The sequence below is a fragment of the Anabrus simplex genome, chromosome 1 (assembly GCF_040414725.1).
Source record: "Anabrus simplex isolate iqAnaSimp1 chromosome 1, ASM4041472v1, whole genome shotgun sequence".
NCBI lineage: Eukaryota > Metazoa > Arthropoda > Insecta > Orthoptera > Tettigoniidae > Anabrus > Anabrus simplex.
The window spans coordinates 425,829,747-425,901,835 of NC_090265.1; the positions used below are offsets into that span (position 1 = coordinate 425,829,747).

The 72,089-nt window shown below is 42.1% G+C and overlaps 1 protein-coding gene across 1 annotated transcript; it reads right to left on the reverse strand.

The window, feature by feature from the left end:
• Positions 1-24,727: 24,727 nt before the first annotated feature.
• On the reverse strand, positions 24,728-49,924 carry LOC136866904 (splicing factor 3B subunit 4). The gene is made up of 2 exons (XM_067144003.2): positions 49,843-49,924; positions 24,728-28,347 (listed from the first exon to the last, which is right to left on the reverse strand). The coding sequence occupies exons 1-2, from the start codon at positions 49,906-49,908 to the stop codon at positions 27,565-27,567; spliced, it is 849 nt and encodes a 282-aa protein (XP_067000104.2). The 5' UTR covers positions 49,909-49,924; the 3' UTR covers positions 24,728-27,564.
• Positions 49,925-72,089: the final 22,165 nt, after the last annotated feature.

Genomic DNA, 72,089 nt, shown 5'->3' on the forward strand with positions numbered 1-72,089 from the left:
GCGCCTTCTCAATGATGGCCGGTGTTTATACGAGCGATAATGGTGGAGCTGTTGACGGGCTGAAGCCTTACAACAGTACAAAATGAACTGAGGCAGGTAATTGACGGGATCTCTTTTTCTTTTCCCAGCTTCAGTTTTTAATTCCTCTATGGCTCTATAATAAATTCTTCTGTAAAGTAGGGTGGGAAGGGGGCATAGCGTACATTTCTAAATCCCTTGAAAGTGGCGTCTTAGAGGGCCTCCAGGACGTGCCAACTTAGAAGCGTTACTTGGTGATCATGAGGACCCTAGTGGAGTTTCTCATTGCTTCAAATTACCTGTGAAAAGCTTCTCAATTTCATCATTCTCTCTGACCACTCCTGACCAACTATTATTTCCTTTCGACCTGAACGGAATTAGGTATGTAAGTCTTATAGAATCTTACAATTTCACGCCCCTCGAAGATCTCCCCTTTCGTTTGCAGTTACCTCCACTTTATAATGAACTACATTAAACATGCTGTATCCTTTTTCGCAACAAAGAGTAGTAGCAGGATTGTATCTAGCGTATAGAACTCGGCCGCATTCTACTCATTCCTAGCCCCAGTTAATTGCAAATTGACACACTAATGTAGACAGATTATCGGACAGACTTCACACGCTCTTAAGTACATGAAGTTCACTACGGAATTCGAATTTCATGGTACGTTTAATGCTGCTATACTCCAGTGCCCTTTAGAAAACAACACATTCACCTTCAAAATACTTTTCCTCCTTCCTGCCGTAAATGAATCTTGTCCGTCTTCTGTGTTGTTGTTTAGGTATTCGAAGGATACGCCATTTTAATAGCACTGAATGTCTATTGTCGGTTATTTTTTCCTCCATTATTTTCTTGTACCACTCGTGGAACACGGTGGCCCACAGGAAACTAATCATTTACAACTGGCGGAACACACGCGATCAGATTCTTGTTCTATTCAAGGTTACCTTGAAATACGACCAATTTCTCCTTAAAATATTAATTCATATGGTAATCATTAATACAGTTGGTGATCGAGCTACACGGTTCGAGGCGGGTAGCTGTTAGATTGTATAGATTGTATTCGTTAGATTAGTGGGTTCAAATACCACTGTCGGCAGCTGTGAGGATGGTTTTCCGTGGTGTCCCATTTTCAACCCGGCCAAACGTTGGGGCTGTACCTTAATTAAAGTCACGGTCTCTTTCTTCCCATTCCTACCCCTGATCTACCGATCTTTCTCATAAAATCTCTCTGAGACAGTACGACGTAAAAAACACACAAAAAGGAAACCCTCACTTGGTAACACTGCAGAGATTTGTGAATTCGTAAAGTTTTCCCTCCATTATTGCTGGTGTCAGGAGTTAAGTTTCGTCGTTGGATGTCCCACTATTGTGGCCCACGCGACCGATATGTATACCAAACGCTATGAATCCTCCTGGTATGGCAAGAATTTTTTTCCCCGCAAAATCTGCCAAGCAGAAAGATACAAAACAGTATGAAAGCGTATACCACTGGTGGTACAGGACGGTGTCAGAGAACGACGTGGGTGTACCACCGGTGGTGCACTTGCCGGCACAGGATATGAGCGCCCCTGGAAGGCGTGATTGCCCGCCACGCGTACAAGAGGGAGGATAGGACATGCAACATCTCCCTGCCGATTTTTACGTTCTATTTCTATTTCCCGATGAGCTCAGAATTGATTCGCAAGGCAAGTCAGGTCGGGCTAATTGACTGGCTTCTTTGTGGGGCACACATGAATCCCATCGAGGACGTGTGGGCCAAGATAACGAAAGTAATGGCGGAGACTTGGCAGGATCCAGCGGCAAATACGAACGACGGTCTCTGGATATTGTCAGTGAGTCCTGGAACGAGGTGGCAGGTAACAATACATACGTATGCTTCTATTATAGTTAACTGACCGAGCTCGATAGCTGCAGTCGCTTAAGTGCGGCCAGTATCCAGTATTCGGGGGATAGTAGGTTCGAACCCCACTGTCGGTAGCCCTGAAAATGGTTTTCCGTGGTTTCCCATTTTCACACCAGGCAAATGCTGGGGCTGTACCTTAATTAAGGCCACGGCCGCTTCCTTCCCACTCCTAGCCCTTTCCTGTCCCATCGTCGCCGTAAGACCTATCTGTGTCAGTGCGACGTAAAACAACTAGCAAAAAAAATATATATAATTAACTGCATGAGGTCAGTTTTGGGCCGTGAGGTTAAGGGCGCGCAGCTATGAGCTTGCATCCAGGATATAGTGGGTTCAAACTCCACTGTCAGCATCCTGGTGTGAAAATGGGAAACCACGGAAAACCATCTCATACGGATCACCAGGGCAGCTTTTGTTTCTTAGCCGCTCGCTGATTGTAACCCTACTTTATCCAGGCGTCTCAAGGCGCTCCTTGAGCTGCCGGGAAACCATACGGCCTGGCGTAGCTGCACGGCGTTCATGAATGAGGTCGAATGAGCCTCAGCAATGAAGCGATCACCGCCTTCCCGGTTCGAGACCCGCTACGAACCCAAGACAGCACGTCGGCTTACGTCTCCGGATTCTCGAAAGCGACTTATCCAGCGCGTCGCCGTACTTTGTGAGATGCCGCAGTTTCTTCCAGCTTTTGTTGCAGTTAGATTTCCTTGTTCAACGAGACCAAGTATCCACTTACGGATGTGAAGTCCTTGGTATGCTATGGTTGCCGCCAGAATGACCTACACCGAGCTCGATAGCTGCAGTCGCTTAAGTGCGGCCAGTATCCAGTATTCGGGAGATAGTAGGTTCTAACCCCACTGTCGGCAGCCCTGAAAATGGTTTTCCGTGGTTTTTCATTTTCACACCAGGCAAATGCTGGGGCTGTACCTTAATTAAGGCCACGGCCGCTTCCTTTCCAGTCCTAGGCCTTTCCTGTCCCATCGTCGCCATAAGACCTATCTGTGTCGGTGCGACGTAAAAACAACTAGCAAAAAAAAAACAACCTACCTGTGTGTAATAATCGTGATGGGGTCATTCTACAATCTGATTGCTTTGCCTGCTATTGCTGCCGGTGGAGTGGAAAAGGAAAACTACCCAAGCAGATTCGAGGTAGCCACCTTCCCACTGTGAACCTGAATCCGTAACAACTGGGCTGTGGCTTCACGTACAGGCTTGCATAACACACCTACTAGGTTGCTTACTACCTTACCTCGCTCGTATTTAAGGAATTTTACAGGAAACGGCGCTATGTAATTGGTTCCCACACTTGTAGATACTCTATTTATGATGGTGACTTCTGTATGAGTAATGTTTCGTTGTCTCCGAGTATCAAGTTAGGAACCACAACATCATGGTTGCATGTGACAATGCTTTTCATTGTACAATTGAACTTAGGATTTTTCAGCGCGTTTTGTTTCTGTCTCATCAAGTGTACATTATGACTTCTGAGAACAATACATGTGTATCCATTGTGGTACATTACGTCTCTTAAAACGACGCATATGTACCCTGGTAGCACATGCCGTCTCGAACATGTTATACTGCAGTTAACAGTAGGGTTGAGTATTCGCAGTACTTCCTTTCAGAGAAAATAATGTGGCTTTTGAAAAACAGAATGAAGCTGGTGATTTTGCGCTTAGAGATTGCCCTGATGTGGGAATCTCAATATGGTTCATGTGTAGTGCAAATGTGCTCTGTTTACTCTCTTTCTGACTAGAGTACGTTGTCAAATCATTAATAATGGATTCTATTAACTGATACAGAATTAACTAATTACATTCATACGAGTGATTTGCTAAAGGGCTTGTTACTAAAGCGATGTGTAATTACTGTGATCATATTGAACCAGGCTGTGTTTTGTCTGCTTTTGCTAGATTAAATGAATTGCTGTAAATATTGCTTGGGTTATTGGAAATATATTTAATCGTGAAAGAAATGACAGTTAATTGATCATCAGTGAGCCATAGGCTATATCTGGCATGCATTGTCCTGCTTAATGGAGATATATTCACTCATTGCTGTGCCATATATAAGGGAACCACTCTCTTATGCTGACTATTGTTACAGTTTTTTGTTCGTATATGGACCAGATCCACGTTTAATTCTAAACTGAATAGTTTAACAACCGGGATTTACCATAAACTCCCCTTTGCACAGCCAAAAGTATTGAATAAAAGTAAAGGAGACTATTTATCGTCCAACTAGCTTAAGTAGGCCTACCCTTTCTTCGTATTTCTTTAGCATAACCCAGCTTACACTGCTAAGAGGTAATCATTTTTCTTTTCGCATTATTTTCTGTTTGTTTATATTGTACTCTCTGCCTTTTTATGCAGTAGTTATATCAGTCAGGGTCAGCTCTATTAAAAGAACCTGCCATTACATAAAATTTTCAAAATTAAATATAAATTACAGTAAGCGCCTTGGCTTAACTGTCTGCGTAGTGGCATTCGGTTTATGTGATCCTCTTAATATATACTGTATCTTCGTTTCATTCAAGAAGTCACACTACCAACTACGGCAGAAACAGGCAATAACAAATGCATCCCACAGGAAGGGCATCCGGTGTTAAGACTGGGCTTAATTGACAGGAGTGTCGACTTCAGGTAATTGGGAGAAAGACCAGGTAATAATAATAATAATAATAATAATAATAATAATAATAATAATAATAATAATAATAATAATAATAATAATAATAATAATAATAATAATTGTTCCGGGGTATTTTGTGGAACGTAGAGGTGAAAGAAGGTGCGGGCTGGAATGGGTCTATCTACGATAGTCAAATATTAATTTAAAACTTTCAAATAAAGGTTATATTTCTTTTCCGAAATTAAATTTTAACAAACAACACTTCAGGTACAGGTAGTTAGGTACAAAATAGAAAAAACGGGAAAAAACGTAGAACAGAAATGTTTTATTGGTTGAAAAATAAATGCATTAAATTTCTGATTGGTTAGAAATCAACTCTGGCGGGATGAGAAGGAAGTGTTGCAAACCTTGAAGTATCAGAAATAATGAAAGTCATTTCAGTTGAGAAAACCTATAAACACAAAACTTCTTTAAATTTCTAGTTATTTCACTTTGCACCAGAGTGCACGACCTCAGTTCTTTCAGAGAGATATCTATGGAGAAAAGTCCAAATTTCTTGAGACCAGTAATACGACAAGACAACGAAATAAAATCAGTTTAGGAAACTTTAAAATAACATATTAATCCAACATTTAATAGTGATATGTGTCGATCAATGTCCCAACTTCCTGCACTAGCTGTTTCAAGTTTTGTATGATAGATAACGTTCTTCAAGGCGCTTCTTTTAAATGCGTGGGGTGGAAGTTTTCCTCCCGGTACAATAATAATACGATGACACGAACTAGCATTGAAATGGTAGTCTATTTACTAGCTGTTTTTCAGTCAAATAAGACTGTCAGTATCATGAAGTACAGATAAAGATTATGAATTTTATTTATGTAGGTGTTGATACAGGATCCGTTTTTGATGTACACAATCACAGAGCAATAATGGAAGAGGAGTTATGAAGATATAAATTTCGCCCATTTGCTGCGATATTTACACGTTATAGCTGTCCGTTTGAACTTCCGCCACGATTATCCGAGATTTGAAGGCTGGTTTGAGAATTTTTACCAGCCTCGTCAGACCAAGTGAGAGCGGACCATCATTTAGCATCCTAGAATTCCCTTTTTCATGGATTCCTATTTTTAGCTCTATTTTCCTACACTAAGATGGTTTGTTAGCAGTCCACTGGCCTGTTGTTCCTAATTTCAGATTGTACTACTCACAGCAAACGCTTTAGTGAACCACTTAAAACCATAGGGTTAGCAGAAGTTATATACCACACGTTTAGATCCTTATTAGTAGAGGCTGATGAACACGCGGTTTTTCGTATTAAAGCATCACAACAGCTTTCATTACCATCGCCCAAGTAAGTCGTTACCGTGGAAGACCGAACAAACTCTGAATTCATGAATATCTCAGTTACTCCAGCTAGCACGGTAAAGACCGAGCTCGCTAGCTGCAGTCGCTTAAATGCGGCCGGTATCCAATATTTGGGAGATAGTGGGTTCGAGCCCCACCGTCGGCAACCCTGAAGATGGTTTTCCGTGGTTTCCCATTTTTACACCAGGCAAATGCTGGGGCTGTACCTTAATGAATGCCATGGTTGCTTCCTTCCACTCCTTGTCCTTTTCTGTCCCATCGTCGCCATATTTGTGTCGGTGCGACGTAAAGCAACGTGTATAAATAAAAGCACGGTAAAGAGATGTGAAACATTTTTAAAAAATCGGAATTTGCATTATCTACCACTTCTATTACGTACAAGCTTCGGATGAAATTAATATTTGCCGATATATTTGAGAAGTTTGTGAATAATTAATATCTTAATCATTCCCGTTAAAAACGAACAAAATATTAAACATGAAAAATTACATTTTCCATAAATGTTCTTGTCTACAAGTTTTAATACCACTAATATTTGCCAATTTACCAATTCCTGTTTTGAGCCCTTGCAATAACAGGCTATTGCTACGCCGCCAAGAGCAAGCAAACATACAAATAGTAATTGAAATGGACTTATTTTCTAATTTTGTTTCAATCCGAAATAAAAATGGTGTATGAGGCAAATGTACAGAAGAAATTACAAATTCATTTGTATATATGCACACGCACACCAATTCAAGCATGAGTCGCATAAGTTATCCGAGAAACTATGCTACAGACTGCTAACGTATGAATTAAAACAACAGTGGTAGCTGCAACAAGGGAAAGTAACAATATAGATTTATCGTAACTCCGTGATAAGTTAGTGTGGGAATACATTAGACAATTGAGAATCGTCTCTCATCTTTACTGGAGTTATTCTCGGTTCTGTCTGCTCGGATCTCGAATATTATTGGAAAACTGTACGAGAAGTAACTATCCGTAGTCTGTATCTAGCTCGTCAGTGCCAACTTTTTAAGCCAGAGCTCTGTCGACTTTGCTTGTGGCTATCTTTTCATTCTTTTCTCCTGTTTATTTTATTCCCGAAGAACGGAAACGAGATATTGGAATTCAAGAAATACTTGGGCAGGGCAGTGGAGAATATGGTTGATGTGTTCTGAGCGGCGTATCCTGGAGCGTTGCCTGGAATTTCTTCCCGTTCAGGAAGTCAATTCTGCGATCTGCTCTTGTTTCAAAGCTGTCAGCGCTAAGCTTGCCAAGTTACACAACGTCCATTTTCTGCTCGCTTTAGTAGATTGCCTTCCAGTTTTCACATTTAAAAGTATCCACAACAGACCTTACTAGCCAAGTGGTTCAGTTTGCTTCAGGACAAAATCACCCGTAGATTCAAAGTTCAAAACCCAATACGAGCAGCAGCTATCGTGTGCGTGGCTTTCCTCCGAGATTTTCTGACATGTATCCTAGTCACTCAATTTGACATCCACTGGTAATTCTGTTAGTGGAGGTGAAAGTGATATTCAAAACAGAATAACACAGCAGTTCACTGCTCCCCATCCACACTCTCCCCAGTAGCAAAACTAATATATAACGTGACTTCTACGTTTAGGATTTGCAAAATCGTGTAGGCCTATTACGGTTGGTGCTCAGTAATTTCCCTTTGGTCTCACAAGAAAATGAATTCATTGTTGGCTGCATTCATGTACGTAATACAACAGTGATCACAACTGTGGTAGGAGATTTATAAAAAAATATCTGTTGGTTTAATATAATATATTTCAGTGTTCGAAGTAGAAGGATGTATACTTGCCAAAATTCTGTTTGTGTTACATTGGCCTTAGCGCACAATATTTCATGCATGAGCATTATCAACAACGCGTTGGTCAGAAATTCGGACTCATAGTTTAGCACCGAAATAAATAGCGGTTCTAGAATAACCGACGCTTGAAACTGATAATCCACAAAATTAAATTAAGCCTCTCATCGTTTTTCCATGCTATTTATTACAGTATCATCATAGAATATTTTGACAATTACAGCCGAGCGGGGGGCAGTCGGCAATAATAATGGTGAGAAAATGTAGGCGGGGTCAGCAATAAGTAAGGGAGTAAAGCCGGTGAATTGTCGAATCTCGTGACTAGGAAGTTACTAGGAGAAGCTGGAAGTTGGTTAGCAATGAACCACGTGGCCAGAATGATCTGGAATTGGAAAATACTAGAAACTTTTACGGGCGTATGTAAAGAGCTGTATCCGGCGCACGCCAATCAGTGTGCAGTCAGTTTCAAATGAGCAAGTCTTCAGTACGTCAGTCACGACTGAAGGTAAGTAGTACGGTAAGATCGCGAGTCTGTGACGAGTCGATCGGAAGTGAGTTCGTTAGTCGGCCACACGGAGTTCGGCGAGGCTTGCCATTGTGAACTTTTCTGGAACGGCGCTGCGCTGTGAGAAACCGTATTGAGGATCAGGAGTTTGACATGCTGGTGTGCAGTGTGATGGCCTGGGTATGTATGTTACGATACGAACTGCGCTGAGTGGAAAACTCAAATGCGAGTGAACTTGTGATTAACTGTAAATATTAGTTAAATAAATTTAGTGGATGATATAACAAGCTCTCTGCATAGTTATTTTACTTTTATGGACCCCATTAACCCACTACGGTAATTTACATCACGTTACATTAGAATTATGCAATGTTTCGACCGGTCTGTGTTGAACACTGCATTTTATTTTTTTTGTTTATTTTGTGTTTTGGCTTAGTAAGCGGTCCTAAGAGTCAGTATTTCAGTTGTTATTCATCTCCGACATTTCTTGTGTTCCTCATTTTATTCAGGCGACTAAAATGATCAATTCTACTGGTGGCCCCTAAATTTTAGAGGAGAAATTCTCACTGGAACATTGTGTAAGTCAGGCTAGCATCTTACCTTACAAAACATTACCGAGCACACGTAATTGTGTTATGGAGGCCTCGTTTCATGTGGAGGATAAAATTAAATTCGTGTTCTCGTCTCGAGGTAGTGCTCTGTTTTTCAGGCACACCCCGAATGGAATTGAGCTGCGTGTACAATTTTGACCACACACCATCCCTACTGTCAATCGTAAATTAGTGGTAGTACCGGGAATGGAACCCGAGCTACCGAGGACGGCAGGGGGGCTAACTTTACGCTACGGAGGTGGGCGGATGGAGGATGATGGTTTACCTAGGGGGAATAATGGAGGGTAAAAGGAGACGATGATTAGGCTCAGTTTTTTATTATTTAAAAATGATTGTGGGGCACAAAGTTATTCCACAGAGCCTTACAGAATGAAGGCTGAAAGTGTTCAGTAACTATCCTACAGTGATATATGTACGTATAATAAGAGTATTACCGAGCTCGATAGCTGCAGTCGCTTAAGTGCGGCCAGTATCCAGTATTCGGGAGATAGTAGGTTCGAACCCCACTGTCGGCAGCCCTGAAGATGGTTTTCCGTGGTTTCCCATTTTCACACCAGGCAAATGCTGGGGCTGTACCTTAATTAAGGCCACGGTCGCTTCCTTCCCACTCACAGCCCTTCCCTGTCCCATCGTCGCCATAAGATCTATCTGTGTCGGTGCGACGTAAAAACAACTAGCAAAAAAATTAATAATAATAAGAGTATTACCGAGAGAATTGGCCGTGCGGTTAGGGTCGCGCAGCTGTTAGCTTTCATTCGGTAGATGGTGGGTTCTAACCCCACTGTCGGCAGCCCTGAAGATGGTTTTCCGTGGATTTCCATTTTTACACCAGGTAAATGCTGGGGCTGTACTTCAATTAAGGCCACGACCACGTTCTTCCCAGTACTAGCCCGTTCCTATCCTATCGTCACCATAAGACGAATCTCTGTCAGTGCAACGTGAAGCAGACTGTAAAATGACCGTATTACCACAGCTACCGCGTACAGGAATTCTGATTTGACGCAGTTTAAGCTTCCTGCATGTCAGTTTCAACGTTCTGCTTTACTCTACAAAATGACAGAGAAACCGAAACTCTTATAGACAACCTATGGCAAAGTTTTAGTTAATTTTGTCTGTTGAACTAGGAATTATCAACAAAGACTTGAAGTGCCAAATGGACATTTTTCTTCCCTTCAGAAAATCTGACTACGTCTGCCGGGTTTGAACCCAAGAACCTGGTATCCAGAGGCTGACACTACCACTGTTCAGCAAAGGGAGGTAATATCATTGATCGTCTGTCTGTGAAGTGTCATTCTGAAGGCTGATAAGTTCCTCACATGGCACCACCAAAAGAGAATTGCGAAAACTGATCGAGGTGGCATACTACGCACGATGAGTGAGGTAGTTTGCCATTGCTGTTCTCACTGGGTCAGAAAGTGCTATTCTAGCACAACTGGTCCAGTGAGTAGCACCTTTCACAGCTCTCACACGCACTAGTTGTGCTCTGTATGTCACTGTCATTACTAAACACCACGCTTGTCTTAACAGCTTCCGTAGTATCACAGCCATAAATGAGACCGGGACATTGGGAGAAGCTACATTTTTCTCTGCTATGTGCCAAGAGATAGATGTGAAAATACTGCATCCACCAAGAAATAGCAGCAGGTGATACTAATGATTAAATTCACAGATTCCAGTAGTTGGGGTGGGTGCTATTATTTACGCCAGATTTAAAATAAATTACCTAAGATAAGTTGGCCCTATTAAATTGTTTGTTCCTTACGTCTGCTACTGGTGTTTCCAGCTTAACAGTTCACCATTGTACAGTGAGAGTTTCCCCGTATCTTTAACGCATTTAGCAGGTCGTGGTTGATCCTCGGAGCTGTGATTGCGCTCCCACGAGGGAGGTAGGCGTGAGAAGTCACGTCTCGCGGTTTGTTTCTTGAAGAACCTGTGCTAATGAGACTCCGTCACCGCAAGAACAACTCCCTGACGTGCAACTTAAACGCGGGACTGTTCATTTGGCTGCCGAGTTGAGCTCTCTCGCCCTTTTATCAGCGGTGCTGCAATCTTAGCATTACAACGGGTGTTCTGTTTCTCAAAACAGGTCCAACCCATCTGTATTATTCGGTGTGTTTATATTGCCTTATTACCGTATAGTCACAGGCATCTTGATTTGACGCCATTTACGTGGACTGCGTGTTATTTTCAATGCGTCATTATTTTCTGCCTAATGTAATGACACAGAGATCGTAACGCGTAATGGTTGACCTGTTACCGAGTTTTACTTTTGTTTCACCAGAAGATCTCTTACTTGCTGAAATCATTCAACGTAGCCGAAACAACGTTTTTCAGCTCTTCAAAAATTTGATTTCTTCATCCGGGATTGAACCGGTAATCTTGGGATCCGGGTGTCAACAGAGGGAGCTATACAGTGTACGAGCAATCTGCTAATGAATGTCACGTGATTCGAATGTAATTGTCGGCCAGATTACTTAATGCGTTTTTGCCGGGCTGAATGGCTCAGACGGTTGAGGCGCTGGCCTTCTGACCCCAACTTGGTAGGTTCGATCCTGGCTCAGTCCGGTGGTATTTGAAGGTGCTCAAATACGTCAGCCTCGTGTCGGTAGATTTACTGGCACGTAAAAGAACTCCCGCGGGACTAAATTCCGGCACCTCGGCGTCTCCGAAAACCGTAAAAGAGTAGTTAGTGGGACGTAAAGCAAATAGCATTATTATTATTATTATTATTATTATTATTATTATTATTATTATTATTACTTAATGCGTTTTTTCTTCTCACTCTCAGCTTTGGGTAAGTGCTTGTATGTCGTCCTTCTCAATCTCATCCCCAATTTCCTGTAAAATGTCTAGTAGTACGTATGTCCGGCTCTTTGGGTGAATGGTCAGCATCGAGGTTCTCGGGTTCGATTCCCCGACTGGGATAGATATTTTAACTGCATCTGGTTAATTCCTTCCGATTTGCACTCCACCAATCACCATAGAAACTCGTAATAGTGAATACATCCCTCCACATTTGGTTGGCGTCAGGAAGGGCATTCGGCTGTAAGGGTCAGTTCTACGTATGCGACACAGTTCGCACCCGCGACCACACCAAGACATGGCGAAAAGCAGTGGAAGAATAAGACGAGTATTTACTTACACATGAAAATGAAAATCCACAGCCTGTTTCCAGTCATTCGACCGGGTCAGGGATGTAATGAATGGAGCCCCCGTCTAAGGGCGAGGATAGGAATTGTGCCGGCTGCCGAAGCCTGTCACACTCCTCTGGGACGATGATTAATGAATGACAGATGATATGAGTTGATATTGGAGAGTGTTGCTGGAATGAAATATGACAGGGAAAACCGGAGTACACGGAGAAAATCCTGTCCCGCCTCCGCTTTGTCCAGCACAAATCTGACCGGGATTTGAACCACGGAACCCAGCGATGGGACGCCGACGCGCTGCCGCCTGAGCCACGGAGGCTCTTACTTATACATATTATATGAAAATAAAATAAGCAAACAGCCTCTACACAACCTTGCTATCGGTCGGTGACTACACGATGGTAAATCCTAACTTTGTCTCTTGAATACTTAAACAGTCTAAAGCTTGAGGTGGAGTGCATAGTGTAATTGATTAGAAAGCAAGCTTGTAGTTTTACATTGACATATTGAACGTGAAGAATGCTGAATACGGAAAGAGACGATACAATATCGTAACTCAATATTACCTTATTTTTTGACGGCAAGTTGCTTGAATCCTCTTCTGCAGTTTCTACTACCCTTCCTCTATTCCGTGACGGTAAAGTTTCTGGATTCTCTACTGTAGTTTGTCCTTTCATCCCTTGATATATGACAGCAAAATGCGCACCGATCATCCCCTATCCTGTGACGGCAAAGGGTCTGAATAAATTATGCATTGCATTTTATACTGTTCATTCCATATTTTATGATGGCAGAGCGCGTGAACTTTTTACTGCAATGGGTACTATTTTATTACGGCAAATGGTCTAAAATTCCTTCTACTCCCTCCTGCAAGACCTGTACCTGCTTTGCGAGGGGACACGTCTGATACTATCCTTCCCAAACGGCTTTTCCTATACTCTGGCTAGGTCACGGGTGCGTAGTATGCCACATATGAATATTTGACCATGTTTTACGGCAGGATGCCCTTCCTGACGCGAACCATCTTCATCGTGTGTTTCTGTGGTGGTTGGTAGTGTGGTGTGTTGTGTATGAATAGGAGTGTATTGGGACAAATATAAACACCCAGTCCTTGAGCCGTAGATATTAACCAGACAAAATAAAAATTCCCGGCCTGGCTGAGAATTGAATTGGGACTCTCTGCAGCGAATTCCTCGCCGCTGACCATTCATCCAAGGATCCGGCCGTTCTGATACTAGTCTCGTCCTCAGAAATTGTTTTCATCTTATCGTGCACTCTAAGATGGTGTTGATTACGAGCTGTTAGATACGGAAAGTGCGAGCCAAGTATGTGATGTTTATGTAACATTCACCCAGAAGCTTAAAAGCTATCGAGGCAAACGACGACTCGTGAGAAGTGGTGGAAAGTGTTCATAATGCATTAAGAAACGCCTTCATAGCCTACTTTACACAACCAAAACAAGCTCAACGTTGGCGGAGTTAATGACTCCAGTAACTACATCTTGTGATTCAGTTAGCGCGGGCATGTGGCTTGGAACATGACTTAACTAAGCGCTTCCACATGCTCTGTATGCTTACGGGAATTCCTGAATAGCTTTTATATGAGTTTGCTGGTAATTTATTCGTTTCATGCACAGGTAAGTAGCATATTACTGAATACTGAGCAGTAGACTACTGAATAATGAGTGTGGTCCAGAATCAATCATGTGGGCTATTTGGCTCTTTAAGGATAAAGATGGACAGTATAGTACTCCATTAATGTCATGTCTTAGGTATGAACGTTTACGGAGAGTACATGAAGCGACAATGCGAGATCCTGTGAAAGGTACACAAACACCCCACCCCTTATAGTTTTCAATGAAAACCTTGATTTTTAGTAAATATAATTTTCTCTTCATGCACGCATTTACCGCCTCGGCTAGATAGGAGCTATTGTTATAGCGTAGTTAACATCTACAATATTTAGTCTCTTACTGTTCAATATAGTTAAAGGATATACGATAGAGAACTCTGAAGTACTGCATTTTGCAAGATACATTTTGAGAAAGAAAAATACGGTTTGTATGTATCAGTAGACCTACAGGGGCGGAGAATTAAAGAATACGTGGCTTATAGACTTTCCAGGAATGAGATAATGGCTCACAAGCAAAGGAAAATGTGGGCTGAGTTGATGAGGAAGATCCTCAAGTCACTGGCCTGTGTAATACGAGATAATTTCAAATCCGGCTCCTTCTGTGGATATGCCGTAGAGTAGCAGACTCCGGATCCCAGGATTTTGGTTCAAACTCGGCAGAGGTAGTCGGATTTGTGAAGGTCGGAAAATAGACCACTCGACACTCCATGGCGTGCGATGTCAGCATGTAAATGATCTCTGGTAACACATTTGGTGTTTACCAGACAAAATTAATATCTCAGCCTTAGATCATCCAACAGATCCCATATACTCCGCTATATGCCCAGTCTTTGCTGAGCTGAGCTAGTGAGCAGACGTGCGTGGTAACGGTCAGGAAGTGCAGGAAAAGCAGTATGGACGTAACAGTGCAGCAGTATAGGAGTGTGATAGGGCGATGGCACAACCGGGTCAAGTGGATCAAGACGGAGTGTAAATTAGGATTTAATAAAGAAATAGGACTGACAGAACTGTTGATGGCGGCAGCTATAGTGGCTACTCTATTAGTCATCGGAGGCGTCGAGATTAACCCAGGCCCATTGACATGGGAGGACATGGAGAAAATCAAGGAAGTTGTCCGTGATGCTTCTCAGGCTAACCAGACCAAATAAATGTTAGAGGCGAGCACGATAGCTGCAGTCGCTTAAGTGCGGCCCGTATCCAGTATTCGGGAGATAGTACGTTCGAACCTCACTGTCGGCAGCCCTGAAAATGGTTTTCCGTGGTTTCCCATTTTCACACCAGGCAAATGCTGGGGCTGTACCTTAATTAAGGCCACGTACGCTTCCTTCCCACTCCTAGCCGTTCCCTGTCCCATCGTCGCCATAAGACCTATCTGTGTCGGTGCGACGTAAAGCAACTAGCAAAAAAAAAAAAAAAAATGTTAGAGGCACAGTTCCAACAAATCAACGATATGAAGGACAGCATAACCAAAGATCTAACAGAAATAAATGCGAAGATAAGAGAAGACAAGGAAGAAAGAGCTATAATAAATCAGGATACAGGCGCTAGAAGAACAAGTTTAGGTACTTCAATGGCGAGATAGCAGAAGAACGGAGGAGGAGAAGAAAAGAAATGTTATTATTTAAGGACTGGATGAAACGGAAGGAGAATCTGAGATGGAATTGATGAGCTCAGTCTTTAACCTAATGAGAGAGAAATTAGGCATTGATTGTACCGAAAGGGATATAGATGATGTGTATAGGATGGGAAAGAATCGGGGAAGAAGACCTGTTAGAATTTTGTTTCCTTATTAATGGCAAGCCGAATTTTGAATAGTGCGAGGAACTTGAAGAGCAGCCGAATTAGGATAAAAAGGGATATGGGCAGAAAAAACCTCCAAGAGCAAAGAGTTCTACAATTCAATTTATGACAAGCAAGAAAATCGAATCTACGGGCATTTATAAGAGGAAACCGTTTGCATGCGATAGGACATACCTGGGCGAGAACGTGGACGGTCAGTGATGATCAGGGTGATATGTTTAAAGAACGAAGTAAGCAGTTTGGGTAATCATTGGAAGTGCATGGTGAAGGAGTGATGACACAAGGGATTCCAGAGTATACGTGCGGTGCTGGTGTTGATAACTCTGCACAGGTGATTCAACGGTCTACGTCAGAACTTCCAGTGGAGTTAAATAACAGTGGGTGGAGCGACGAGGCGAGCCGGATGTCAACAGCGGCGCCGCGTGGAGGAGCTGAGGATACTTCCAGGCGTAGGTCAGTGAGTCTAAAAGACAGTTTTCAGAAGAAGGGGATGGGTTCAGGTAGTAGATTAAAAATCACAGAAGAACTATCTGAGAAGGACGTTATTTGCTCTCCGGAGGGGAGTATAATGAAAGTGGAAAGATTTAGAATGACTAGAATAAATCAGGGAGTTTAGAACATAGAAGTAAAAAAATAACTAGAATTAAAGGTATCATGTGTAAATATTGAAGGAGTATGGAGCAAAATAGGTAACGAAGACTTTAAAGAGCTACTGGAAGAAATGGACACCTTTGGGCTTATAGAAACTTGGGCTGATTACAAGAAAGACTTAAAGATAGAAGGGTGTATCGTATGGAGTCGGTATGGATCAAGGAGATCCAATAGAGGAAGGATATCGGGCGAAATTTCAGTGGTAATCAAAAACAACTTAAAAGATAGAGTACAGCTCTTAGAATCTGGATAAGAATATTATATAGGGTCAATTGGAGGAATGAACAGAAATAGACGTCCAAGCAGCCTAAACTAAAATACTTTCACTATTATTTTTATTTGAAAATTGACCACTTAGGATCATGCTACAATTCATTTTTTCTTTGTCTGAAGTTTTCTCTTCTTCCAGTACTTCTTCATATGGGCGCTATGCTGTTTCTTTTGTTCATCCGTCCAGGGCCTTCCCATCTTTGCAGCTCTTTCCACTTGAAACCCTTCCAAATTTTGAATCAAGGTCCAAAATGTTTTCTTGCCCAACATCTGAATATCCTGGATGTTGGACTTATCTAGATCTTCACGAACCTCCTTAATCCATGCTGTCGTCGTCTTGTTCCACACCTAGTCTAATAACTTTTCGGCTAGTCTGGTTTTGTCCATTCTGTACAAATGTTCGAAAAATGATAACCTCCTCTTTTTCATGCTCTCTGAAATTTTCTCCACATTTTGGAAGACTTCATTGTTATTCCGAAGTTTACATCCGGTTTCAGTCTCAATTGAGCCCAAGATTTTCCGTAGTATTCTTATTCTAGGATCTCCAACTTCTCCAAATTGTAATTCATCGAGAGGCATTCGTTGATATACAGGCATTATTTTTTTACTACAGTGTTGTAATGACTTAATTTGGCATTCCATGAGATGCATTTCTTCAGTCTGTAAGCTCTCTCTCCATTTTTGAAATACGGTAGTCTACAGCAGCTTTCTCTTGTACGTTTTCTTGTATGATTTCACCGAGGTATTTGAACTTTTTAACCCTCTGTGACCCTCTGTTTCAAGGAATTGCGGTCCATGTTGGTCATTCATCATGAAATTGGTCATCTCTTGCGAGATCCTAGATCCTGTCCTGCTAGCGATCTATTCTAAGAAGTTGATCTGTATGGCCGCTTCCTCTAGGTTTCGTAGAACTATCGCAAAGTCATCAGCCAAGGCCAAGCAGTTCACTTTCATTCCTCCCAATTTTCTTCTTAAGCAGGTCGGGGTTATCCCTTGATTTTCAAGTTCGTAATTCCAAGTTCTCACAATCTTCTTCAGGATGAAGGTGAATAGTTGTGGTGATAATCCATCACCCTGTCGCACACCTGTCTTAATTTCAAATGACTGAGACAATTCTTCCATGAATTTTACCTTAGAAGTTGTGCCTGTTAAGGTTTCTCTGATAATTTTTGCCAGTTTGATTTTGACACTAAATTGTCTGATGATCTTAACTAGGGTCTCTCTGTCCACCGAGTCAAAGGCTTTTTTTAAGTCAATGAAAGCAGCCACTATATTTTTGTCGTTCAGCACTCTGTGGCGAATTATTAATTCCAAATTAAGGATTTGTTCAGCGCAGGAGCGACCTTTCCGAAACCCACCCTGGTATTCTCCAAGTTGTTTATTCCAGGATTCCTTCAGTTCTGTTCAGAAGTATCTTGGAGAGGATTTTGTAAGCGGCTGGGAGTAGCGGCACGCCTCTGTAGTTGTTAACATCTTGTTTGTTCCCTTTCTTGAGCGTAGAGCTAACCACTCTCCCCCACCAGGTGCCGAGGTTCCGGATACTGGAAGCCTTTACCTTCCATCCCTCCAAGGGCCTTCATGGCCTGTACGGGGATAGCTTTGCTTTGATTGTTCCCGTTCTTATGGAGTGGGTGGATCAGCGCTCTTTTCCATTCATCTGGTACGTTTTCTGTCTCCCATATTTTCTGGAAAATATGGTGCAGGTCGTCCAGGATTTCCGGTTCAGGCCATTTCAACATTTATGCTGATTATTATTATTATTATTATTATTATTATTATTATTATTATTATTATTATTATTATTATTATTATTATTATTATTATTAACAACCTCAAATCTGCCCATAATGAATGCTATTCGGGACGGATGATACATCATATAGAGGAATAGTAGGAGAATCTTAGAGGAATTCCCGTCAGAAGACCAAAGTAATCCACTCGTTAATTTAGGGGACATTTCTTTCTTGCACACTTTTAATACTGACGTAAGTGTCTAAGCCGACATGAAGCTTCTTAACAAACCATATACGTCACGCCAATAGTTGATTGTAACATTGTTCCTGGGGATTAGTCTACTTTTCTCTACCTTCACTAGTCTGGGAGGAATTTGGGATAGCAAGGTTACTCGAAACGTTTTCTGTAGTAGTGCTGGGGCACAATTGGGAACTGCCTATACAATTCTATAATAATTATCGGCATTGTACTGGATTTTTAAAATGCTAATTCAAGTATAATAATAATAATAATAATAATAATAATAATAATAATAATAATAATAATAATAATAATAATGTGATCTGACCGCACAATTTGATCTTCTATTGAATCAATACACTTTGGGGTACACTGGTCTCTGATATTATGCTTCACCTTGGAACTAGATTACTTCGAAACATTAAAGAGTATATATATATATATTGATAGCTCTTTAGCCGTTTCCGCGGGTTAGGGGTAGCGTACCTGCCTCTTACCCGAAGGCTCCGGGTTCGATTCCCAGCCAGGTGAGGGATTCTTACATGGTTCTGAGGACTGGTTTGAGGTCCACTCAGCCTACGTGATTACAGTGCAGGAGTTCTCGGACGGTAAGATAGCGACGCCAATCTTGAAAATAACGACCGAGATGATTTTTCGTATTGACTACACGACACCTCGTAATCTGCAGGCCTTCGGGCTGAGCAGCGGTCACTTGGTAGGCCAAGGCCCTTCGGGGCTGTCGTGCAATGGGGTTTGGTTTTGGTTTGGTAGCTCCTTAACGTAACATTATCTCAGATAGGTCTTCGGTGACGATGGGATAAGCAAGAGCTAAGAAAGGGCTAGGATTGAGAAGGACAACTGTGATCTTAATTATAGTATATACCTAGCATTCACCTGGTGTGAAAATGGAGAAACCTTGGAAGACCACGCAGCTTATTCAATCAGAAAAAAAAATTGATATTAAAATTGGCAAACGGATAATAAAAATGTCATTTCGTTTGTGCCGAAACCTTCGTTATCTACGGATTGAGGTGATAATTTTATTTACATAATGTTTTTATGAAAGCGATCAAATTTTCTTAAATCTGTAATATAATGCGTGACCATGTTTAATTAAATGTTGTAATTAAAATATTATAGATACCACAAAGCTTTACTGTCAAAAATGTGATGAATTCGCGCGGGCGATTATTTGTAAGTGCTTGGGGCGTAATCCAAAGCATGTCAAGACAGTTGAAAGGAGTTTCAAAGGATTGATTCGAGAAATGCTTCCAAAGGCCTTTGTGAATGTTGGGTGCAATACGTAGTTGCCTAGGGAAGCCTTTTAGGAGAAAGAGCAGAAATAGTATTGATTTTCTATAATAAAGGACTACCGAGAACTTTCTGAATCTGTCACGTATTAGAGAGACAACTCGCGACTATCAATGGACATCATGCATTAAGAAGCCGGAAGTTCCGGGAGAGAGAGAATCCCTAGGGACAAGGCTCTGACTCGCGAGGAGAGAAGCCATATTTCTGCTCAAATGGTTTCGTCCATATGATACGGGATGTATTATTCCACTTTTGTAAGCTCAGTTATTATGAAAGGCTTGTTGTAGGGAACATTAACTAACCCGTGCTTTGTTCCGTATCATGCGGGATATTCCCTGTTCAAAGAGACCCACTAGTACTTTGTTCGGTGCGCAATTTATTGCCGAAAGGACTATAAATGTAATAATATCTCATTCATGACCGTTGCTTCGAAGGACACGGGTTTCCTGTCTTAGCTTCCCTTTTCTATGAATATCCTGGATTAAGTGATAAAGGTACATTATAGCCGAAATGCTATTGGTCAAAATGATTCTTTTCCATTTAAGCAGAAATCTAGTCCGGATAGCATTTACAGGTTGAGCGCCATTTCCTTTAAAAATTCACGGTGTAACAGAGATTTATTAAAGTACGGGTAAGGGTTGGAATTTGAATTTAATACGCTATCTGATTTTTGTCAGGATAGTTTTCTTTCGTTTTCTATAAATGAAGGTTTAAACAGTCGGCGAGCATTAAGACCAGAATTTTCTTTCTTAGATAGTAGACCTACAGTACATACTTTTCTTTCCAATCTACTTTACGTAGCATTGGCACAGGTAGATCTTATGGCGACGATGGGATAAAAAAGGGCTAGGAGTGAGAAGGAAGTGACCATAGGTTTAATCAAGGTGCAGAAACAGAATGTGCCTGGTGTGGAAATGGGAAACCATGGAAAACCATATTCAGCATTGCCGACAGTTGGGTTCGAACTCACTATCTCCCGTGACCCAAACCACGCAGCCACTTGCTTAGTACGATGCCCAATATACTGTAAGGCACAGGACCATATATTATTTTATATGTACAGTTTATTTTCGTGAGGAGTGTATAGCGAGAGCAGTGCTTCCGCTACTGGACCTACACATGGCAGATGACGCCCTCATCGGAGGGTCTGCCTTACAAGGGCTGCACTCAGCTAGAAATAGCCACACGAAATTATTATTATTAACCGGAATATAATTATTGTGTCTGTTGGGAGATGCGAGCAGAGTGTGGGCGGGCATTATCCTGCTGAAACAGAGCATTGGGCAGCCCCTGAAGGTACGGGAGTGCCACCGGCCGCAGCACATGCTGCACGTAGCGGTGGGCATTTAACGTGCCTTGAATACGCACTAGAGGTGACGTGGAATCATACGCAATAGCGCCCCAAACCCCAAACCATGATGCCGCGTTGTCTAGCGGTAGGGCGCTCCACAGTTACTGCCGGATTTGACCTTTCTCCACGCCGACGCCACACTCGTCTGCGGTGACTATCACTGACAGAACAGAAGCGTGACTCATCGGAGAACACGACGTTCCGCCATTCCCTCATCCAAGTCGCTCTAGCCCGGCACCATGCCAGGCGTGCACGTCTATGCTGTGGAGTCAATGGTAGTCTTCTGAGCGGACGCCGGGAGTGCAGGCCTCCTTCAACCAATCGACGGGAAATTGTTCTGGTCGATATTGGAACAGCCAGGGTGTCTTGCACATGCTGAAGAATGGCGGTTGACGTGGCGTGCGGGGCTGCCACCGCTTGGCGGCGGATGCGCCGATCCTCGCGTGCTGACGTCACTCGGGCTGCGCCTGGACCCCTCGCACGTGCCACATGTACCTGCGCCAACCATCTTCGCCACAGGCGCTGCACCGTGGACACATCCCTATGGGTATCGGCTGCGATTTGACGAAGCGACCAACCTGCCCTTCTCAGCCCGATCACCATACCCCTCGTAAAGTCGTCTGTCTGCTGGAAATGCCTCCGTTGACGGCGGCCTGGCATTCTTAGATATACACGTGTCCTGTGGCACACGACAACACGTTCTACAATGACTGTCGGCTGAGAAATCACGGTACGAAGTGGGCCATTCGCCAACGCCGTGTCCCATTTATCGTTCGCTACGTGCGCAGCACAGCGGCGCATTTCACATCATGAGCATACCTCAGTGCCGTCAGTCTACCCTGCAATTGGCATAAAGTTCTGACACTCCTTCTTGGTGTTGCATTTGCTCTGTCAGTCAGTGTGTATATAGAACTATTAGTTTAGCTCATTTCCTATATGGCTGTGCTTTCGGCACTTAGCATCATCAAATCATTTTGTATGTTGTACATCTTTTATTATTATATATCTTTAGGATTTCATGGCCAATGTGTGTTTACTGTGCGTCTAAATTATGTCCTGTCTGTGATGTAGTTGAAAAATGCGGGGCCATAACATTGAGAACATTACTAACACTACATTTTCCTGAATTTGAAATAAGAAATCAAGTAAAGCTATTTCAATGGGCCTTAAATTAAATTCAAAAAACAATAGTCATGGTAATTAACAAATAATCACCAACGCTGTTGTCAGATTGGGTGCGAAAGCCCTTAAAAGTACCTAGGATGCTGGTTAACACAAGAAAAAGATCTGGATGTAGAAATCAAAATTAGAACTGGCGTCGCGAAGAGTGTGTTTCTGAAGGTAAAACTACTTACGGGCAACCGTGACATCCGATTCAAAACTACATATCGTGCCGTGGAATTTATATTTCCTCGTTAAGGCCCCGCATTTTTCAACCACATCAGACAGGACATAATTTAGACGCACAGTAAACACACAAGGCATTGGCGAGGAAATCCTAAAGATATATAATAATAATAATAAAAGATGTACAACATACAAAATGATAACAGCGTTTTTGACGTACACATTACGGTCCAAATGGAATCTGTCATTTACGAGGGGAGCATGCTGTTGGTCAACAGTGGAGCCAGTGTGTGATCCTGCTTAACGTTTGTGTCGCCGTGGCTGCTTTCTGGTGTTGAAGAGTGGACACTAAAGGCTTCGTAAGCCAATCGACTGCAGGTCTTTGAAGTGTGGATATATCGCAGAATGTTCAAGATCTCGTAGGTAGACCACGTCTCCAAAGAAGTCTTAACCCCGAAAAAGGCTACAAGGAGCTCATTTCGGTTACATCTTCAACAATAACAAATACAGCCTGAGACAAGTGATGATAGAACGTAAGACAGAAGGGAGATGACGAGGCCTGGGTAGAGACCATCTTGGACGGGGAATATCCGGCAGTGGCAACTCTGATACGGGAAACACAAAAGAGGAAAACTTACTCCATGATTATCGCCAATCTTCTGTAAGGAGATACTTCAAGAAGAAGAAAAGAGGAATAAGAAGAAGAGAAGAAGAATGTTCAGTGAATCATTCACTAGTTCCTACTACTACTATGGGTACGGTGGGCCTGCTAGACTGTAACGCTATCTCTCATGCCAGGAAGATTTGATTCGGTGAAGGAGACGTTCAGAGAATGTAGCCTACTGTTACGGCATTCGCCATAGTGAAGGGGAATGGAAAACCACGCAAAATCATTGTTAGAACAGCCGACAGTGGGAATCAGCCCCACTCCGTCTCCCGAATGGAGAGCTGTTGTGCCATGGTAGAGCTGTGACCACCGATAAGCCGAAGCCGACACTGCATCCGCCGACCCTACTTCCCGCAACGACTACTATTAAATTGTTCTCATTCCTCCCCTGAAAGGGGGAGGCAGGCCTCATAGACGGTGATGCTGTCTCTTAGGCCAGGGGATTTGTTACATTGAAAGAAATGCTCGGAGAAAATGAGGATTTGGTGGCCGTTGCCTATACTAGGAACCGTCCTAGCATTCTCCTTAGTGAGGGAGAATGGAAAACCACGGAAAACCATTCTCAGCACAGGCGACAGTGGGGACGAGCCCCTCTCCGTCTCCCGAATACAGAGGCGTAGAGCCACGGTAAGCAGTCTCCACTCCCTCCTCTGTTCGGTTGGTCGGTCAGAGTGCAGAGCTGTCGGACCATATACCAGGTGTGGCCACTTGTAGGCTGAAGTCTACTCTGCAACCGCCGACACTACTTCCCAAACTGCCCAGCGCTGTAGTAGGGCTAAGACCTTATGATGCATATTTTTAGTGGTGGTGTTTTGTCGCTGTTAGATCTGTATACATACTCTCAAGGACTAGGATTAGTTCAAGGAATTTGAAAAATTAAGATTTTTCTAACATGTCGGAAATGGGCTATATCACACACCCAGAAGACACCGTATAATGGGTTCAATGTACTCAAAGTTGGATTCCCGATACTGCATAGCTATTGAGGACGTTTATTGTAAGCTTTATATGACGAACACAAGTACTGCAGTGATAATGGACAGAACCTAATAATACATAAAATGTAGGCAACCTATTCATTTTACGTCATGTATACTCGAGTCCAGCTCCTTAGTTGAATGATTAACGTAGCGGCATTTGGTTGGTCGATTCCTGGCCAGGCCAGGGATTTTTACCTGGACCTGAGGGCTGGTTCGAGGTCCACTCAGCCTACGTGATTATAATTGAGGAGCTATCTGACGGTGAGATGGCGGCCCCGGTCTAGAAATCCAAGTATAACGGCCGAGAGGATTCGTTGTGCTGACCACACGACACCTCGTATCTGTAGGCTTTCGGGCTGAGCAGCGGTCGCTTGGTAGGCCAAGGCCCTTCAAGGGCTGTAGTGCCATGGGGAGGGGTAGGAGTCTTGTGTTCATCATGAGACACACGTCTTCATTTACACACATTGCATCACACTAAAACATCTTAGAAACACGCAAGAATAAATGCATCCATCCACTTGTTGTGAATGCCAGGAGGGGCATCTGGCTGTAAAACTAGACTTAAATCCGACCTTAAGTAACGGGGGAAATTCAGGGAGAGAAATAAAGAATTCTAAATGTAGGGATACTTCGTGGTAGTAAGGGGTTCTTTTTATCCGTTCGTGGGTCATCGATTACCTATACATCAAGCTCAAATTTATCGTTTATTTCAGTACCTCAGATTGTTATGGTTTAGGAAATTAAACTGCAGGTGGAAAAAAACACACATTTTAATGTTTTATTTTTACAATATTTTAAAATAATAACAATGATAACAAAAGGATTGCTTCATTTATACAGGCTTTACATGACTCATTGTGTGATTGGAAGTTAGTTTCTCGGTGAACTTAAGCTTCCAAAAGTCGTCCCTACGATGTACTTGTTATATACAATATTCTTGAATATCTTTACATATGCATAGTCGGAAGCACACCTATTTCTTGTTCACTTACAAGTACTGTTTTCTTCTCACGTCACATGGCCTTTATTTGTAGATGTGCTCATTGCTAAGGAAGGAATCGGTGGGATGTGGGAACTTAACGCACAATTTCATATTACTCTTCCATTTTAATTCTGGTATACCAATCCCTCCACCCTATCTTTTTAGTGATATGCATGTGTCAAGGTGGCATTTTACTGAGCTAGCCCGAGTTAGAGAGGAAACGTTTGAGATACATCATCTGAGAGTAAATCTCGTATTCTTTTCTCCTCCACTCTTTCTCTACCTTATTGAACAATTTAGTATGCAAGTCTGTCTTCGACAGTCAACATTAGCATGTAAAACGTAATTCGAAAACTGAATGGAACATTTTAATGTTTGTACCTGACATGTCACATGCATGCCACTTTTACAGAATCATAACCTATATTACAAAATTTCTTTTACTATATACATATCTCATATACACCCTTGCCAATGATCACATGGATCCGGAAGACGAAACAAATACTTATTTCTATCATGTCACACTTTCCAAACCTATTCTTACTATAAAACACGTTCTTCATGAAGTTGAGTCCATCAGAATTTCTGCATGAATACTTTTTTTCTAGGTTTTGTTCCGTCAGTCTCATTTCGTTTCGCAAACCGGCATCAGTATTTCGATTACAAAGAAGAATATTACGACGCATCCAACTTTCATGTCTAAATTGTTAGGTGGCATGCCTGAAGGATGAAAAATGTCCAGAAATTCAATAGGATAATATACTAATTCATAAACATGATCGTATTTACGAAATCAATTTTAAGGTGTAGTCCCCCCCCCCCCAAAAAAAAAATAACCGCATGGAATTGCTTGTTTAATATTTTATCAAAATTTTAATATAATTCACTTCTCATGAAGATACAAACGCCTGTGGATACCGACAACTAACATTATATGTATATGTTCAGTATTGTTTCTGAGGAAAGTTTACCTGCAAGGAACTTATACAGTACCATGCGCTCATTTTTCCGGCGACTTTACATTATTTCATATCTTTTAAAATGTTCATAACCTGTTGGTTAATGACTTTAACGTGTTCTTCTACTTTCCCATTACGATGTGAAAAAAATCCATATAAATATTGTACGACAGTTTTTCAAATCTGCTTTTGTGAAATGTCCCTTTTGAGTTCCCCATTGCTGAGTTGTAGAACCCATTTACTGTAGTAGTGATGTGCAGCAATTTACACTTATTAGTTTTAAAATCTTCATTTTGGGCAGAGGGAAGAATATTTTGAAACTGACTGAATAGGGGACTGACATTTGAAGTTATTTGAAGTAGTTCAAAACATCTGTAACCAATTTGATTGTCGTTTATATGCGAATTTCTGGTTTTGTTTTCCTCTTTTTTGTTGCAACTCTTTTCAATATATATTTCAATAAACTCAAATGACAATACCGAATTCTTGAATTTGCTTTAAACGTCGTAAATTCATCGGTAATAGAGAGCAAACGGTTACCGGTATAATGTTTTGGCTCAAGCAATATGGCGTTTGATCCATCTCAGGCAGCACATTGGCGATGTGTTCTGTCTCATTCTGTTCCCGTTAGCTGGCACGGATAGTGTTTCTGACATGGTGACACGCACAAATCTCTGCTTCATCGGGCGAATTCATTGCACCATTCTTCGCCGTCTCTCTTTGTCCATTTTAATGAAGTTTCACGAACACCAAAGTGTAGGCCACGCACCTTCCATGTAAAATAAACTGTGGATGGACATAGTTCGACCTCATGCTAACAGGTTAAGGTATGCTCGTCAACATGGCGAAAATGGCACAATCACTTCACTCAAAGAATCGTAATTTTCGTTAAAATGTACAAAATTCATGGTTGTGATAATTTAATTGTATTTTTCTTGTAAAGAAGAGATAACAACCTATATCTGGAGTCAATTTCAGCTTTTGAAATGTCGTTTTATCAGTATCACTGTGATGGCAGATAGAATAGGATATATATACTTACGGGAATAAATTAGTAAGTTCATCTGTGGAAATCGTAGTATAGTTACTGAGATAATTGTCACATATTCCTTTTATAACGATGAATAACGGAGTGACCGTTCCACAGGCGATGTTATGGAGAACTGCTGTTGTTCATGTTGCAAATTAAAGGTTGCTCTATCGCTATGTAATCATTTTTATTGCGAAGCTATAGTATAGTTGTTTTTCAGAATTCAAAGGAGAGGCACGTGTGACAGACCTCAGATCGCATTAACAGATATTTATATAAGGCAATTTCTTAAATTGCAAACGAATTGTAGAAGAGGAAACGTCATGTATATCGATAAAGCTTTTAACTTGAGGAGTTTCGCCAACAAAATCGTCGTATATGTGTATTGTGTTAAATTATGCACAAATCGTTTCCTTTGGTAGAAATGCATTTTTTAAAATTTGTATTAGCCACATTGGAGGACTTGAATCTGACTATATTTTATAATTATCAGAACGAACGTGGAGCCAGTAGAGTAAGACCGTAATATGTCGCTGCGAGTTGTGCCTGAGGTTTACCGAGGAGGGAGCAGGTACAGTTTTCCTTCGAGGATGAGTGATATTTGGAATGGCTCATTTAATGGTGATAATGCTGATAGTAATGGCTGTACGCAGGAGCAGGTTTTGGGGTGGGTTTAGGGAGGCGAGGAAGTTTAACTTTCAGATGAATTACAGGTTTGGGGTGAGCAGGATAGGGATGAGCTGCTGGTGCATGCCCATGGGGGAGATGTGCTGGTGCGTGCCCATGGGGGAGATGTGCTGGTGCATGCCCATACGGGAGATGTGCTGGTGCATGCCCATAGGGGAGACGTGCTGGTGCATGCCCATAGTGGTGAGGAGGTAAGACCGGCACGGGCAGGATTAGAGGTGCTGCATGGTGGAGTGGTAAGCCCAATAGACCGTGTGGTTTGGGTAGAGCATGGAGGCCATGCAGGCCATGCAAGGGTAGAGCATGGAGGCCATGCAGGCCATGCAAGGGTAGAGCAGGCAGGCCGTGCAGGCCATGCAAGGGTAGAGCATGGAGACCGTGCAGGCCATGCAAGGGTAGAGCAGGCAGGCCGTGCAGGCCATGGAGAGGTAAAGCAGGGAGGCAAGGAGCAGCACTACAGGCTCCGCACGCTGGTAAGGCAGGAGCGGGTGCCGCTGGTGGAGCAGGAGGTGCAGCAGGTGCTGGAAGCAGTCCGTTTGCCATGGGCGAATGCACGATTCTTTTACAGATTACATTAACAGATTTATCAGCAACTTCAGATATGGAGTCCTTGATGGTTAATTCTTCATTCAGTGGGGGTATATAGTCATACAAAATGTTCCAGAAATTGTTGGTCAGCTGATCGTCGATTCCTTCGCGTCCCGGAGAGATCTGAAAAATAAGGAGATACATTTCACATCTCGTAGTTTACAAGTAACCGAGGAATATGCGTATAGGATAATTCATAAGGTTATGCAGAAACTGAAGTAGCCCATAGGCAGTTTGAAATAAAACAGCTTTCTAATAGGAATGTGTAGTTTAGGACGAAATCCTATGTCAGTGCAAGCCTGGGAGTGTCAGGCAGAACATAATGGACTAGTTATTTATTACTAACGTCCGGTAGGGCAATAGGCTGTCCGTCTTAATTCAGTTCAGCCTCCCATTACACAGTGTAGTTACCTTTGCTGAAGTGATGCTTATTTTGAATATGGTGGGCGACAGTTCGATCAGCTTTATTAAGCTAATTTCACTGCCTGTACAAACTACTATCCTGAGAGGCTCAGACGGTTGACACGCTGGCCTTCTGACCCCAACTTGGTAGTTTCGATCCTGGCTCAGTCCAGTGGTATTTGAAGGTGCTCAAACAAGTCAGCCTCGTGTCGGTAGATTTACTGACACGTAAAAGAACTCCTGCGGGACTAAATTCCGGCACCTCGGCGTCTCCGTTAACCGGAAAAGTAGTTAGTGGGACGTAAAGCCAATACTAGTATTATTAAAATACTACCCGTTCATTGATGGTAGGAATGTAGGAAAAGTGAATACAATAATCCATTGTCATTTCTGACATGTCCACGCTTGCGCTAACGCTGGGATTCATCCTAGACTACACCGTCCTATTCGAAAATTGTTGTACTTCGACCCCTCTGTGAGCTGCTTCACTTTCTGCGCAATCTTTATTCATTTATAGGGAGTGAAATTTGGGATTGGAATATCAAGGGAAATGTTCGATACATTTTTGAAAATCATTTAAGAAGGTAAACAATTGATAGGGAATCTCCGACGTGGGCGATAGTCCTAAATGCAGATCAGTGTTCATCGTTTTGATTGATTGATTGATTGATTGATTGATTGATTGATTGATTGATTGATTGATTCTTTTGAACCTCTCGGTACGTGTCACCAAGTTTGGAGAACTGTTCAGGCAGTTGCTCACTAGCGAAATTTTTCTCAAATTTTGGGACTGTAATCCGGTAACACAGAGGTGATATGAAAAGCACAATTTTATTGTGGGACATAAGGATCATCAACATCGTGCTCTTATAAGAAACCACCTCCTTGGTTGTTATTTTTGTTAAAATAATGAAATGTCTTGAGGGAGTACCTCGATGCGACTTAAGGCTATGGATAAAAGTGTGAAAGTCTACGTTTACGCCTTCGTAGTTGAAGGGGCAAGGTAAAGATGTGGCTACCTCACTGCGCGTAACTCCAGCGCATTTCACTTTCAAAGAGGAGTTCGTGGAGGTGATGATTTATCGTGATCCAAATCAATATAATAATAATAATAATAATAATGGAAGAAGTAGAAGAAGATAAATCATAATCTGGATTGATAATAGTGGCCCAGGACACCAAATACGTACAATAACAACATGATGGAAGGTTCTTGTGTGAAGTCCGCCCTCACTAAACACTTGAACCAAAACAAGTAGGAAGAATATTCCACAAAAAGCAATAATCTGGAGAGAAATGAGATGCATATTAAGAAAGACAAAAAAGTATAATCGAAGTGAGCATGAACAAAGAACAAATTACATACACAAAAAATAACATTATGAGAAAATATTCTATAACTTAATTAACTCGTTGATATTTCATAGTTGTGACAAAATGAATAAGTTAAATACGTAATGATTTCAAGTGGAAATTTTGCGCCAAGATTCACTGGATGTGTGCTTACCTTTAAATGAACACAAGGTTTAATTTTAAGTTACCGATTATTGACTCCTTTAGTCAAAACATACAGGGAAAGTAGGTGGTATTCGTAGGTTGGAACGACCTGGGATGATTTGGCTAAAGAATATGGATACTTGGTTCAATATTTAATCGAGAGAACTACTTCAAATTGTAGTCAACAAAAGAAAAATTATCAGGTAGACCGCCAGAATTTGATAAGGGATCGTCAGTCTAAGAAGAATACTATAGATTAACTGCCCTCCTTTAACCAGTTTCAGAATCACGAGCATCTTTCCCTACTCTCGGCCTATTGGTACTTCACAGTCCTTTACGAGAGGTTTCATTTTAGGGAAAACATATCGCAGAAGCTACTAATTACTGTTAACAAATCAGGAGCCCATTTCCTTCAAAGTCTACAGATCCATTGCCCAAATATGTGTGTGTGTGTGTGTGTGTGTGTGTGTGTGGGGTGGGGTGGGGTGGGGTGGCGGGGGATGATACTCGAGTGGCATAGTCACTAGTTTATGACCAAAGTGGACGTAGTTCGAATTCCATTTAATGCACATGAGATTTTAAAATCAAAGGTCACGCGTAAGTGGTTCCGATTTCACGTAACAAAAAAAGTTTCCGTGGTTCTTCTATTTCCTGTTTAGGGTTGTGACTTGTAAGTTTGGCCCAGTTTTATGACTGGATGCCCTTTCTGACGCCAGCACTATGTGGAGAGATGTTTTCACTATTTAATATTTCTGTGCTGCCCGGTATTGTGGTGTGTTGAATTTAAGTTGAACACGAAAACCTAGTCCCTGAGCCAGATGAGTTAACCATACGCAGTTAAACTCCTCGATCCGACCGGGAGTCAAATCCAGGTCCATCTGAAATGAAGACCAGTACCGTGAACATTCGCGAAGGAGCCCGACAGAAGGTCTCGTGGTTAAGATCACAATATCAAGAGTCACGTAAAACTACAAGCACATTTTATTCTCTGTCAGTGCAATTCGAGATTTCAATTAATTGCACTTAGGATATTTTGTTGAGGATATAGAGCAAACGCCTGAAAAGTCTTACATCCAACTCTTTGTTTTTGTTATTTATGTGAAAAAGCTAATTCCTCATTGGGAACGTAAAATTTCCATTAGAAATTACTATGCGACCATAAATTCAATTGTGGAAATATATCTCCCGTGTGCAGTTATCAGATTGTGCCTCTACTAACGGGCTTCTGTTACGTTCACCTGTGTCACTTCCTTCGGTCCAGCGGTTATCCGACACCGGAATCAATGAGGAGAGGCACGTGATAGGTGGACCTAGCATTACCGGGAGGTTTCTACCTCAGGACTGCCTTCGTCCAGAAGAAGAAGAAAAAGAAGACGAACTGGTGGTCACTTCAATTGAGAACTGGTTTCGACCCCTAGACACAAGTGAACTGCTGAAGCTCGGTTTTGGTGACTCCCTGACACACTAGGGTTCACCAAAGAGTATATAAAGGCTGCCCTCAGAGACGGTGAGTGTTTCATTACACCATGGATACCATTTCTACAAACTGTGCCTCCACTACTACCACCACAATCACCACCACAAACTCCGCCAGTTCCTACATCAACAGTGCTACAAACACCACAATCACCGCTGCTCATCGCTCCGAAGACAAACCACCTACTAGTTCATCCAGCCCCAACACAACGGAAGTCTACTCGAGTACAATACAAACGTCTTTATCCACATAGCTCTCCAGAACGTGAACCGCCCAAAAACTAACGGTCACCTCTACTCCTACTCCTGGCTCAAATCAAGGTTTACCACAGTTCATCGACAATCTGCCGCCAGCAGGACGCTACCAAGGACTGCATTCTGAAACCGATAACCTCTCTGCAACAGCCGACTTTAACAAGGAGCAGCGCTCAATGGAGACAGCGCCGATTTCCCCCCCCCCCCTCCAACGACTCTTCAACCACTGACTTTCCCACCCTCTCCCAAGCTCCCGCCTGATATCAAATGCTAGATTCCTTCAACATCGCCCTCAGGGCATACATAGCTTTCTCCTTAAAGACCCAGCTCCCCAGAACCGCTCTGCCAAGCCATATTCCGCATCCTTCATCGATACCATGTCCGACTCGTTGGCTGAATGGTCAGCGTACAGGCCTTCGGTTCAGAGGGTCCCAGATTCGATTCCCGGTCGGGTCGGGGATTTCAACCTTAATTGGTTAATTCCAATGCTGCGGGGGCTGGGTGTGTGCGGCGTATTCAACATTAGAAATCATCCTAGGTAGGGCCCTCATCTTCACAGACATGCAGGTCGCCTAATAGGCCGTCTACTAGAAAAAGACCTGCACCAGGCTTCTCCGGAGGCCATACGCCATTATTATTATCGATACCATATGAAGAGGGAAAAGATTGCAGACATGAGACCTACCTACAACGGATATATCATAAATGTCAATGGTGAGGAGGCCGCCTCTAAACTAGTCAATACCATAGGGGCTCCGCAACTAAGCTCATCCTCCCCCTTCCAGCACCTTTCCAACCCCGCATCAATACTTCTCCTCCACCCCCCAGACACAGCAGTTGTGTAATCGGGGTATCGACCCTGAACTCGCCGACGATATAGATTAACTTAATGCAGAGAACGTCCCAGCACGGAAAATCTTCCGAATTAGGAATGAGTTTGGGCCGACCATTCTGGTTCGCGTCCTCCTCCGTATCACGGCTGACGTGGATAGCTTAACTACAGTAGTCTCCATGTTTAAACAACATTACCGAGTGGAACCATCAAGCCCCCCCCCCCTCCCCCACCTCAGCCACTACGTTGCGAACGCTGTCTTACATACAATCAACACAGCACTGCTCAATGCCGAACCCAACAATCGTTCTGTGCTGTGAGCACTGCACCCAACCTCACCCCACCAACCAATGTCCAAACACCAAGGCTCCACCTGTTTGTAAAACCTGTGGTCTCTCTCATCCCACCTACTCACACCTATTAAAACTCGCCCTCTCCCTCCTGAAAACCGTCCAGAACTTGTTGCTCCCATCAGAACCATCACCACCGAGCTCGATAGCTGCAGTCGCTTAAGTGCGGCCAGTATCCAGTATTCGGGAGATTGTAGGTTCGAACCCCACTGTCGGCAGCCCTGAAAATGGTTTTCCGTGGCTTCCCATTTTCACACGAGGCAAATGCTGGAGCTATACCTTAATTAAGGCCACGGCCGCTTCCTTCCCACTCCCAGCCCTTCCCAGTCCCATCGTCGCCATAAGACCTGTCTGTGTCGGCGCGGCGTAAAGCAACTGGCAAACAAACAGAACCCCCCCCCACTCCTCCATCCAACTCCGAGTTTGTTCCCCCATCAATAGAAGATATTGACCGATTTTTTACCTTATCCTTTCTCAACATCTTTCCTTATCCCCGCCCCCTCGTCCTCACATACCTTCAAGTTGCCACCAATCAAGCCTTAAACCTCCGTTTTCAAACAACCCACTCTGGATTAAACTGTCATATTCAATTCTCCCGCTTCGAAACCCTTGTATGTTGGATAATACAACCCAGAGTAGAAAACCCTCCCCTCCCATCTTCATCGTTTTCCTGAACATTCAATCCTTTAGGAAAAACGCCTTCACCTCCAACCTCTTCTACACCAAAATCCCGCTCAAACCGTCCTACTCAATGAAACCAAGTACCATCACCGCCAACCTGCTCAATTACCTGGCTTCACCCTCCACAGAGCGGACCATCCAGACGGGATTGCTCATCGGGGTGCCACCATCGCCGTCCTACCTCCCTCCCAAAGCGCATCCATCACCCCCCTCACCCTCATTCTTTTCCCGAATCCCTTATCGCAACCATTTCTTTCAGATCCAGAATCCTTCATCCAGCCACAATATACAACCGCTTTCACAACCCTCTTCCGACAGACTTCCTCAACTATCTCCATAAATCATTCCGGCATTTCATCCTCCTCGCAGATCTCAACCTACATGGTCGAACAGTCACAGAACTTAATAACTTTGACACCTTCCTACACAGCATACATTCATCATTTATTTCCCTTCCAGGATCATCGCGCCCTTCCTCACAAACCACCCCTGACGCCGTTATCGTTCATAATTCTTTTACAAATCGCTTAGGCCTATATGTCTCTTTTCTCCCCAGCATAGGGAGTGACCACCTCCCTGTTCTACTCCAAATTCCAACCCAGGGCCCCCGCCCCCGGTACATCATCACTATTTTTTCCAAAGCTAACTGGCCAGGCCACCGTGTCCACATTAGTCAATCACTCACCCACCCCCCTCCTCCTCCCACCGACGCCCAAACCGTAGAAACCGTTGCACATTTTATCCATACTACAATAACTTCAACATACACCGCCCATATTCCCACCTCCCTTACACACCCCACCAAACGCGCCTCCCACCTAAATTCCGCCACCTCCAGAAACTATCCCAATATTACCTCTCCAAATTCTCCAGAACCTGTGATCGTTACTTTCACCGTCTCCACTGCCAAACCAGCCGTGCAATTACCAACTATCCCCATGCCCACCATCGCTGATCTTGGTCTGCCACCTGCACTTCTCTAAACGCTCAACATGCCTCCCCTTCCAAATTCTGGCATAACACGGCCAACACGGCACCCCGTCTTACCCCGATCTCTAAGTAACACTGAGGAAAAACTGGAGATCTTCTCCTCTCACTTTCACCAACGCTTAACCCCCACTATCCATCATTTCGTAACCAACCCCACCTTTTTTCAAAACCTTCTATCCTCGCCCTACATACAACCATCCTCAACCCACTCACTCACACCCCACGTCTTAAACATCCCGGTAACAGACACATACATCACATACGCCCTATCTCGAACCCGAGACACCGCTCTAGGCCCCGATCGCATCCACTACCAACACATCCACCAAGCCCCACCTGCACTACCGTACTTATACTACTGTCCACCTTATATACGTTCATCCCCACCTCCTGTTTTTATCCCACCAATTGGAAACGATCCACCATGCTCCTCCTCCCTAAACCTGGGAAAGACTGTCAGACCCAAGCTCATACCGCCCTATTTGCCTTATAACCATCCTCGCCAAAATCTGGACAAAATCCTAACTCACCGTATTAACCCCTACCTGCAGTCCCACCACCTTCTACTGCCCTCTCAATGTAGTTTCCGTCCGGAACTCTCCACCTTACACCAGCTCCTCCGCCTCACCCAGTTCATTGACAATAATTTGAACTTAGCCCGCCCCAGCATTCTCATTACCTTTCATTTTAATAAAGCATTCAATGCCGTTTGGCATCTTGTACACCCATCCAAGCTCTTTCAACCCTTCTGGATGTCTCTGGGAGTTCCTCAATGGTTTCCGCCCTCTCCGTTGCTTTTCATTCTCTTTGTAGCCGTAATCTTGCAACCTCCCCCCTCCCCCGTCCCCCGTCCAGCTTCTCCAATTCGCTGACGATAAAGCCGTCCTTGCCCCCCTCCCATCAGTCCAAGCCATGAACCGAATCCTTCAACCCTACCTGAAATTCTTTATCTCCTGGTGTAACCGTTGGCATCTGCGCATTAACCCAATCCATCTTACTCCCACCCCGTCGTGGCCGCATATCCGCCATCCGAAATACCGCACATCTCCGCCTCAAAATCAAAAAGACCCCCTTCTCCCGCAACCAGTTTTGAAATACCTAGCCATTACTAACGATGAACACCTGTCCTTTCGTCCTCACTTCCTTACTACCAAATCCAAAGCGGCCTGTAGGTCCCAGCTGCTTCGCCGACTGGCCAACACCAGCTGGGGTCTCAATATGAAACTCCCCCCCCCCCCCACACACACTTACTTATAAAACATTTATGAGGCCCGCCGTCACCTATGGTCACCCTGCCTGGACAGCCGTCACCCATTCCCGTCCCACCCTCTACCAACCTCTTTTATCCACGGAACGTCGCCTGGTACGCCTTGCTCTCCGTCTCCCAGTTCTGTATCATACCAAAGACCTCTATAACATATTCCCTTTCCCCAGACTAGACATCTACGTCTCCCTCCTGTTCCAAAGATTCCTCGATAAAGCCCTGACTCCCAACTACCCCGTCACGTCCCCCCTCTGGTCATTGCCCTTTAAGATTCCTCGTCATTCCTTATCGCCGCTCCAATTTTTACCACATCCTAATGCAACCCACAGACCGGCTGCCTCCATAGAAAAGACTGTGTTTGGGTACCCTACGCACTTTCTCCACACCAATATCTGTCTAGTCCATCTCATAGGCCCCACTTACTCTTTGATATTACAGTCCCACATCGACCACCTCACCACGGACCACGAAATAGCACTATCCTTTCCAAATGTTATGATGTATAACTGGTCTAGATCAATTTCATTTTTATTTTATTTTTTCACATTCCGGACTTCATTCCTTTAGTAACCAATCAATTCATTTGTATGTGGCAGTTAGCTTACTGGACCTACTGTATTTATTTAAAACCTCTCATAAGCCTGTATTTTTGCATTGCTATATGTAGTGTATTTATGTAACCAAACAAAATCTTCAACACGGCTAAAACACCAAACGAATTTGGTGATAAAAATGCAAAAAATGAAAAGCTACTAAGGGAACAAAGAAAAAAGCCAAGGCGCCCCTAATCATATCTCCCATTCCCATCACCTCTATTTACCCTCTCCCACAGCACCTTTAACCCGCTATAACTCTCTTGGCCAGAGAATAGGTGTTCCCTGCTAGGTGGCCCGCCTCCCCTCTCAGGGGTGGAATGAAAGCTTAGCTAGTTCACCTGTCCTGGCCAGAGAGTAGGCGTTATTTACTAGGTGGGCCGCCGCTCCCTTCAGGGTGGTGAAATGAAAATTGTTCGATGATGATGATGTTCACCTATGGATTATTGAAAAATTTTGGTTGTGGCGCCATTGAACGGTGGTAGGTGAACTTTTGCAATTGTTGTGGGGCATTATTGATGAGTAGTATTGTGAAAAATGTTTTCTTCCTACGTATTTCATTAATACATAAATAAACACATAAACTGAGTGCCGTTATTAGTGTGACAGGAACACCTTAACATTGCTGCTTTTAGTGCGTATATCGTCCCGTGTGTTGCGACGCGTCGAAATCTATAAACTATGTCAGGGATGGAATGTACTATCTCCAACGGTCTAACCGGTCCCACGAGTCTCGTTTCTCCTACTCCTACTCCAATCAAAACAGAAACCAACGAAACCGCCCCCCAAAAATTTCCTCATCATATTCAAGCGCCAGGAAATCCCGTGCTAGGAGGACTGTTCTTCTTTGGACTCGAACGGGGATAGCTTCATTCAGGATCCAACCACATCGCCATCTACCTCAGTTCCAGTTCCAACTGCTTCCACCACATCATCCTTCCAGCCTCAATTATCGGGTCACGCAAGTAACCCCAAACATTCAAAATCTTTCTGCTTTCCTGAAACTTGCTCGTAGTCCTACCTTTTCTGTTGCTTCAATGCCTGAAATCCCTTATTCTACTGTTGCTGCTTCGTATTCTAACACCATTCCCACTCCTCTCATGTCCATCCCACTCCCCAATTATCAATATTCTCTACCTAGTACTCCACAATTCGCACTTCGGTAATACGTGGTCAGCTCCAACCCCTCAACAACCTCTACTCCCTTCTACCAACGTACTACAGCACCTCAAGCTCAAAATTCTTTCGCATTTTCCAACATCTCCATCCCTCAGGAAACCCACAAGAAATGTACACCTATCGTCTATCAAATTTTTTGAGGAACCTTAAAATGAATCTCGCCGTATCTCCAACATCTTCTATCATTTCTGCCTACTAACATCCAAATAATTCCACAAAATCACAGTGTTATTCTCAAGACTAAAGGCGAGTACACTGGCAGGCCTTGGTGACCATGTCACCCTCGAGGTACTTCCACCCAAGAGTACCAGATTTCCTATCACTCGAACTCAACCTCTATCACTTGTCATCCGTGGGGTGGACACAAACTACACAGATAAGGAATTCCATGATGAACTAAGCTACCACCAGCTGCAAATCAATATCCGGAATTAAAGAGGATCCAGGACCCTCGTTAGAGTCCTCACGTCCGATCAAGGCTCCATCGACTGGCTGTTGTCGGAGGGGACTTTCATCTTCTGGCTGCTGCACAAGGTGGAGCCTTCCAGAACTTCAATCCCTGCTCCTCTCCGCTGTGACCGATCACAGGTCTTTAATTATCATTCTACCGAACATTGCCCTAACAGTCAACTCGTCTGTCTTAATTGCATCCAACCTCCCTCTACCCGTAACTGTCCCAACCTCCAACTTTCCGGCAAATGTACTCATTGCCAAGGAGCCCACCCTGTCTACAGCCCCCGATGCCCCAACCGTTCCCCTGTTGACACCACCAAGCCAGAATTTACTACCCTACTTCGCACTGTCGACCACATCACCCCCCTTCAGTCATCCATTTCTCCCGCCGCTCTCTCCATTGAAGACCTCATCAGGTTTGTAACTATCTGTTCGCGGAAACCTTCACATTTTCCACCGCTCTCGAGCTCTGGATATTTTACATTTCGCTGCCAGAACCACATTTGGAATCAATATGCAGGCAGCAACGTCAGGCCAAAATGTCCATTTCCATTTCAGGTCAATGGGAACTTTTTAAATTACGGGTAGTATTGTTATCGAAGTACGGTCCGTTGGTTTGCTCTACTTAAAATAAAATATCTAAACACTGACCTTCCTCTCTTGGATATCCTCATCCCTGAGCATTCACCTGTCATCATTATTCTTAATGAAATTTTCCTTAACTTCAAACACCACCTATCCTTCCCCAATTATGTGCTGTGTAGGAGTGATAGATCTCATCAAACCCGACTCGGAGTAGTCATTGCTGTCCACAAACAACTTCTGCCTCGTCTGATCCAGCCCAAACGTTTTATCCACCTCCCTGAAATCCTCTCTGCTCTTGTTCACCTTCCTAATACTTCGATTATAATATCCACAGCTTACTCTCTTTCGGGAAACTGCACCCATTGTATTTCCTGCTCTTACAACACACACGCGCCCGCGCGCGCGCCATAGTGTTGGTGCAGGTCGCCCATGGGGTGCAGCCTCATTGTGACGGTTACCATACATTATGTATCATCTCGATTAATTCATTATTAATCACTCATTTCATTCTCATTCAGGTCTAACTTTACCGGCTGAAGAACGCCGTAGTTGATTTGGTGGCCCATCCTCCTTAGAAGGGAATGAAATAATCTCCTGCCTGATACATCCCACTGCGATTACTTTAGTGTCAGGCTTAAGACGAAAGGCTCGTTTTACAGAGCAAACGCCTGAAAAACTTTGCTTCTAATTTTCTCAAAGGTTTTTCTTTCTGATTTCACTAAACACTAACATTTTGTAGCCTCTGATAGCCTTCGACCTAGGTTTCAGTTCTTGGTAAGCATCCTGTATACTGAGAATGCAGATGCAGAAATCGGAGAAAGTAGTGTTATGGTTATACAACCCTTCCTAGGGAAAAATGTTACTTTGGTAATTCGGGCGATGATCATTGTTTCTAGTATCTTTTCGCTCATTACATAACGTAGCTGAAACCAGGAATTGCACTGACTGATTTCTTGAACATTTCATAGATATTCTTTATGCTAAAGCACTAAGAAGACTGGACGTAAAAGTTAAGAAAATGATATATTTCTTTGTGTTATTTTAATATGAACCTCGTTAAGTATCCAGTTTACAAGTCTTATGCAAGATATTATTTCGTTGGAGAGGAAGATAAACGTATTTTCGTTTACAAAACATTTCAAAATTATAGGTACAATCTGCAAGGGTGAGCAGAGGATACTGAAGTAAGAAGAAAGTTCATAATAGACATAGTTCTGGAAATCAACCGTTTCCGAGATAAAACATGATCATATTTGCAGAAGTTTGGTGCTAGAAAGAACATCCTACGCTAACTGACCGAGTTACGCTTTGGGCTCTCCAAGCGGATACCTGCGTTTGGCGTATTTCAGCGGCAGAATATGCAATACCAGTAGGGGAGGATTCAGTTCATACAAAGCACTTTTATGTCCCTGTCAACAAAACGGGATGCCTTAAGTATCTACCCATTGTTTCCAATGATTGGAACTGTTCTACCTGAGTTAAGAAGACAGTCGATCACAGAGGCTAAAAAGAAAAAGCAATTAGAAGACCCTAGCCACCCACTTGTTCGACCATCACCTAGCAGATAGTCTCTCAGACCGTGGAGTTCCCTTTTAAGGCCACAAGCACTCCAAGGCACTCAGGAAAGCAGCCGGATCAGTAAGAGGAAGGTCGAAACTACAGGCATGCCTCCTTTATTGTATGGAGGTCGCTGAACCGACTGAGAGTAGGAACCTCTAGATGTAAAACCAACCTTAAAAAGTAGAGATTGCTACATTGGGATCCAACACAGTGTGCGAATATGGTGGCATCCAGAATCTCGAACATCACCATGTCTGCAACACACTTGGTGAATACTGCACTATTCGAGATCTCTTTGCAGCAAGTGACAAAGCCATTGCGGCTGCTGAGGTTTGGAAATATCTGACTTGACCTGGTCACGAAAAGTAAGTGAGAAGGAAAGTAACGTTGTTCATGCTTTACGTTAGATGTACCAGGCTCCACACCGGATGTCAAAAACATCTTGTATTTGTAGCGGCATTTGAAAGAGCGGTCATGGTACCTCACACGTTTCCCAATGAAGAGATGGCCGACATTCATTACATAATTGGACTTGCCGACGTCTGATTTACCATGACAAATGCTTCAAGTGCCGCTACGAAATGTTGCGGCAAAACATACAGAACTGAAATTACAAACATGCAGTGAACATCAATATACAGTACATCAATATAAACACAAGGTGATAACAGCAGCGCGTACCTAACTGCGTCGGTACAGCACGTGTTCAAAATGTGCACCTCTCGCCTCACGCACTGTTCGTAACGTTCCTCCGGATTGTCCAACATCCTGATGAACGCAGGTTACAGCAACGGTACAAAAATGACTAGATCTCCTCTCGTAATTCGTTAATTATCCTAGGTGGGTAATCCGACCGGAAAACTGATTGTTTTACTATGCTCCGAATTATAATACTGTACAAGACGTTGTTGATATCCGGTATGGAGCCTGTTACGTGGAATATAAAGCATGAACAATGTTTTAACGGCTGCAAATGTGATTACATTCTATATCAGAAACGGTTGATTTCCATAACTTATTAGGACATTTTTCTTGTTTCATTTATCATTTATATCATAGTTCGTACCTATAATTTTGAGACATACTGTATAATTTATATAAATAGTAACGACCGTGTGTCTGTACATTGACTATTTTGGCGAAATTTTCATTCAGTTATCCGTTTCAGGTGTAATAATGACCATCTGCATATTTTTTTAGCTTTGGTGTCTGTCTGTCTGTCCGAGGTCTTATAACTTGAAAACTACTGGATATATTTCCACCAAACTTTGTATTTAGAATTCACCTGTCCTTGGTTAGATTTTAGGGCTGATATTGTTCCTAAATTCCTGAATTGACTGGGGATGTACACGAAGCCGAAACCGTGATTTTGCACTCGCACAAAATATACACAACCAGCTTAATGGAAATCGACATGCCTTAATAAAAATCAATTTCTAAAACTTGTTTCTCATGTGCATCATTTCGATACGAGGATTAATAAGGGAGATACCATTAATGGACCTTTTTTCAGTCTTGAGTTCGAGCGGACTTTCTTTTAGCATTTTTGTCGATTTGTCTTTTCGTCTGTTTGTTGAGTTCTTATAACTGGGAGACTCGTATAACTATATATTTCTACCAAACTTTATACCTGTCCTTGGTAGGTATTAGGGTCAATATTATTTCTAAATCAAGGATTGGTTTGGGGGTTTTAGGAAATCGGAACAGTGATTTTACCCTCTCACAATGGAAATCATTTCTTAAAATTGTTTTTCTCATGCACCTTTTCGTCAGGGGGATAACAAGGGAGTTATTACTAATGGACTGTTTTACAGGCTGCCACGTCATTTCAAGTTGGGTTAAATAGTTTAATTGAAGATCCATTTTTACTCTTTTCGATAAAAACAGATAACAGAGATTATCATCAACGATTGGTTTCATGGGTCTTCAGTCACGCCGCCACTCCCAGTTTCAGATGAAAAACAACATATAACCGAGAAATAGGGAGAATTACGCACAACTTCGGACCAGGAACTGTATCGTTCAATAAACTCTATGATCTACCCCATTCTGTCTCCACTTTGTTCAGCTTTATCGTACTTTACGTTACTGCCATGTGCTGTCGTAGAAGAAAGACAGTTTAACATGCCGTACTAAACATTTGAATACAGGCATGTTACTTCGCATCAATTCACGAAGGGATCGTGGAATTGATTACCAATTCTCGTGGGAAGAACGGGTACATATACCAGTTTAAAATAATTCTCTAAATTATTAATTTTTCCACGTATGTTGATATTAGGTACTGAAATGGTAAGCAGAGCAAATTAACTTGCGAATTTTAGTTTTGGTGATGCAAGCTAGGACCGGAAATGGTATAACTCCAAACTGTGATTTTTTTTAATAAACATATGCTTCAAGTCTGAGGAGGTTATAATAATAATAATAATAATAATAATAATAATAATAATAATAATAATAATAATAATAATAATAATAATAATAATATGATCTCCGCTACCGTTTTTGAAATTTTGAATTTTGAATTGACTATTTTGGCGAAATTTTCATTCAGTTATCCCTTTCAGGTGTAATAATGACCATCTGCATATTTTTTAGCTTTGTTGTCTGTTTGTCCGAGTTCTTATAACTTGAAAACTACTGGATATATTTCTACCAGACTTCGAATTTAGAATCAACCTGTCCTTGGTTAGAATCGATGTCATTGACGTTACCTACGTGTGAGTTTGAGTTTAGTCGTTCCGCTTCACTCTATCAGATGGCAGAGAAACTGGAGCTCTGTCGGGCTATCTATGGCTGCAGTTTAATTTGTTTCGAGCAGACACCAAACGTGCGCTAGAGATCTTTTACATGCCAATATCTTGCGGCAAGAAATATCGAATGGGCTTTATTCCGCACTCCAAAAGTCCGACTACTTCTGGCAGGTTTAAATCCGCTATATTGAATGTGGAGGCCACCACTGCAATTAAACCTAGTCACGAAATGTAATTGCCTTATCTGTAAACGTCTCTGATTTTGAAAGGAAGTAGAGTTACCAAAGCTATGTGACTAAGTAGTGTAGCGAGCCATTTTCTTGCTAGAAGAAGGTAAGTTTTTGTTGTATCTCACTGCAACAGTCACATTCCCCTTGCAGTTAGATGCTAATACAGAAATCACGTTGCATGTTACTTGCGGACCAAGTTCTAAAAGCCACATACAGTATTTACCGAGGGAGTTACTTTCCATATCAGGGACGTCTACAAATAAGGCAGTTGTACTTCGTGACTAAGTTTAATTGCAGTGTTGGCCTCCAAATTCAATATCGTGAATTTAAACCTGCTAGAGGTAGTCGGACTTTTGGAGTGCGGAATAAAGTCCATTCGATATTTCGGTACAAGCTTCTATTTTGGGGGATGGTTGGTTCGAATTAACTGTAGGCAATCCTAAAGATAGTATTCCATAATTTCCCATCTTCACACCTGGTATATGCTGGGGCTGAGCCCTCAATTTAGGCCATGGTCATTTTCTACCTAGGCTTCGACCGTTTCTATCGCATCGTCGCCGTAAGATCTGTCTGAGTCGGTGCCACGCAAAGCAAATTAATAATAAATAGTTTGCGGTTTTCCTAAAACAATGAAACGTTACAAATTTGTAAGTGAAATATTTTTTTAATAATACTTTATCCCGGAACAAAAAAATTTGAAGTACACGGATATGATTAGTGAAAACAACAAGAAAGGTAAAATTATACCCGAAATGGTGAAATATAGTGTGAAGGTAGGGATGAAATGGCTTCACAGAATATTAAGATTAGCATGGAGTATTAACAACGTACCTTCTGATTAAACGAAAGGAGGATTGCAACTATCTATAAAAAAGGGAACAGGAAGGATTGCTACAACTGTAAAGGTATTTCAGTGATCGTTATATCAGGCAAGGAGTTCACTGGCATTTTGTAAGGGATTGTGTTATCAGTGGTTGAAAGTTGGATGTGATTTCAGACAATATAGGGGCTGCTAGCACAAGATTTTTGGTATACGCCAGGTAGTTGAAAAATGCTACGAGAGAAATAGACAGTTATGTTCTGTTGTTTAAGATAAGGCATATGGCGGAATAGCGAGGAAAAGGATGTTAGCCGTACTGGGGGATCATGGTACTGAGAGTAGATTCTTAAATGCAATCAAAAGCATTTATGTTGACAATTGAGCTGCAGTTAGAGGTGATGGTAGAATGAATTGCTTGGTTCAAGGTTCTTAACAAGAATGAGACAAGGCTGTAATTTTTCACATTTGTTGTTCATATTTTACATGAATCATCTATTGAAAGGTATCAAGTGGCAGGGATGGATTCAGTTCGGTGGAAATACAGTAAGCAGTTTGGTATATGCCGAGGACTTGGTCTTTATGGAACAACTGTGCTGAAAGCCTAGAATCTAATATTTTGGAACTTGAAAATAGGTGCGATGAGTATGAAATGAAAGTTAGACCTTCCAGGACTAAACTTATGTCAGTAGGGAAGAAACCTAACAGAATTGAATATCGGATTGGGAATATGAAACTGGGACAGGTAAATAATTTCAAGTATTGAGTATGTGTATTCTCCCCGGTAGTATACTAAGTGCGACAAGTGAAGCAAAGCTAATGCTGTTATTTCTTCTTTGTTATCAACAGTCCTTTTTAAGAAAGATGGTAGCTCCCGGACGAAACTATCTTTACACCGGTCTGTTTTCAGATCAACTTTGCTTTATGGGAGTAAAAGCTGAATGGAATCAGAATATCTTCAGATAGTCTTCCGAGGTTTCCCATTTTCACACGAGGCAAATGAGGGAGTTGTATCTTAAGGCCACGGTCGCTTCCTTCCCACTCCTAGCCTTTCCATATCCGATTGTCGCCATAAAACTTATCGGGTGTCTGTGCGACGTAAAGCAATAGAAAAAGAGGGAGACCAAGGCGACGATGGTTAGACTCAGTTTCTAAGGAACTAAACGAGGGCACACAGCTAGTTACAAATATAGGGTTGTGGAGGCGTTCTGTTAATTCACTTGCTTGCAGACTGAACGGTGACAGATATAACGGTCTCCAGTAAGTATATATGTATTTTATTACCTGAACTAGCTGATGTACCCGTGCTTCGCTACGGGATTCTCAGAAAGACTGACTTTGTGGTTTTCCTAACTGAAATCAACATAGGTCATTACAAAAAAAGTGAGTATGAATGTAGCGATTAAAAGCAATGCTATCATATAAAATACTCGATCAAATGGAAAGCCGCACGTTTTATTACTTTTAACGAACAGTGCTGCGGTTAGATTGCGGTGCCAATCTAATAGTCCAAAGTTCCAGAGCTGGGATGACCAGGCCGCAGATTGCCATGAACACTCATCTGCCATTATTCTGCTAAATATGCACTCTGTTCATTCCAATCAGTGCCTCAAAAGAGGGGTTGAATAGCCCGAATGCTATGATGATCCAGTGTGTTACGTACCAGTAGTATTAGAAAATTTATAAACCAGGGGAATGGCATGCTAAAGAAGAACGTTATCTAACTCCCCAACTACTTCCCATCAATATTCAGGCAGGCTGTTACACTCTGTACGACTGGGCGAGTTGACCGTGTGGTTAGCGGTGCGCAGGTGTGAGCTTGCATCCGAGTGATAGTGGATTCGAACCCCATTGTCGGCAGCGCTGAAGATGGTATTCCGTTGTTTCCCCACTCTCACAACAGGCAAATGCTGGGCCTGTACCTTAATTAAGGCCTAAGGCAATCCTAGCCCTTTCCTATCCCATCGTCGCCATAAAACCTATGTCGGTGCGACGTAATCAAATAAAAAATACTCTGTACGCAGCAGTAATCCTATCTACCAGAGATGAGGGGCAACAGAAGCCACAAAGCACATCACGACAAACAATGGTCAATGTACTGTTATTGTTGATCAATGTTATGAGATTTCTATATTGTAGGCCTTCACATTTAGTTTTCTTTCGATTCTGTGATTTGTAAAATATTTTATACCGTAAACTGTAGTTTCTTATTCTCCGACTTTACATACCGATTTTCATTAAATACTGTTAACCCATTTTCTCGTTACTCGGCGCTAATAGGGACTTAGTAACAAAAATCCAAATTCATGAATATCTTTGTGATCATAGCCAGTACGGCAAAATGTATAAGACATGAATAATAGGAAATTTAATACTATATAACCTTAGTTATGTAGCATTCATCGATTACACCTCTAATAAGAAATATTTGAGAATTGAATTTTAGGCCTTCCCCTAAACTACCATTTCACTCAGCGTGAATAAAATAATTTACAGCCTAGACTATAGCGCCTTATTTCCTGACTTTGCATACCGATTTTCATCAAGATAGGACTACTAATAACAACAATATTTAAGAATTAAATTTTAGGCCTTCCCCTAAACTACGATTTTTCGCAGCGTGAATACAATTATTCATAGCCGAAATTGTAGCAACTTATTTCCCAACTTTGTGTACCCATTTTCTTTAAAATACGACCACTAATAATATAAATAGTTGAGAATTCAATTTTAGGCCTTCCCCTAAACTACCATTTCACTCAGCGTGAGTAAAATGATTTATAGCCTAGATTGTAGAGGCTCATCCCCCGACTTCACATACCGATTTTCATTAGACCACTAATAACATAAATAGTTGAGAATTCAGTTTTAGGCCTTCCCCTAAACTACCATTTCACTCAGCGTGAGTAAAATGATTTATAGCCTAGATTGTAGAGGCTCATCCCCCGACTTCACATACCGATTTTCATTAGACCACTAATAACATAAATAGTTGAGAATTCAATTTTAGGCCTTCCCCTAAACTACCATTTCACTCAGCGTGAGTAAAATGATTTATAGCCTAGATTGTAGAGGCTCATCCCCCGACTTCACATACCGATTTTCATTAAATTCTCTTCAACCGTTTTCTCGTGATGTGTGTACATACATACATACAGACAGACAGACAGACAGACAGACATTACGGAAATGTAAAACGTGCATTTTCTTGTTACTATGGACATGACCCATGCAGAAATACCATTATTTTCAAATTCTCAGCAATGTACAGACAAAACTCTTATTTTATATATATAGATTTATTCAGTCCTATTTTAGAGGAACGGTTTTGCCCGGGCAGTAAATTAAAAAATAATATTGCATAAGTATTTGCAGCGGTTTAAAATGTTTAAAATGCATGAACAGGTAAACGAAACATCTATATATTAAAAGAGCTTACTAGAAACAGATTTAGCAAATCCGTCCGTGACTGGACCGATTTACTTCAGTTTTGTTTTATTCTCTCCAGAACTACTTGCCGGTGAACGATGAGACATTGATAGGTCTCTAAGTTCTGCCAACTTTGAGTCATAGTAAAATAAAATCATTAAAGGTTCATTCCAGTAAGTGAGGCGAAGGATTACCCTAACTCCCAATGCATTCTGTACTTGGCAGGTTGCTAAGCGACTAACACTCATTAATATTCTGATATAGGCATAGCATAGTCACCTCCGTACAGGCCATGAAGGCCCTTGGAGGAGTGGATGATAAAGGCTTCCACCATTGTTAACCTCGGGTAGAGTGGTTAGCTCTACGCCCGGCCGCCTTTGCCCCCAGGAATTAACCTGGTACTCATTTTTGGTGTAGGCTGAGTGAACCTCAGGGCATTATGCACCTCCGGAAGTGGAAATCTCGTTTCTTAAATTATACGACTTCCTGACGGGGATTCGAACCCACATCCTCCCGGGCGAACCGAGCACGCCTTTACGGTCTCGGCCAGGCAGCCCCTTATTCTGATATAGGGCCTGTGTGATTTTCATCGTTAGTCATGTCATTGGATGCAGGCATGTTTGATTACTACCTGTCAAGCCAGAGAGTATACACTTCCTCCTATCTTCGAAGTAGGCTATATTATTTTGCGATATATACTCTGATTCTCTGATCTTGCCCAGCTTTTACTCAACAAATGGAATAAGTTGCATGCTGCTAGTAGAAAACATCATCTACGTACGCACAGGTTATCAAGGCCACTAGCCTTCTGTATGACCATTAATAAAGCGCAGAGACAAACTCTTGAAAAAGTGGGTATCTACTTCCCCGAACCAGTATTCAGCCTCGGCCAATTGTGTGTCGCATTATCTCGGGCGAGATCGTTTGAAAATGTTAAGGTCCAGATACGCCCAAATGTTCGAAGCGCAGTGAATACTGTGTGGAAGGAAGTGTTATAAACTACGTTACGAATGAATAAGTTATTATGTACCGATATTAAATGTTCACAAAACTGTTGAAAAGGGAAGGAAAAATAATATGACTGCGACAAGCATATCAGGACGAGTTATATTACCTATTTATAACGAATGTTGTGGAAGAGCACAGGTTCGTTAGTTAGTCACTCTGGATCGTGCTTTAACCTACAGAAAACATTGTTTGAACATCGAGCAGAAAGTGACTGCTAGAAACAGTATTGTGCGGAAGCTAACTGGAACGTCTTGGGGAGCACAACCAGACACAGTGAGGACATCTGCCCTTTCGCTCTGCTATTCCACAGCTGAATACGCATGCCCGGTGTGGTACAATTCTTGCCATGCCAAAGCTGTTGATGGCGCACTCAACGAAACCTGCCGCAGTATTACTGGATGTTTGAGACCTACACCTTTGGAAAAAGTATATTGCCTTGCAGCACCTCCCGATATCCGCCGTGAAGTGGCAGCCTAGAAAGAAAAGAGAACGATGTTGACATTTGAAGTCCACCCTTTGTTTGGATATGAGCCACCACGCCAGAGGCTTAAGTCTAGGAAAAAGTTCCTTGAGAGTAACCGAAACACTTTCAGGAACAGCGCGGCAAGCAATAATTCAAGAATAATTCAAGGAGTCAACATACGAGTATCAGTCAATGGATGACCCCAAAAGACAAACTCCCGCCTGGCCATGTTACAGATTGGGTGAACTGGAGAGCACTGAATAGACTGCGCTCTGACGTTACGCGGTGCAGGGTAAACCAGAATAAATGGGGTTTTGAAGTGGACAGTACCTTACGTGTATGTGGAGCAGAGCAGACCACAGCCCACAGCCCATTTGCTGCAATGTAGTTCATGCCAATTCAGCTGCACAACAGAAGACCTGGTTAAAGCGAAGCCAAATGCACTTGATGTCGCAAGGTTTTGGGCTCACATAGTTTAATGTGACTCTTCGTCATTGAAGTATTCATATTATGTTTTATGTTTTTTCCTTATATTTAATTTTAAACTTATGTATGCTTCTGACACGATATAAATACATATAAAAATAGACATATTTTCACACCCTGTTTGTAATTAACTCTGGTTTGTGGTAACTACGACTATGACAATCTTTACGCGGTCGTGGATAATACTGTCCGTATGTCGCTGTTGACAAAGTATAAAATCTCCTTCCATGTTACTCACGGGTGAAGCTCTCTGTATATGCTATAACAACACAAGACCAGTTAACACTATTAACAAGAAGCTAATGGTTTACTTACTAGATAGTTGGCGTGGAACAGCCAGCCAAGCAACAGAGGCAGGAAAGTACTCTGTAGTCCCTTCATGGTGCTGCTGGAGGGAAGATGCATGCGCACGATGAAGCCTTGCACTTTTATAGCCTGTACAATATCGAAAAGAAGAGGTCGCACGTGCCTTGCATAGTCTTTACCATGTCACGGCTCCTGATACACCTGAATCATACTTGTCAGAGTTGGGTTCTGCATCACTCCTACTACTGATACCTAGCCTTGCTCCTTCAGTGACCTCAAAAGCTCTGTAAGTTACGCCATGTGTCATCATAGGTAGATAGGCTTTCCACGTGTCTCGTATTGTACGGGATTTCCTGTATTTGAAAATCTGAAGTTTTGTCCCGTTTTAACAGCATACGGGACGCCCTTTTTACTCATATTTAAACAACTCACATTTGCCATGGTAAAAATTATCTATAACGGGCGAGTTGGCCGTGCGGTTAGCAGCGCGCAGCTGTGTGCTCACATCTGGGAGATAGTGGGTTCGAACCCCATGTCGACAGCCCTGAAAACGGTTTTCCGTCGTTTCCCATTTTCACACCAGGCAAATGCTGGGGCTGTACCTTAATTAAGGCCACGGCCGCTTCCTTCCAACTCCTAGGCCTTTCCTATCCCATCGTCGCCATAAGACCTATCTGTGTCGGTGCGACGTAAAGCAACTAGGAAAAAAAAAAGAGACTTAGGATAAAATGTCAAAATTGACTGGAGGCCGTGAAATCAACCTATCTACGGAGGGCCCTTCGGTTATCCCAAATGACAAGGACCAAAATCGTTTATCTACTAGCACACACAGACTTTTTCGTCAGAGATGTAGCAATAAAGAACAATCTGCCGCAAACCCCAGCATACAAAACCCATATAGGGGAAAGGGAAGAAAAAGCTAACGCAATAGACCAAAGCTTCTATCGCACGCTGGACATGAGCACAGATGAATGGAGGGCACCTAACTTCCTACTGCGACACGTCTATACGAGAATGGCAGCGCATGGATTTCGTTTCAGAATCTGCATCCAACGAGGATTTGACCAGGCGCCACCTCGATGTTCGTGCGCTCTCTGTGGACAACACTGTGAACAGTATCATCTACTCGACTGCATAGCAAGGACAAACTCGCTGACATTTTACGCAGATGATAAAAAAAATTCTGTAATATACAACTCTCACGTACACATTGTGTTCAATAAATGTTAGTGAAAATTGACGTCCAGTTAATTTTCGGTGGCGAAGTTACGTTACTAATAGATCAACTCCTTCCACACATTCAGAATAAAGTGAAATCTAACCTAAAGAGCGTTTAAATTGCTGCAATAAATTCTCTGGAAAAAGGTTTTGACTTCAGTGATGTAAAGCCTTTAAAGTATGATCATTTTTAAGGTGTTACATTTTCTGGCTTTGAAGAAATTATCCACTCTTTGAAGTTCACTGAAATTTGTCCAACTTTTAATTTGGATAGCTTTTATGAAGAATTGTCTTCCCATAACATTGAACTGCTTGATGCTGGAGCTAGACATACCTGTACTGATAGTGATAGTGACAAGAGTTATTTCAAAATGGGTGATTTTTTCTCTAAAGATAATTTAGATGCTTCATTCGTTTCACCGTATCCAAATCACCCATCACTCCTCGTTCGTACACGGCTGTTCATGCCAGCTTCCGGTATCAGCCCTTCATTACGCGGGATCCTCGCAATCACAGATTTCAGTTCTTATAGAACTGCTAATTTTCTTCATCACAGCCGAACTGTTGCCCATAGTCATGAATACATTTAAATCAAGCATGTCGGTTAAAACAATTTTACACAAAATTATCCGGCCACCTTGTCTCACAACGTCGACCATAGGCGACATGGTCATAGGGTTTATGATAATTCTCACGCCATTTCTTCGACTAGTCATACCAAAGTATATGAGTTTATATCCATCCTTTTGCTTTTTACTTCTATCTCGCTTCCATTTTGTATCTTGAACACACAAAATATTACCTCAAATAATTACAAACTTTTCCCTGTCAATGTGCCGACGTTGACTGTGACAAACATTACCTTTGCCAGTCTCACCTTCTGTTTCTGGTTTTCCTTCCTATGCTGCTTTTTTACTTAGCCCTTGCATTCATATCATTGCAATCGGGCTCAAATATAAAATCGCAATTTTTGTGTTAATTGTCATACTGTAGTATCAATTTGTACTCCATATAAACTCGGAAATGTCATATTTTACGACTTTTTTGTGTAACATCAATCGATAGATCAGTAATAACGGAGATATTTGAGAATTGATGTTTTGATCTTCCCCTACTATTGCATACAGTATTAATGGAATTATTTATATCCTGCATTGTACTGCCTTCTACCTTGAAATTAAATACCAATTTTCATTAAATTATATTCGTCCGTTTTGTGTATATGCGCGTACATAAGTAATACATAAATAAATACACATAGACAGTCAGCCAGATATGATGGATATTAAGAAATGAATTTTTTCTTATTTTGGACATGACCGACACACAAATACCAATTTTTAAAAGTTCTGTCCAAATTAGAAAACTACAAAATTTGGACCAGGAGGGTGGGAGAAATATACGACTCTGTAATCCTCCATCTACTACTATCGTAATCGTAATCTTTATTTTTCTACCAGATCTACAGCAATGAAGCCTTATTGATCGTTTACGGAAGAAAAATAATAATGCCTAGCCTAGTCTGCTTAAGTTGCTGTACACATATCATAAAGCTCGTATAGTAAAAATAACTAACACCAAACAAAGAAAGAAAAGAAAGAAAAAAACAAAGTTACTCGAAATGATAATAATCAATTGTCAATAAGTCACTGTTGTCTTTTCATATATAAACCAAACCTCAAAAAATCTCAATATTGCTGTTAAGAACAGGGATAAAACGAAAACTGATAGTATTGAAAATAATAATAATCAAATGTCAATGCATCACTGATGTCTTTTCAGATATCAACGATCTCAGTATTGCTATTAAGCCATCTACTACTAGGGCTGTGATCTCTCGTCGCGAAACCATCCGAATGGGTCGAATATTCATTTCGTTCACAGAGAGATGCAGCGATAACGGTGAAATGCTTAAATAATTAATCGATTCGCCGTCAGGATGTCGAAAAAATTAGAAATGAGACCAGCTTTTTGAGAAACGTATGACAGCCTACACCCAGAAATTCGGGCTAGCTTAATTCTTGAAGACAACAGCAGCCATTCGTGCCACTTAGTATTGAGAAATGTGTTTCTCCGTTTCAAAAAAGAAAAGAAATCAGGCATCGATGTTTCCAATAGTTTATATCGTACCAACTCCGTCTTTTACCTCTAGCTTTTGAGTTCGACGTGCAGAAATATGATTTAAGATCACACAGGTATGCTTGTACTCTTATCACACACCATGTAAATAATCTTTAATCTTCGTGTATTTTTATTTACATACGTTGTGTGTGATGGACATGCAAATGAGAAGGATTGCTGGTACAAATAGTGGAGACAATGGTAGGTAGGTTCGTAGGTAATCGTACTGAGAATAAGTCAGGGCTGAACTCGATGGATGAAACTGCATTTTACCCGGCGAATGGGGAGGATAGGTTATCTAGGAGAATGATTTACCCGGCCTTGAAGGATAAGAGGAGCAGGGAAACCAATGAAACGAGGTTAGATTTGGGTTTTAATATTAAAAATAAGAGGTGTAGAATCAAACAATCGCAGAGCTAGTTGCAAATACGAGATTGTAAAGACGCCTGGTTAATATATAAAGGCTTGCAGACTAAACACTGACAGACGAAACAATAGTTGGATAGTAGCACACAAGAACTTCCAGTCCGGAACGGGATTCAGACATTTACTGCTAAATTATTATATTGCTCAAGTGTATCTGGTTCATAACAAGGGAACTACATGATAAAAACACAATTGCACATGAATACCGCCCAGAACTTGGCAGCTGGTTTGGGGAGTAATACATCATATCATATTCTGCTACAGTAACCTCTACTCAGTAAACATTGTTCTGCCTTTCAGTCAGAATACAGAGTGAGAAGTGAACAATTGCTTCCTCTATCATGCTTTCTCATAAACTGGTTAACTGGCTGTTCGGAAGCAAACTGTTCAGGAATGGGGTAGTCTATAATGTACAGTCCCAAAGTAGATGCGTATATAAAAGAGAGGGAACTTACATTTATTCTTTTTTGACCATAACGCTTACTCCAAGTTAGTGTTGTTCACTTTAAGTCGCACCGACACAGGCAGGTCTTATTGCGACGATGGGAGAGGAAAGGGCTAGGAGTGGGAAGGAAGCGGCCGTGGCCTTAATTAAGGTGCAACTCCAGCATTTGCCTGGTGTGAAAGTAAGAAACCACGGAAAACCATCTTCAAGGCTGCCGACAGTGGGGTTCGAACCCACTATCTCCTGGATGCAAGCTCACAGCTGTGCGACCCTAACTCGCCTGGTCGATGGAATTGTGCGGCGTCTGTCCTGGAAAGTGAACTGCTTGTCAGTTGAGTGGAGGGAACTGTAGTGTGTGAAGCATGCGTTGCAGAAGTGATAGGGGCAGAACAAATGTATCGTCTCCGAGCTACAGTCACCGACCAGTTAAGCAAAGCCATCTTCGCAAAGGCAATGAAGAACCTTGGAGGAGTGAAAGAGAAAGGCTTCCATACGTAAACTCTGCATTAAAGGGGTGGAGTGTTAAGTACATATACCTGGCCATATATGCCCCCGAGAACTACGTTGGTATTCATTTTTGGTGTAGGCTGCGTGAAGCTCAGGGCCGTGTGCTCGAATTGGAAAGCTCCTTTCTGAATTTTTCGATTTCCTCATAAGAGATTTGAAACATGAATCTAGGTGAACCAAGTATACATCACCACCTCTGCTCGGGATCATCTCAAGAAAAAACTGTACGCCCATAAAATCTCATGATTCTACTAGAATTTAACTCGGCACCCACGGTGCAAAGACCAGAACAGTGACTTCTAGCCGTATATTTCGACGTGTTATCCGTACTCATTTCAGGCACGGTTACTAGACTAGACGGTAGGGGTCATCAGTTGGGTGCGCAATAGCAAGCCACGCCTCCTGACGTCACAAGGCACCCTTGTTCGCTAAGCGAAGCAGAGTGCTATTAGTCTAGTGATGGTGTTTACCTTGTCAACAGTGTAAGAATTTAATTTTTCTGTGCTGTGCTGTGCTGTGCTGTGCCATGGTGTGTTGTGCTGTCGCCGGTTGCTCTAACCACGATAGACACCAGAAGGATTTATGCATTAAATTTCATCGTTTTCCAAAGAACAGTGACATTAAATTAAAGTGGATTAATGCCTGTAAACGGGCTGACTCCTTTACTATTGAGAATGCTCATGTATGCTCTGTACACTTCGACAATTCGGACTACAGAAGGGACTTGAAGGGTGATTTGTTAAACCTTCCAATTAAACGTAATTTAAGGACTGACGCAGTACCACATTTAAATTTACCACTGAGTAGTAATAATTTAGCGAGTCAGTCCTGTAAAGATCGTGAAATAAGGGCACAAAAGCGAAATCATCGTAAGGAGATACGGCAAATTTTACAATCGCAGGCGCCAATTGAAGCAGAAAATATTAATAATGCAATCTTGAGGAAGGAATTAGATGACAGAAGTAAACATCAGTGTTTCTGTAATGAGAAAATTGCTGAACTGACTGCAGAATTGGAGTTAATTAGACTAGAAAATTGTGACTTAAAACAACAAAATAAGGATCTTCTGGACCGTCTTAGTGCAGCTAATACCGAGATAATAAAATGAAAAAATAATGTTCAAGTTTTTGACGGTACTTTTTCTAAAAGTCAACAGCAAGCTTTAGTAAAAGGCAGGTGCTCAAGTTGGTCATCTGAGGACATTGCTAAGGCGGTAACCTTACGGTCTATATCATATAAAGCATTGTGTTTTGTTAGAGACGTGATTAATTACCCTCTTCCTAGCGAAGTTACAATCAAACGACGGCTAAGACAGTTTTCTATTTCTCCTGGATTCATTGAGTTGAGCATTAATATCTTAAAAACACAATCAAGTCTTTTTACAAATTTTGAAAGAGATGCTGTTCTCAGCTTTGATGAAATGAAGGTTAACAATGACTTGTGCTTTGATCAAAATGAAGAAATGATTAGAGGACCTCATGATAATGTCCAAGTCATTGTAATAAGAAGTTTAGTTCAAAAGTGGATGCAACCTATCTACTACAACTTTCATGTCGTAGAAAGCACCGGATTTAAAGTTAGGGCAGTTGTATGAGACATGGGACCTTCAAATAGGAAATGTATGACAGATCTGAATATTTCGTGGCAAAAACCGTCGCTGGAAAACCCATCAAGTAAAGAACGTAACATATGGTTTTTTTGTGATGTGCCTCATGTACTTAAATTACTGCGAAATCACCTTCTTGATGAAGGATATAAACTGGAAAGTGGGCAATGTTTCACAAAAGAAGCATTTACAAAATTAACTGAAATGCAAAGTGAGGGCGAAGACCTACAATATGCTCACAAGCTTTCAATGAAGCATATGCTTGTGACTGGAACGGAGAGGCAAAATATACGGTAAGCCGCTGAACTGTTATCACTGACTGTGGGGAAAGCAATATGCCATAACTTCCCAGAGCTCAGCTATATAGGAGAGACTGTAATCACGATTAATAATGGATTTGACGTCCTAAACTCCCGTGTCCACGTGTGTGGCACAAACAGCTTTAAAAATGCCTATGGGAATTGTATAGAGCAACAAAATCATGCTCTTGACAAATTATTCGAATTAATTTTCACCGTGAGAATAATTTGCAAAAACAAACTCCTTCCTTTTCAAGAAGGTTTTCTAATGTCTATAAGTAGCCTTCGTGGTCTATATAAGGACTTAAAATCAGAAGGCTGTACTTACGTAATGGCGGCCAAATGTAACCAGGACATAATTGAGAGCTACTTTTACTAGATCCGAGGACTTGGTCGCTTTTATGATCATCCTCTCCCTACCATTGTATCGCAGCGAATTAAATCATTGATTTTAAGCCGGAATGCAGGTGAAGTGATAAACAGCAAAAACTGTCCAGATGAAAAAAATGTCCAATCTCTGAGCGCAGACGTTTTGTCTGCGCAAGATGAGGTGCCTCAATACTTCATACTTGATAATGACGAACATTGCCAAGCAGTGTCCAACCAAAATCGAGAAGCTTGCGACAAAAATTGTAATGTTGAGGATGATGAGGATGAGGATGATGATTTCACTTCAGCTGTCAATGGGCTTCTGGAACATTTTCAAGATGAAAATAATGCAAACGTGTCTGTCGAAGTAGTTAGAGAGAAGAACGAGCTACTAGAAATGATTGCTGGCTATGTAGCTTATAGGGTGAAGAAAAAGTACCCCCAGAAAGATAATATGTACGGGATGCAAACCGTGAACATTTCTCCTTCACCTAGGAATTGGCTAGAAACCATTTCGAGAGGGTACTAAATGAAACCCACGGATGAGTGCATTAATTCTATTATTAAAATGGAAAATGAATTTAGTGCCTTCCATGGAAACAACATTATGAAATGTCCAGGAGTCTTTAGATTGTTAAATGAAAAAATTAAGAAAAATATCCTGATCTTGAAGATTTTGTTGTTTCATGTTTTGTTAGAACCAGAACCTTCGTAAGGATGAAAAACACAAACAAACTTAGGCACATGAATTCTTACAAGAGGTGTAAACGAACTCCTAATGAAAAGAGGAAAAGTGTGAAAAAAGTTAAGAAAGTTGTTGGATAGACTGATTTTAAATAATGTAAAACAACGAAATAACATCTAGATGAAAATATTTTGTGTGGTACCTATATAATGTAAATATGTATGCAGTTTTAGCACCATCATAAAAATCGGGTGTATTTTTAGGTGCTTTTAAATATTGAACTTTTGATCGCATTTTCTGACTGTGAGGGTTTTCTCCGTACCACAGGTCTATATGGCCTAAGCCTGTGGAAGCCTCTTTCCCCCCAAAAAAGTGACCCCTGATATGGTGGAAGAGGTTGACGTTTCTTCAGGGGCTTTTTACCAACATTCAGTCGACCAATACACATTTATAAATAGCTACTTATCTATATAAATAAAATTGTTTCTGTTTGTCTGTTTGTCTGTCTGTTTGTCTGTTCCACCATCACGTCGAAACGGCTGGATAGATCTCAACCAAACTTCATATTTAGAGTATACTGACCCCGGGGAAGGTTTCGATATGCATATCATTTTAAAATCTTTGAAAAGACGGGGGTTTTATAGGAAAAACGGTTTTCCTCCATTTTCTCTTATACTATTATAGGCAAAATATCGAATTTGTCGTATAAGGACGAGACAAAGCTCAATTTAATGCTCTTGACGCAAAGAACAAAACTCGGTAAGCCCTACGGGCCCGAAAACCATGTTTTAAGGCCCCAAAACCAACCGTTACGGAGATATTGGCACCACACTACCCCTGCTCTAGGAATCGGATAAAGAAATGAACTGCCGTAACCATGGCAACGTCAGCTCCAGGATTCTAGAGCAGTGAGATTATGCATGTACGTTTGGGCATAGCTGTCAACCAAAATAGGTACAAATAAGACTTAATATCTGGGAAAAAAATATACTGTTGTGTAAGGCACTCATAGGACTCCTTTGGGCGGGGATGGAAAGGGGGTGAAGAACGAGTGTAAAAATCTTACTATATATAGAAATGGAAGTGTGTGTGTAAATGACACATCTCCAACTAAACCACTGGAGCAATTTCAACCAAACTTGGTACACGAATCACTTACTATCAGGAGACGATCACTGTGGGGGGTAAGCCATCCCTAGCGCCCTTAAGGGAGAGGGTCAGGGGGGTGGTAGTTACAATAATAATCGAGAATAGTGTCGAATTCATAGTTTTCGGGGTCGCTGAGTTGAAAAGTGATACTCTAGAATTTTTTTAAAATCCAGCCCCCTTTTAGGTTGGGAGCAAAGGGTGGGGGGGGGGGGGTGGGGTGAGATATAGAAATAATTAAAAACAGTTTCGAATCCATAGATTTCAGGGTCTCTGAGATGAATAGTATTACTCCGGATTTTTTGCAAATCCAAGTGGGGAGCGAAGGGGGTGAGATATAAAATTAATCGAAAAACTACATATAAAAATATTATCTTCTTCTTACTATATATAAAAATTGATGTATGTGTGTGCGTGGGTGTGTGGGTGTGTATATGACACATCTCCTCCTAAACCACTGGAGCAATTTCACCAAACGTGGTACACTTATCAATTAGTATCAGGAGACAAACCGCGTGAGGGTAAGACACCCCTAGCACCCTTTTGGCAGGGGGCGAGGGGAGTGGTATAAAAATAATCTTATAAATAAAGTTGTTCGTTTCTGTTTGTCTGTTTGTTTGTTTGTTTGTTTGTTTGTTTGTTTGGCTTAAGTGCGGCCAATATCCAGTATTCGGGAGATAGTAGGTTCGAACCCCACTGTCGGCAGCTCTGAAAATGGTTTTCCGTGGTTTCCCATTTTCACACCAGGCAAATGCTGGGGCTGTACCTTAATTAAGGCCACGGCCGATTCCTTCCAACTCCTATCCCTTCCCTGTTCCATCGTCGCCATAAGACCTATATGTGTCGGTGCGACGTAAAGCAACTAGCAAAATAAAAAGAATAAAAATGTTTGTTTGTTCCACCATCACGTCGAAAGGGCTGGATAGATCTCAACCAAACTTCATATTTAGAGTATACGCACCCCGGGGAAGGTTTCGATATGCATATCATTTTAAAATCTTTGAAAAGACGGGGGTCTATAGGAAAACCACAACGGTCTTCCTCCATTTTCTCTTATACTATTGATTTTCTGCAAACTCTGTGGACCGTATGTGAAAGGTCTCTTCATCACAAACAACTTTCGTTGTGTTCATAATTTACCTTACTCTTCAAATGACGGAGAAATTTACTATTTTCTGCCGATACCATGCTCGGCATTGAGGGACCGACAGAGCGATAACGAATATATGGGTTACCATGGCAACGTCTCTGACTGCTTGCCAGCAGGGAAGTAACGTATTGTCATTTTCCTCATCATTCCTTTAAATTCGTGGTTGTTCCTTGGGTAGAAAGCAAGAGAGTCGTCAATCGGCCATTCTGCGGGATATTGGCGGAATATCATTGGAGGTTATAACCGTCCTCGAATAGCATAAGTAATTACACAAATATTCATCTTCTTATCTGATTACCTAAGAATCCCTGCGCCTAAATTTCTCTCCGATTACCGCTTTCTTATATCCATAACTCACTCCGGCATAATTTATTGAGGAGCATTTGATTTTCCAATACATTCACTTGGTATTTATATATTTGTCGTCATCCGGATGTCCTCTGTTATAATCTATTTTCTATTAATTTCAACTTACTAAACTGTATTACTTTCTTCCTTAATTACCACGTATGTATGCGAGTGCTAATCCCGAATGCTGTACACTCTTTCCTTTGAGGAAATATTCTAAGCTATGCAAATGTATAACTTCTGGCCCAGGAAAATTCCGAAATATGGATGCAATTTTAACGGCGGTGCAGACCTTCGTTTCGGGGTAATTGGTGGCTAATCAGTAAGTCGTATCAAAAGTCACAAAGCAAATTGCGTTTCATTTTGGAGAGATCTACAACTTTTGTCCTGTGACTTTTCGTCGTATTTCTATCCCTAATACATTAAACACAAGTTGATTTTGTACTTTTACACGTATATGTTATCATTTGGCACACTTATAGGAAAGGTAGAATCATGACATTCGGCACGCACATTGACATGACCATTGGCAATGTTATAGCCAAATTTTATGATTCTAGCTGTCACATGAGAATCAAAAATATAAAGTAGCATTCAAAAACTGTACAAGATTTCACCCCATTCAATGACTCTAACTCAATCTAACCCATAAATAAAGGAGATACGAGAAGATGTCATAGGACCAACCATGTAGAGCACTGAAAGGGGCGTCTGATGGTGAAGTCCGTTTGTAGATACGTCGTACAGTTGCAAAGCAGTAACTATCGAAATAAAGGTCTACACTTCTACAGTATGTCTGTACATTGACAATTTTGGCGAAATTTCCGTACAGTTATCCGTTTCAGGTGTAATAATGACCATCTGCATATATTCTGTTTTGGTGTCTGTCTGTTTGTTTGTTTGTCTGTTTGTCTAAAACTTGGAAACTACTGGATATATTTCCACCAAACTTGATATTTAGAATCCATCTGTCCTTTGGTAGGTTTTAGGGCAAGTATTGTTTCTGAGTCCCTGAATTGACTGGGGGATTATACGAAACCGAAACCGTCATTTTGCAACCAAACTTAATGTAAATTTAGCTGCCGTAATGGAAATTCATTTCTAGGCCTTTTTCCTCATGTGCATCATTTCAATACGAGGATTAATAAGGGAGATATCATTAACGGACCGTTTTCCGGTACAAGTCCCACCGGACTTAACTCAAGAGCGGGTGCGTGTAAAGCGTATGTTTTACAACTTGAAAACTACTGAAGATATTTGAGTCAAACTTTATATTAACATCCACCTGTCCAACGGTAGGTGTTAATCGTCAATAACATTTCATGTTCCCGGAATGGACTGGCGGTTTATAGGGAACCGAAATGGTGATTTTACTCTTCCAGAATATATACAGTACAAGACCAACCTGACTGGAAATCGACCAAACATGATGGAATTCCATCTCTAAAACTTTTTTTCATGTGCATTTTTTCGACAGGAGGATTAATAAGGGAGATATCATAAACGGTCCGTTTTTCCGGTTAAGTCCAGCGGATATAGCCCAAAAGGTGTTGTACGTGGAGCAGGTTCCTTATTTATCTATGTAAATAAAATCGTAACTACTGTGTGCCTGTACATAGACTATTTTGTCGAAATTTTCGAACAGCTACACGCTTAAGGGGTAATAATGATCATCTGCATATTTTTTGGTTTAGTATCTTGAAAGTTCTACTTTTTACACTTCTCACTGAAAACCCAGATTGCGGCATAATCTGCCAGTCGAGAAAGAAAACTGAAATTTGGCAAAATTTTACGACTTAGCCTGTAACGGGCGGAAAACTTCCAAGAGCTTTAAATTTTTCCCTTTCTATCCCGAAGAATATCGAAATATGGAGGCAATTTTAATGATGGTGCAGACCTTCGGGAAGTATCATCACATAACGGATGGCACAATCCCCGTTCAATTTGGAGTGATCTACAACCTTGGTCGTACGACTTTTTGTCGTATTTATATCCATTTTACGTTTGACTTTTCTCTATTTCTCGATCTTAAGTAAAGTAGTACTTTTCACATACATAATTCATACCTTCCATCACTTAGAGGAAAGATAGAATCATCATACTCTACACGAAAATTGGTCCACCCAGTAGCCATATGTGAGCCAAATGCTATGTATGTAGCTGTCACTTAATTATCCGAAAAGCAATGCAATGTGAGATAATCTTACACAAATTTTACCCAAGTTTCTAACTCAATCTGACCCATGAATAGATGAGATATCATATGACCAGCAATTTAGGCCGCTAAATCCGGCGTCTTATGGTACAATCTTTTCTCGATATGATGTACCGTTTAGAAGCAGTTAATCTGTAAATGAAGGTCTGCAATATTGTAAACAAGCACATACTTTCGTATGTCGAACTATATATATTCACTGATGTCGATTTTGTAGCGATCGAGAAAGGGTGTGTCTGCTATTGTAATCAGTACTCCGCACACCGACTATGACTGGCAGTAGGAATGGAGTCCTTCTCCAATTCCTGTGTAACTGGCATTAATGAGGCAGGCCTACCATTGTAATGAATAATTCACTTCTCGATTTGACTTTCAGAAGGCAAGGGAGCATGCAGCATACAGTCTTTCGCTGTAGGCAAGCGTTCCCGCAGTTATAAACAGATGTACCCATCTAAAATGTGACTGGCATTAGGCATACTGGCCTGCTATTTTGATGGAAACTCATCAACTTGGTGTGACTGGCAGGAAGCTGGCTGGCAGTTGGAAAAGGGGCCTATCATTATAATGATAACTGCACAACTCAATTTTGACTGGTTGTAGGGAAGTTTCCTGCCATTATAATAAAAACTCTTCAATTTGTAATATGTCTGGAGGTAGGAAAGGGGGCCTGCAATTGTAACGGAAACTCCCCAAATAGATTGTGACCGCGCAGTAGGCAATGGGGCCTGCAATTATAATGTAAACTTCCCAACTCGATTGTGAATCGCAGTAGGGAAGTGAGCCTGTCGTTATCATCACAAATCCGTAACAAGCACTTTACACTGGAAACAACGTATGGGGACCTCTGCATATTGTTTCTCGGATAACGCTAAGAGACATGCTATTTTAAAACAATCTTATTTACTGCATGTACAGTATTTACTTCAATATTCGTATACAATGCAGAATACCGTAGCGAAGCACGGGTACATTTGCTAGTACATAAATATAATATTAGGTGTTTACAACACTACTTAACACCATCAATCCGCCAAAACAACGGTAAAAAACATCCCGTGCGATTGGTCATGTTTTTTAATTTTAGTAACGAGTTTTAGAAATGAATCTATGTATAAAATCATTCTAAAATCACTGGATGGATAGAAAATACGAAAACCGAACCGTAAATACTTTATTTACGAGGCGAAAGATAATTTAATACTGAGAAAGCTACTGGAATAGTTCGTTAAGCACAGGGTCATTATATTACTTGTAATCTTCTGAAAAATACTCAAATAAATTACAACATAATTATCTACACATAACAACCGGCAATTACATTTGACAAAATTGAAAAATATTAAGCAAATGGTTAAATAAAAACAAGCTAATCATTAACAGAAACGCACAAATACAATGGGTCGCGTTCACTGCTAGCCGGCCAGAGGAGACCCGATGACGTCATCAGCCAAAGCCAGCCTGCGCGTGACCCCTACCGTCTAGTCTAGTTACCGTGATTTCAGGTATCGAAACTCTTGTGCTATATAGTGAAACCGTACGTACTATATATACAAAAAATGCTTTCTTTCTTTCTTTCTTTCTTTCTTTCTTTCTTTCTTTCTTTCTTTCTTTCTTTCTTTCTTAATCTGCTTACCCTCCAGGGTTGGCTTTTCCCTCGGACTCAGAGAAGGATCCCACCTCTACCGCCTCAAGGGCAGTGTCCCGGAGCGTGAGACATTGGGTCGGGGGATACGACTGGGGAGGAGGACCAGTACCTCGCTTAGACTGTCTCACCTGTTATGCTGAACAGGGGCCTTGCGGGGGATGGGGAGATTGGAAGGGATAGACAAGGAAGAGGGAAGAAAGCGGACGTGGCCTTAAGTTAGGCACCATCCCGGAATTTGCGTGGAGGAGAAGTGGGAAACCACGGAAAACCACTTCCAGGATGGCTGAGCTGGGAATCGAACCCACCTCTACTCAGTTGACCCCCGAGGCTGAGTGGACCCAGTTCAAGCCCTCGTACCACTTTTCAAATTTCGTGTCAGCCGGGAATCGAACCCGAGCCTCTGGGGATGGCAGATAATCACACTAACCACTACACCACCGAGGCGGACTACAAAAAAAGCTTTAAAAGAAAATAAGGAGGGAAGATTTGGGAGGAACACAGAAAAACACTTCAAATTTACCGATCGCACAACTTGGTATTTTGGGGCTGCACAGGCTAGACTAGGCATCACACAAACAATCCGGTTTATTAGACGAACGTAACATTCACAGAGTTGTTGAGCAATATATTCAAATGTTTCTAGACGAAGCAGAAACAACATTAACGTACATCTATCAGTGATTTCTGAAATATTTCACGTTGTCTATTTCTTTCCAGATTATGTATAATGGCTACACTATGCTAGGTGTTAATGCACTGGAGAAAGTATCAGAACTGATGAAATATATAGGCCATAGGCATAGCCCATTGCCTATTGGTAAAGTCCAATAACCATCCAGAAAATTTATTCATAGGTCTTCGCTGCAGTTGGAAATACTTCTGCCGTCGGAATATGGCATTGTAAAGTAGTTAGTGGGACGTAAAACAAATAACGTTATTATGATACTGAAAACATTTGTATGTATGTATGTAATGTATGTATGTATGTATGTATGTATGTATGTATGTATGTATGTATGTATGTATGTATGTATGTTATTATCAATTTATTTACCGGGCGAGCTAGCCGTGCGCGTAGAGGCGCACGGCTGTGAGCTTGCATCCGGGAGATAGTAGGTTCGAATCCCACTATTGGCAGCCCTGAAGATGGTTTTCCGTGGTTTCCCATTTTCACACCAGGCAAATGCTGGGGCTGTACCTTAATTAAGGCCACGGCCGCTTCCTTCCAACTCCTAGGCCTTTCCTATCCCACCGTCGCCATAAGACCTATCTGTGTCGGTGCGACGTAAAGCCCCTAGCAAAAAAAATCAATTTATTTTGAACTTCAGACATTTAAAACTTCCATTGTGTAAAATACACTGACTTAGCAAATGTCATGGGATAGTCACCCAATAGCGTGCGGGGCCTCCTTTGGCCCTGTGAACTGCAGTGAGACGCTGTGGAATTGAGTCGACAAGTCCCTGGTAGTCCTCTGGACGCAGCTGACACCTAATCGTTTGCAGAGCGGCCGCCAATGCTGGTCTGTTCGTAGGTGCAGGATCCATGGCACGGAGCCTGCGTTCCAGAACATCCCAGATATGCTCGATAGGGTTCATATCGGGGCTACTGGTTGGCCGTGGCAGTCGTCGGACCTCCGCTGCATGTTCCTGGAACCATTCCCGGGCGACGTGGGAGTGATGTGGTGGCGCGTTATCATCTTGAAACACCGCAGAACCGTCTTGGCGCTGGAAGGCCAAACATGGGTGGATATGGTCTCCGAGCAGCTCAACATACCGCGTACCATTCAAAGCCTCTTCCAGAACAACTAGGGGGCCCATTCCATACCAGGAAAATGCACCCCAGACCATAACAAAGTCACCAGCGCCCTGGACCACACCTTCGAGGCAGGCGGGATGCATCGCTTCATGTGGTCTGCGCCATACACGGTGCCTCCCATCGGCATGGTGCAGTTGAAATCGTGATTAGTCCGACCATATCACGTTACGCCATTGTTCCAGTGTCCATCCCTGGTGAATGGCAACAAATGCGCCTCGTTGTGCCCGATGACGTTGGGTTAACAGTGGCACTCGTGTGCGGCGCCGGCTCCCATACCCCATAGAACCAATGTTCCTACGGAATGTCCACTGGGAGACGTGTCTAGCACGGCCTGTGTTGAATTGAGCCGTGATTTGTTGCACGGTTGCTCGTCTGTCGCTATTGACAATCCGTCTCAGATGTCGCCGGTCACGGTCATCAAGGGTGGCTGGACGGCCGGTCGATCGTCTGTTGTGGACGATGACACCCGCATTCAACCATTCACGGTACACCCTGGACACGGTTGATCGTATGAAGCCGAATTTCCGCACCACTTCCGAAATCGCACTCCCCATCCGTCGGGCACCGACCACCATACCCCGTTCGAACGGTGTCAGCTCACGACGACGTTCCATGTTACACCTGTCACATGCACAGCCACTGCTCACAAGGTCTCCTATAGGCTACAACTGCCGCTGGCACAGAGGGCGTGTGGTGCGCAGACAACACACCTGCGCATCAGTGCTCCATCAGTAGATTTACTGGCACGTAAAATAACTTCGGAGAGACTAAATTACTGCACATCGGCGTCTCCAAAAACCGTATAAGTAGTTAGTGTGACGTAAAGACAATATTATTATTATTATTATTATTATTATTAACAGATGCCATGTAGTAATTATCGTATTAGTCAATGAGTTGCTTGGCAGTGTTTTCGTCTGGCCTCGCTGGCGTGATACTAACATGTCTCTCTTGTTGGCTTTATACTGTATTCCTATCCATAACCGTTCTACCGAATTAAACGAAATAGTAAATTTAATTTTGATTATTAGTTGACAATTACTAAGGTTCGATGAAAGAAGATACGTAGCATTATATTTTTGGATGGTCCTTCCGAACAATAGGCGTAAGTACAAGCGAGATTTAACAAATGAGAATTTGTCCCAGTTGTTCAGATTCGCTTTTACTATAGCTGGGGGGATGAGGGGGTTTAGAGGGAGGATTTATAGTTTAGTAGTTAGTAAATGTTAGATCCGAATTAAAAACAACATTTGTTACTTATCCCTTGAACATTCTACTAGACTGTCGAGGACTTGGTATATTTTGCATATTCCATTTCCTTACGTTTTATGATCTTGAAATAAGCTTCATACATTTCATTTGTTAAAATTATTTAATTGGCCGTGCGGTTAGGGGCGCGCGGCTGTGAGCTTGCATCCGTGAGATAGTAGGTTCTAATCCCACTGTCGGGAGTCCTGAAGATGGCTTTCCGTGCTTCCTCATGTTAACACCAGGCAAATGCTAAGGCTGTACCTTTATTAAGGCCGCGGCCGCTTCCTTCCAACTCCTAGGCTTTTCCTATCCCATCGTTGCCATAAGACCTATCTGTGTTGGTGCGACGTAAAGCCACTATCAAAAAAAAAAAAGAAGTTACTTAAAATAACGTTGTAAAGTGTCTGGCTGCTAAGAGTAGTGTATTTGCTATGAAGTTAGTAAACGTGTGCAATGACATTGCCACTTACCGTGTAAAATGTAGCAGCCAGCCCGGCAGCCTTAACCCCTGTAGCTATTTTGGCTAGACTAGGTTTTGTGTGCGGTGGTCTGGACTAATCCGCAATAAAACATTCGCAAGCGATTGGCTACCCTGCAGCTTCACGAGTATCATAAAGACTGAAATTAAGCCCCGCTTTCTATCGATATTTATCGAGTTGCCAACACCACAACGTAACGCCGGAAATGAACACTGCACTTGGCGTGTGAATGAGTACACAGCCATTTAATTTGAAACAATATATGGAGTGTTTATTCGGTTGGCCACCCATGAATATGACCCTACACGTAGTGAATAAACTTTCATCTTTGAAAATCCGTGACCACGTTCACAATGTACTGGCCGTTGCGGAAACATACAGGATAGTAGATTGGATAACCTAGCTTCATGCATTGCAGACGAAAGACACTAGGAAAGTATTAATAGGTAAAGCAGCACACAATTTAAAAGTTTATGTTTCGATTCCCGGCCATGACAGGGATTTTTACCTGGACCTGAGGGCTGGTTCGAGGTCCACTCAGCCTATGTGATTCAAACTGAGGAGCTATTTGAGGTGATATAACGGTCCCGGTCTAGAAATCCAAGAATAACGGCCGAGAGGATTCGTCGTGCTGATCACACGACACCGAGCTCGATAGCTGCAGTCGCTTAAGTGCGGCCAGTATCCAGTATTCGGGAGATAGTAGGTTCGAACCCCACTGTCGGCAGCCCTGAAGATGGTTTTCCGTGGTTTCCCATTTTCACACCAGGCAAATGCTGGGGCTGTACCTTAATTAAGGCCACGGCCGCTTCCTTCCCACTCCTAGCCCTTCCCTCTGCCATCGTCGCCATAAGACCCATCTGTGTCGGTGCGACGTAAAGCACCTAGCAAAAAAAAAATCGCACGACACTTCGGGCTGAGCAGCGGTCGCTTGATAGGCCAAGGCTAGAGGGCCATGGGGTTTGTTTTTGGATTGTCTGCAGGATAGCAGTGTATTTACTGGGTGAGATGGCCGTGTGGTTAGGAGCGCGCAGCTGTGAGCTTACATCCGGGAGATAGGGGGGTTCGAGCCCCTCTGTCGGCAGCCATGAAGATGGTTTTCCGTGGTTTCCTGTTTTCACACAAGGCAAATGCTGTGGCTGTACCTGAACTTACGACACGGCCGCTTCCTTCCCACTTACAGCCCTTTTATATCCCATCGTCGCCATAAGGCCCATCTGTGCCGGTGTGATGCAAGGCATAATTGTATAAAGAAATCAGTGTATTTTACTTCGTGTGTGTTTCGTATACACAGGGTGGTCGGAAGCAACGTGAACCGGGTATATCAGCGTTAGAGGGTTGGTCATACTGGTAAATAATTTCAAAGAAATAATTCGACATCTCGCACCTTTGTCATCGTATCAGCTGCTGAAGTTAGCCTATCAGATCGCTTGGCGAGCGAATTCAAATAGGCTTTCCGCGGCATTGTTGCTAAATCTACACAAGACTTCGGCTTGAGAGCAATGCCGAGAAAACAGCATCGAACACAAACACACCGTGGTTTTGAGCCAGTGTCATCGTAGCGTACTTCCTTTGGCGTGATCCTGTCTCCTGGGGAAGTTTTATTCTTAATCTGGTGCTCTCATGCCGGTCTTAAGCCACCAACAGATTTAGCAACACCGCCTCGCAAAGCCGATTTGAATTCGCCCGCGAAGTAATCCGTTCGGCTAAATTAAGTTGCTGATAAAATGGCAACTGTGCGAGGTGTAAAATAATTTCTTTCAAATTATGTATCAGTATGACCAACCCTCTAATGCTGACATACCCGGTTCACGTTGTTTCCGACCACCCTCTATATGGTGAAGACAAAGGATTTGCTTAAGTAGGCCTAAGCATATTTCTACCAAGCAACACAGTAAGCGCCTGCAAGGTAGATTGTTAGATCACCCGTTTCATGTGATTGCAGTAGTTGGACTTCTCAGTAAAATTGCTATTCTTGGAGTTACGAACTTTCACAGCAAGAACACTTGTAGCTTTGTATGACTTGATATCGTGACCTCCAGCTTTAGGTGGAATACGAACCATAGAGACCTGATTTTTCATTTCGAAAATACTACATGCACTGACCGAGATTCGAACTACGACTACCTTTTTTAGACACCAGTTGTTACAGCACTTGCCTAATACACCCCCAAATGAATTTCAACATTCTTAATCCTGCTCATTAATGAATGTTGAAGTGATACGAACAATTTTTTTACAATTATTCAATGAAATATTGTTGAATGGTTACCTACTTACTTTTATTCAGACTGTAATGGGCATGTGAACGCCTTCACTGGCATGCTGAGTGGCAAACTGTGCTTTCAGTCGAGTCCTACAGGGCGAGTTGGCCGTGTGGGTAGGAGCTTGAATCCGGGAGATAGTGGGTTCAAACCCGGCTGTGGGCACCCCTGAAGTTGGTTTTCCATGGTTTCTCACTTTCACACCAGGCAAATCTCGGGGCTGCACCAAAATTAAGGCCAAGGGCTTTCCTATCCCACCGTCGCCGTAAGACCTATCTGTGTTGGTGCGACGTAAAGCAAATTGTAAAAAAAAAAAAAAACACCAGTCGAGTCCCGCTCTCATTTACGCGGAATTTTGTAAATTACCGGTATTGTTGTTATAAGTAGAAAAAATATTGCAATTGTAGTCCAACGCTGAGTCTAATAAAATTAATAGTGGATATAACAAATATTACAAATTATTTTATTGATGTAACAAAAAATTGACGCGTTAGCCAGCAGATAGAGAGGATTGTGATTTTCTAAGTAAGATATCAGTGACAAAAGTTCTTCAGCGCACGTTCGATCAGTATTTTTAGGAGCTCTTGAGGAATAAGTCTCTTTGTAGACATCATGAGAGAGATTATCCTAACCTCCCTTATTATGTACGTGCATCTTAATCTCTTCGGCCAATACGACGTTATTTCATCTTTGTTATTATTATTTTCTAGTAACTTGAACTAAATATCTGTTGGATATTTTCCCTCTCAATTCCACCATAGTCTTCTTACATTTCATGTTACAGACAGAGGAAATCTCTTGTCCAACATCGTAATTATCTGGCAATGCTTAGTAATTCATAACCTGGTTACCATGAGCGATATTGTTGGTGAATGCTTGCAGTGTTTGTTGTAGGTGAACATAGCAGCTCTTTAATTAGTTGATAATCTCTTCTGTTGCAGGTAAGCTGTTCCAAATGATGTCTCCTGGAACAAACTTCGCCGAGCTGGTTAAGTACTGCCGAGCTAGTTAAGTACTGACCTATTACCTTAATGCAGAAAAATGAGCGAATAAAGTTGGCTTTACCGAGAATGGTCTTGTAATCCAGATGTTTTAGAATAAGGATATACAACTTAATTCCCTCCAGTATTTTACGAATGTGTTATTCGTGACAAATTTTTACCGCTAAATGTCATTGTAATATTTCATCTTTGCTGCTTGTAGTATACGTGGGTTCACTAATTGGAAGTAATAAAATTCCAGTTAGATGGAAATGTAGAAAACGGCGTATGCCGACGACTTGATCTTAGTGGCAAAATATGCAGAAGCCTGCAATCTAATTTAATGACTTAGCATTGACTAATGTGATGCCGGTAGGTAAGAAACCTGAGAGGACGGGATGTCAGATTCGGAATACGAAACTAGAGTAGCTGGCTCGTTTCAAGTACTTAGGATGTGTATTCTCCTATGGTTGGGAGTATAGTAAGTGAAATTGGAACACTTTACAACAATGCTAATGCAGAGAGCTCACAGTTGCGATCAACGGTATTCTGTACGAAAAAGTAGGTTCTCAATCAAACTATGTTTACATCGTTCTGTTTTCAGACTGACTTTGCTGTACGGGATTGAAAGCTGAGTGTACTCACAAGGTAGAAATAACAGACATGCAAGTATCGGAAATTATTGTTAGTAGGCCTACAAACGGGTGGGAGCAATGGGAGGAGTGTGCTCGGATTGAGGAAGAAAGGGTAAGTTAGGAATGAACTCGATACTGAAGCTTTGCAGATAAGTGCGCATACATAGTCTTCGATGGTAGGGTCATGTAAGGTTAACGAATGAACATATGTTACCTAGAATAATATTGACTCCGCTGTGGAAGGTAAGTGAACGAGAGGAAGACCAAGGCAATGATGGTTAGTTTTAGTTTAGAAGGATTTAGTGATGAGGGGTATGGAACTCGACGTGCCCAATGAGCTTGATTGTGGAGGTGTTTGTTAATTCATAGAGACTGAACGCTCAAAACTATGACAGCCTATAATGAAGTATGTAGGCATGTTTGTAATCTCGTTTTTCTTTTTGCAAGAGTCGGAATGTTGTTTAATTGATGCCAATGGTGTTGTCGCTTACACTGTAGAAGGTCTTTACAAAATAATCATGGGATTTCGTAAGCAGATGGAATAACAATGTCCCAACCTAAACAGTTGCATCCTGCGCTGTTTAGAAGAGTTGTGTTCATTACAGAACTACGGGGCCTTAGTTTCCAAAATTCCAAATCCGTTACTAGAGTG

Bases quoted from the DNA above. Each gene is read 5' to 3' on its own strand.
- LOC136866904 (XM_067144003.2), bottom strand. From the start codon at position 49,908: ATGAAGGGACTACAGAGTACTTTCCTGCCTCTGTTGCTTGGCTGGCTG. The intron at 28,348-49,842 runs GTAAGTAAACCA...CTTATTTTTCAG, and splicing joins TGTTCCACGCCAACTATCTA to ATCTCTCCGGGACGCGAAGG.